The sequence below is a fragment of the Pinus tabuliformis genome, chromosome 2_1 (assembly GCF_031772625.1).
Source record: "Pinus tabuliformis cultivar Carrire ecotype Pingquan chromosome 2_1, CPIR1, whole genome shotgun sequence".
NCBI lineage: Eukaryota > Viridiplantae > Streptophyta > Pinopsida > Pinales > Pinaceae > Pinus > Pinus tabuliformis.
This window is the reverse complement of record NC_142299.1, coordinates 280,920,269-280,992,357: the sequence shown is the minus strand read 5'-3', so window position 1 is coordinate 280,992,357 and position 72,089 is coordinate 280,920,269.

Genomic DNA, 72,089 nt, shown 5'->3' with positions numbered 1-72,089 from the left:
CTCAGCTATCTCGGCCAAACTGAAAGGAGACAGGTGTCAAAGAGCAAAGAAGAATCATCCTACGAGGAAGACAGAATTAGAGATATAGTTTAATTAGGACTCTTTGTAATTCCAGTTCAGCATTTAATGTATTTAATGAGTCAGTTAAATAGCAGATAGGGGTAATTAGTAGCAGTCATCGAGCTCCCCTCATGCTGGAGGAGGAAGCTCAAGGTAGTTAAGGATATGTTTCTATATATAGAGAAAACTTTGATGTAATGGGGGTTGGATATTTGAGAAAACAGAGTTTATTTTGGCTTGTGTAAAAACTCATTTTCAGTAATACAATTTGCTGCTTTTCTTCTCAGGATTCATACAGTGTTTCAATGCTCAAGATATGTGGTTTTTCTTTATCCCTAATGTTTTTACAGTTGTATAAATACACAATCACTCAGAATTCACTTATGTTGCTCTGATTTCCTGTGTGTATTTGTAAGCTGAGGTTTTTCTATGAGATGTGTTTTGAGTATTTAAACATCACATGCCCTGACTTCTATGTATGAGTAGTGTTATAGTTTACTGAAGTGTGATTAACTCCATAAGCCCAATGGAAGTCTTTGTAATGTCTGTCCAACTAGCATGTTTGTTAAATTCACCTTACAAGAGTTAGCCATCTTATCAATAGTCAAAATCAATAACCTTTTGAGAGAGCCCTCTCAGGCTAGGGAGGCTAATCCTTAGTCAAAAGATTGGTCTGAAATAGTTACACAGAGTCTACCTGATCAGCAGCCCTTCAGTGCTTGATTTTGTGATAAAATTTTGGTGCGTCTGCCGGGAGCCTGCTGCCGGGAGCCTGAAGATTACTCATTCCCGAAATTGTAAGACTGAACTTCTGAAGGTAGCAGGAGCTCAGGAAGATTTTCGAGGCTGCATTCTACCTTGGTGACTCCATTAAATCTTAAAGTTCAAAAGGTGGCTTCGAGAGGAAGATATACAAGGAGTAATCCTGACCCAAACCCACCTAGTCCTGTGGATAATCCTAACATCATCTCAAGGAGTAGACAAAGATTTTCTGATATACCAAGTACTTCAAACATTTCAAAGTCTTTGTTTCCTGAGTTTTCTAGAAGTCCTGAAGATAAAATTGTTGATGATAAAATTCAAGAAGTGTTGTTGAGGTCTGAAAATGAAGAAGAACTTATTGGTATCATTCTAGATTTACAAAAGAAAGGCATTGATACTTCATCTTTAGTGTCACAAAAAGATAAAGAAGACTTTTGGGAAATTGTTACTTCTGAATTGTTATTAGAGGAGGAGGACTTGAAAAATCTCAAGGAGCTTGACCCTTTTGAAGTTTTGCTTAACTCTAAAATTGGTCTACCTCTTCCAAATTGGAGCTCTTTTGTCAGTGGTTTACAAAGTCCAAATAGCCCTTTCCGTACTCATACTTTATCTTCTGCCTCTGCTAGTCCAAGTAGTCCTCATACCACATCTTATACTAGTTCTGGTTCCACTAATCATACAATACCTGTTATCCCTGCTCCCCCTTTCATTATGGTTGTACCTGCTAGGTATGCTCCTCTAGCTCTCCCTGCTGTTTTGCATGATCTTCCTAGTAAATATGCTGCTAGGATTCCAACATGGGGAGGTGATGAAGATATTACAGCAGAAGAACATGTGGATAGGTTCAATGATTTTGTTGATAGGGAAGAAGTGGATGATGAAGATGTAAAACTAAGATTTTTTGCTTAGACTTTCATTGGGGAAGTCAGAAAATGGTATAAAGCCCTTGGAGCTGGAAGCATTCATAGTTGGGTAGAATTTGAAGACAGTTTTCTAAGAAAATGGGGAAGCAGAACTAACCCTGTCCAAGCCCTTACTGAGTATAACAGTCTTAGGAGAGCTCCAGAGGAAATTGTTCAAAGTTTCTCTAAGAGGTTTAACAAAGTTTATAATTATATTCCAGCTCATTTGAAGCCTCCTGGAGCCCTGGCACAGTTGAGATATGCTGAACCATTTGATTCAGATTTTTCCCTTTTACTCAGAGAAAGGGAATCAGCCTCTCTTGCTGACATGCAAACTGATGCAATTAAAGTAGAGGTGAATATGCTTGCTGCTAAGAAATCAAAAATGGCAAAATCTAAATTAAAAGAGGAAGAGAAGCCTTCTACATCTGCTCAAGAAGACAAGTTTGAAACAATGATGAAAACCATGGAGAAATTGATGGACAGATTAGCCCTTGGGAATGCTTCTACTCCTCAAACTCAGCAAGAACCTCGGTTTAGAAACCCACAGTTTAGGAGACCTCAAAATCAGCAAAGGCCAAGAGATAACCGAGATCAGCAGGCAGATCCTCCAGTGAGACCTCCTTTCCAGCAAAATTTGGTAGATGAGGAGGACGAACCTGAAGTTCCTGAGGAATCAATTCATTGTTTTGATGAAGAAGGGTCAGGAATCTTTTTGACCAAAGAGGAACATGATGAATCCAGCATGATAAAGTCAGAAGAAGAACCTTCAGATTTTTTAAAGGGTTATCAGCATGCTATTTTTGAGATGCAAAAGCAGTATAATCTCAGGAATAGAGAGGTTCCTATTACAGCAAACAAAGCACAATTCAAGAAGAATGTCTCAAAGACAGCTGATGATAAAAAGGGAAAAGCAAAGGTAGGAGAAAGTAAAGATGACCCTCCTCTTGACAAAAAAGATATTCAGATTTCTTCTCCTCCCAAAGAACAAAAAGAAAGTGATAAGTCTGCCTCTGTTTTTAGTATTGAGAATGAGATTGCAAAAATTAAAATATCAGTCCCTTTTAATGAGATTCTCAAGGTGGATAGGTACAGAAGTAAAATTGTTGAAATTCTAAATTCACAGCCAGGAGTGGCTGATATCCTAAATGTGCAAGAAGATAATCCTATTATATGCTTGGGTCCAAGGCTTGAGGATGAACAAAATGAAGAATTTCCTCCTTTCTACATAAGCATTACTATCCATGACATGACTCTACATAATGCTATGTTAGATTCAGGGGCATCACATAATCTTATGCCTAAGGTAATTATGGAAAGATTGGGGTTGGAGATTACTAGGCCTTATAAGGATTTATTCTCTTTTGATTCCAAGAGAGTTCATTGCATTGGTTTGATAAAAGATGTTGTTTTGGGTCTTACACAAATTCCAGCAAAAACGACTGTCATGGACATTGTTGTTGTAGACATTCCACCTAAGTTTGGAATACTTCTTTCAAGGTCATGGGCAGCCAAAATCAAGGGCACAATGCAGATGGATCTTACATACGCTACTATTCCAGTGTTTGGCGAGCAAAGGAGGTTGTACCGTGAGACAAGGATGGCATACATGGTGAGTAGCAAAGAAAAGCCTCAGAATTTTCCTATTTACTCATGTGATACTGGTCTTGGTTCAGCTATTCTCTTCAATGAATCAATTGGAAGAGAATTAGAAGATAAACCTGCAGAAAATCAGAGTTATGAAGAGCTGCAAGGTGAAGGAGAAGATATCATGAGCTGTTGGTCATTGTACTTTGATGGATCAGCAGGAAAATAAGGAGCTGGAGCTGGTGTTTGGATCACTAGTCCAACTGAAGAAAGCAGGTTTTTGTCATATAAACTAAACTTTGATTGTACCAATAACATGGCTGAGTACGAGTCTCTGGTGTTAGGCTTAGAAACCTTGATAGAGTTGAAGGCAAAGAACATTGTTGTTTGTGGAGATTCTGAATTGATTATTAAGCAAGTACAAGGCGCATATCAAACAAAGGATGCTAGGATGAGAGCTTACAAAAATTTAGTACTGGAGTTGTTGGAAAAATTTCAATCTTATTCCTTCACTATAAAAACCAGAGATCAGAATTCTATTGCAGATTCTCTGGCTGTTGTAGCCAATCTTTTTATTATTCCCAAACATTCTTCTGATAGCTATGAAGTGAAAGTTCGCCATAGGCCAGTCATCCCAGATAATATCATAAACTGGCAAGTATTTGAAGATGATCAGCAGGTAAGAAATTTTCTTGAGTTGAAAGAGGAGTTTGAGCATAATCAAATAGATCAGCAGAATATGTTAGCAGAGACAAGGGAAAAGTCTGAAGTGTTGCAGCTGCAAAACAACCTAATCCCTAAAGGCCTCATTCCACTGGAAAAGTTATTTGATCAAAATGATGTGTTTAAAGCACCAAGATTGCAAGCTAATGAAGAGGAAATAGAAAGCTGTAATTTAGGTGACTCAGTTGTGCCCAAATTAGTCAAGATTTCAAAGTTCTTATCAGCTGATATGAAGGTCAAATATGTTGAAATGATGAAGAAATTTATTGATGTTTTTGCATGGAGTTATGCTGATTTGAAGCAGTATGATTCTTCAATCATACAACACACCATCCCAATTAAGAAAAATGAGAAGCCTTTTAAGCAGAAGTTAAGGAGGATTAATCCTCTTTTGATGCCACTAATTGAAAAAGAGGTGAAAAAGCTTTTTGATGCAAAAATTATTGTTCCAATCAGATTCTCAAATTGGCTTGCTAACTTGGTACCAGTCAGGAAAAAGAATGGGGAGATTAGAATTTGCATAGATTTCAGGAATTTAAACAAGGCTTCACTGAAAGATAATTACCCTCTTCCTAAAATGGATCTCATTTTGCAAAATATTGTTGGATCCCAAAGAATGTCTATGCTAGATGGCTTCTTGGGGTATAATCAGATCCTTGTTCATCCAGATGATTAGGAGAAGACAACTTTCACTACACCATGGGGCACATTTATGTATGCAAAGATGCCCTTTGGTCTCATGAATGCAGGAGCGACCTTCCAGAGGGCTATGGACATTGATTTTGCTAAAGAAAAAGATAAATCAGTGGTGGTATATCTTGATGATATCACAGTCTTTTCAAAAAGGGAAGAAGACCACTTAAAGCACCTTGAAAGGATCTTACTAAAGTGTAGGAGGTTTGGTATTTCTTTAAACCCAACCAAAAGTATCTTTGCTTTAACTTCTGGCAAATTGCTTGGACATATTATTTCTGAAGAGGGAATTAGGATTGATCCTAATAGGGTCAGTGCTATTCAAAGGCTAGATTTGCCAAGGAGTAAGAAAGAGGTTCAATCCTTTCTTGGAAAGGTTAATTTTGTTAGAAGATTTATCCCTAACTTTGCTGAAGTGGTCAAGAATATAACCAAAATGTTAAGGAAAGGAGCAGATTTTAAATGGACAGCTGAAGCCAAGAAATCATTTGAAGAGATCAAAGGGGCACTTTCTCAAGCACCAGTCCTTATCAGCCCAGATTTTACCAAGGAGTTTCTGGTCTTCACATTTGCTTCTGAGGATACAATTGCTGGGGTTTTATTGCAAAAAGGAAGCCAAGGTATTGAACAACCCATTTCTTTCTTTAGCAAGACATTGGCTAATGCTGAATTAAAATATAATATCTTAGAAAAGCAAGCATATGCATTGGTAAAAGCAATTAAGGATTTCAGAATTTATGTGTTGCACTCTCATATTGTTGCATACGTGCCAAGTGCTGTTATAAAAGATATTCTTACACAAGCAGACCCGGATGGAAAAAGAGGAAAATGGATAGCCAAGCTGTTGGAATATGACATTGAGATCAAGCCCACCAAGTTGGTGAAGGGTCAAGGCTTAGCAAAGTTGTTGACTCAGTCAAATCTTGATTGCATTGGTATCAATTTTAGCACAGAAATCTCAGAAATTTCTGAGAATGAAGAAGAATTGGTCCAAATCAGTGAAAATTTTTTGATCTCAGAATGGTATAAGGATGTAGCATTTGTTTTGCAGCACAATAGAGCCCCTGATAACCTTTCAAAATCTAAAGCTTGGTTTACTAAGCTGAAATCTCTCAGGTATTTTGTATATGACCAAAATTTATTTTGGAAGGATGCACGAGGGATATTATTGAATTGTCTCATTGAAGAAGAAGCTGATAAGGTGGTAGATGAATTTCATAAGGGAGATTGTGGAGGCCATCACTATTGGAAAGCCACTGCAAACAAGGTTTTGAGAGCTGGATATTTTTGGCCAACTATGTTCAGAGACATTTATAAAAAGATAGCATCATGCCATGCATGTCAAGTATTTGAAGGAAAAAGAAAGCTCGTGCCAATGCCATTGGTTCCTATTTATGTTGAAGCCCCTTTCCAGCAGTGGGGATTAGATTTTATAGGGGAAATCCATCCTCCTTCATCAGGGCAGCATCGCTGGATTCTCACAGCCACTGATTATTTTACAAAGTGGATAGAGGCAATACCTACCAGGCAAGCAAATGATTCAGTGATAATTTCCTTTTTAGAAAATAACATCTTATCAAGGTTTGGTTGTCCACTCAAGATTATCACAGACAATGCCCAGGCTTTTAAGTCCAAAAGAATGATAAATTTTTGTCATCAGTACCACATTTCCCTTGGTCATTCCACTGCTTACTATCCACAGGGAAATGGCTTAGCTGAAAGTTCAAACAAGAGTCTTGTGAGGATTATTAAGAAGCTGCTGCAGGAAAATAAAAAGGCTTGGCATTTGAAGCTGAAGTATGCCTTGTGGGCTGATCGCATTTGCACAAAGAGGTCCATTGGAACATCACCATATGAACTTGTGTATGGAGCAGAGGCTATATTCCCAACTTCTCTCGGGGTACCAGTTATGAAGCTGATTCAAGGATTAGAAGAGGAACCAAATGCCATACAGCGAAGGATAAATCAGCTAATAGCTTTGCAGGAGAAAAGAAGTGAGGTGTTTGAAGATCATCGACAAAACCAGAATCGGGTCAAGAGAGCATTTGACAAGAAGATCAAAGAGGTTACATTTCAGATTCATGATAAAGTGCTGAAATGGGAAGCCAGAATTGAAGAGAAAGGTAAACATGGTAAATTTGAAAATCTGTGGAAAGGGCCATATCATATTTCTTCTTTCCATGGAAATAACACCTACATTCTGCAGGAGGTTGATGGAACACCATATGCTGGAGGGCCTGTTAATGGCAGGTTCCTAAAGCATTATAATCAATGAAAGTCTGCCAAGTATCTCATAAGCATTGTATATAACCGTTTTATGAATGTTTCCTGTTGAAAATAAGTGACAAGCTGAACAGAAAAGCTTTAGCCCGAGGAGAAGGCCCATAAAGCTAGAAAGGAATGCTTGTCAATTCTGTGTGTGTGTTTTTAAGGAATGGATAAAAGCGCTGAGTCTGCAGGTTCTTAGTGTACTACAGGAGCACACTATCCCAAGTGGAGCCACTGTTATCACTTAGAACTATAAACATTTGTATATATAGTCTTTTGTCCAAATTAAAGTTCAAAAGTTGGTGTCAAATTGTTTTTATTCTATGTTTCTTACTTAGGTTTGGAGTTTTAAAGGGGTTTGATGTAAAACGTGCTCTAATCTTATTGGTCATCCTCCGCCATCATGGTTTCATAAGTCATGTCTTGTCTCATTCATATCACCAATCCTTTCCATAATTTCGCGGCGCAACCTCCTATTGGTCAGTTTTGCAGCGTATTTCCGTAATTTTGCAGCGCAGTTTCTTATTGGTCAATTTTGCTGCATAATCATGGTTTAGCCATTCCGCAGCATGTCACCATCAAGCCGTTTCGCAGCACATTTTGACAATTCTAAACTAGCCGCGCTGCGAAATCGTGGATTCCTGCGTTTTGCAGCACATATTTTTCAAAGGGTCAAGTCAGTTGTTGAGTCATCGTTCCCGTCCGTTCATGTCAGTTGGCGTACCTCCCAAATACTCATAAACCATCACTCCACCAATAGGTTTGTAGGCATGCACATTAATATTATTCAAATTGGTTTTGTCGTGCATAGGTTTTTCATGATGATCTTAAATGCTGCGTAAACGGCCAGCCTGGGTAATGAGATATTTGAATTGCAAGCGAGCCCGAGTTTTTCAAGTGAGCCTGAATTGCAAGTGAGCCTGAGTGAAAAAGAATTGAAACATCAGTTTAGTTGAAGCTGTTGGTAATTGACTGTGCGGAAATTTCAAAGGCAAGATGGAGAGGAAGGGGCATAGGTCTGGGAAATGTCAGAGAACAAAGCCATGAAGAGGAGGATTGAAGACTTGGAATCACAGCTAGGTCAGTGGAAGAAGGTGGAAGACTTAAAGGCTCAGCTAGATCAATTAGCTGATAAATAAGGTTGCTGCTCAAAGAGAGGTATTGTTCTAAGTTTTGTAAAATTTTGGCTTAGTTTCATTATTTTGAAGGCATCCAGACCCCTGCCATATATAAAGGAGTTTTAACAATTGGAGGTATAAGCAGTAAAAAACTCAGAACAAATACAAGTTGTTTAAACAAAAACAGCAGTTTCGTAGCGCGCTACGAAACTGCTGTAGGTGCTGTTTTTGAACAAAGACAAACAGTTTGATGGGAGGATCAAATATTTGCCAAAGGAAATACCTAAGGAACATTAAGAAGACCGCATGAAGTTAACATAAGCCATTCAAATGATGACAGGTGTGCCTCTTTTGTAAAGTGAAGTGTTTTTGTCTCAAGTTAAAGTTTTCATCATAAAGGAACTTTATGTTCGGTTATTAGTGTTTGGAAGGAGGTGCATATGAGGAGTATTGTTTTGGCTTGTACACATGTTCATCAACGAAGCCTCCAACACATCTGAAATATGGTGATGCTCATCATTTTTGGGGTATTAAAGAGCTGGAGACATGCTGCTACATTTTCGAAGAGTGGTGGAAGACAAGGACCGGAAAAACAGGGGTTTTCTTTCCTAATATTATTGAACCGTTAATGCATCCAGTATCCAAAGCTCGCTTGGAGCATTGCATCCTCTTCTCAGCTATCTCGGCCAAACTGAAAGGAGACAGGTGTCAAAGAGCAAAGAAGAATCATCCTACGAGGAAGACAGAATTAGAGATATAGTTTAATTAGGACTCTTTGTAATTCCAGTTCAGCATTTAATGTATTTAATGAGTCAGTTAAATAGCAGATAGGGGTAATTAGTAGCAGTCATTGAGCTCCCCTCATGCTGGAGGAGGAAGCTCAAGGTAGTTAAGGATATGTTTCTATATATAGAGAAAACTTTGATGTAATGGGGGTTGGATATTTGAGAAAACAGAGTATTATTTTGGCTTGTGTAAAAACTCAGTTTCAGTAATACAATTTGCTGCTTTTCTTCTCAGGATTCATATAGTGTTTCAATGCTCAAGATATGTGGTTTTGCTTTATCCCTAATGTTTTTACAGTTGTATAAATACACAATCACTCAGAATTCACTTATGTTGCTCTGATTTCCTGTGTGTATTTGTAAGCTGAGGTTTTTCTATGAGATGTGTTTTGAGTATTTAAACATCACATGCCCTAACTTCTATGTATGAGTAGTGTTATAGTTTACTGAAGTGTGATTAACTCCAAAGCCCAATGGAAGTCTTTGTAATGTCTGTCCAGCCAGCATGTTTGTTAAATTCACCTTACAAGAGTTAGCCATCTTATCAATAGTCAAAATCAATAACCTTTTGAGAGAGCCCTCTCAGGCTAGGGAGGCTAATCCTTAGTCAAAAGATTGGTCTGAAACAGTTACACAGAGTCTACCTGATCAGCAGCCCTTCAGTGCTTGATTTTGTGATAACAATATGTATCATTTTAATCTTGATTGGCCTATGCAAATGGTTATGGTTATGATATTTAAGTATGAGTCGATTTATTTGTGATATTGTGTCGTACTAATCTGGACTGGTTTGTGCAAATGAGATAGCCTCCCCTGAGATACATTGAGGTATGAGTTTGATTATATCATCTACTTGGATTTTTCTAACATTGTATGTTTACAGGTTGTTTGAATGTTTGATTATTGCATGATATGAGTATGTGTCTATAAGATTGCATGAAGGAATGATCTTGTTTTAAGATGGTTGTGTTAACACAATATGCGTCGAGAGAGCTAATACACACTTGAGTGGAAGTGGGTGCTAGTTGTAGTATTATGATTAATGATAGTGAATTAATTATAGATTATGACATGGTTGTTAGTATTGCTAAATGATGATTTCAAATTAATAGACACGACGTCTTGATCTTTCGAACACGTGACTGACATGTGTGAATAGTTGTAAGGAAACATGCTTGGCATTAACATGGAAAGGTAACAATTGATTTGTTTATATAACTAATAGCTGGGTGATGTGATAATATCTAATAAGAATCAATTGCAAAAAGGTAAAAAGGTAAAAGAAAGGATTTCAATGAGAATTCCTTTGGCTACGTTTGGAAACTGAAATTCCAAATGAATGAGTGATTTGCATAAATACATGAAGTCTTCTTAACCTTGACTATATCGCCGCAAATATAGTGAAACAAGATCTGAAATTTGGGCACGAGCTTCCCTATGATTTCGGATCAAATGGGTTTTAATTTCAAAGTCTGAAACTTTATAGAAAAACAATTATAGCGAAAATTCCACGATGACTTGTTTGAGATGGAATTTTGGAGCTTACAAAAATCCTAACTTCCTCAGATCATATCTCCTAACATATAGCGAGACAAGATCTGAAATTCAGATTCGAGGTTTACTGAGATGTCCTCTCAAATGGGTTTTTTTTTTAGCTTATGAAACGTCGCAGAAAAAACGTTATAGGGAAATTCCATGATGACCTGTTTGGAGCAGTGAAACCCTAGAATCCTAAGCTTTGATACCAAATGTTATGAAACCAGTTCTCAAAAAGAGAGAAAAGAAAGATTAACGCCTTAGAATTCAGCCTCTTTGAGGGGTAAACCTCCTTTACATTACAAAAATGAACAATTCTTGGATGATACAAATGAAAAGACCTCCTTTCTATATATAGGAGTCTAAGGGGTCATAATATAATCATAGCCGACATAACAATAATAATGTAAGGGTACAATAATAACAATAGTGGGATTTTATGGGGCACAATAATAACAATATGGAGACTACATGGGCACAATAATATAATAAGGGGTTTGTAATAATAACAATAAGGGGCTACACTAGTAGTATAGGGACCTAACATGTTAGGTCCCTATACTACTAGTGGATATATGCTATATTCCTGAACATTATGTGGATATACGCTATATTCTTGAACATGTATTTGATAGGTATAATAGTTTGTTTTTAGTTAGGGCTAGATTCTTCAAGAAATCAACCCTTGAAAGATGATATATGTACATGTTCAGTCACAAGGCAACATGCTTGGAACAATAAGGTAAGTTAACAGATATATTGTTATATTTATTTATACACTAACAATTTAGTGTTTATGGCAGTATGATGTAGGAAGTTGCATGGAAAAATAGGCTTCCATGAAATCTTGAAGAAGCCTTGGGTTACGATTTTCCTTGAAAGCATTAGGAACCCATGGGGATTGAGTGACGGTGTATGTTGAATTTTTCGTGCTTTCGGTGCTTTGTGATTTGTTTGTGTTTGATTTGCAGTTTTGATCAGGTATGGTGCATGGTCATGCCAATTTGTTTGTGATGTCGTACTATTATTGGGTTTTCATGGTTTTATTTTTGTTTGTTTCTTGTTCTTGATTTTTTTTGAGGTATTTAGGAATTGATTGGGGAAAGAGTAAGTTAATGGAGCTCGGGTGGGGGTGGGGAGCTAAATGAAACCCTATAGGTAATGTAAGACCTAGATGAAGCTTGGTGCATGACTAAAGGGTGGTGGAAGGCAAGAATATGACAATTAGTTGGATTGGTTGGGTCCATTGATGTTCATTAATGATGGAGATGATCCCTGCTCATTGCTTCATGTGATGCTGTGCTTCTTTAGAAGAGGTTGGCTAAGTAGTTGATCATTGTTTTGCCACCACGGATGTAGCATTCTCTTGTTTGTGTAAGAAATTATGCCTGAATTTAGGTTCTTACATTGTTTCATTGGTGATTTGCATGTCTTCTTGCTAAAGTTCTTTTGGTTATGATCAAGTTGTGTGAAGTTTTAACAACATTGACCCTCTTTGTTTCTTTGTGATTAGGTGCATGTTCCCTAAAGTGATTGGATTTTTCTACCTCAAATACAAACCTTATGAAATCATTGAATGCTCTTGTTTCGATCATCAATGTCTTTCTTGCACTTGATTGCTTATAACTAGTTGTAAAATTTCAAACAAGAAACTTCCCAATTGACGACAAATTTTTGAGTTTTTCAGTGAATATTTCAGCTAGAAATTTTTTCAAACACATCATATAGATGCTTTTGTAGGTGTTATCTTATGATAGTGAAAAAATAACATACCATTGAAGCCCAAAAATAGTTCAATCTGATATATTCATTACTCAGAAATTTACATACAGCTGATACATATAATTTTGACCTCCACCTCAACACAATATCACAAGGAAATAGATCCTGTAAGCACAGTTTCTTGTATTTGATAGCAACAAGATTTACAAGTTTCTAATCATACTAAGATTACATGCACAACAGGTAGTGAAACTCGTCTAGGGCTCCTAACTGATACTCACAATTTCTTCACACTTGTTCATTATGTTAACTAGTCTCAAAGGGTCCATATATCCTCCACACAATAGGGTAAATCACAGGTACATCCGGCTGTGGTAATACAACTTACCAAAGTCTCAAATAAGGCCCACGAACCTTCAGAACCAGATTAATTGACATCCACACACTAGGTACAGGACCCACGTCCAACAAATGAGTGTGGAGTTTGGTTACAAAGAGAATAGGCCCCACAAATGATATGTTTAACGCAACCCACCTATACATAGCCCAAGAAAATATGGTTCGTCTAGCTATAAAGAAACTTGAGGTTTTGACTAGGAGCTTGAGCTACCCCTCCAAGGATAAAATCTGACTTAACAAAGACCACTTCTCCAGCATAAGAACACAATGAAACTCGAGTTGCGCCTTCCTTACAGATTTGAACTTCAAAACAATGAGAATCTTGGCTTGTGAATGATGAAACTCATTCTCCTTGAGAGTTGGTGTCTGCAAATTTCAATGGTCTCTATTCTCATTCACAGAACTTCTAGGATCTTCCATGGCCATCACTTGTAAGAGAATATTTATGAAAAAAAATCAGTGAATAAAATTAACTGATAACACCTCAAAATATCATGGGACCGAGGAAAAACCTAGAGCTAGGGAATGGTGGGATAATGAATCATGTGTGATAGTGCAAACCATATGGGACAACTTTCCCAGGACTCACCCAACTCTTGATATTCCTCTGGAAAAGAAACATTCAATGTAGACTTCTTTCAAACTTTCAGTTAAAATCTTCAATCACCCCTCTGTACATAAGCATGTTTGTAATTTAGTCCTTGGTGTTAAAGAAAGTCGATTCCATTGTTGTTGTAAGTAGACTAGTTAGGTTGGTTATGTACAACATATTTTGACATATTAAATGGGAAAGTGTCAATAGTTGTGTACGATTCTAAGTACTTTGAGGTATCTTAATAATTAATCATATTGTAACTCCCTTTAAACTCTAATACAAGAAACCATCCATTCCCTTGATCTACATGTTACTAATGCTTTTGTGATACCCTATTGTCCTCTGTACGATTGTATTTTAAAAGAGATAATTGGTGGCAGATTTGTATTAGTTGCAATACGTTTGGGAGCTACCTTTGTACAACTCTAGATTCTGAGTTCTTTTCCTTGGAGTCATTAGTTGCATAGAATCCAACCATTGACATTATAAATGCTCCATAATGATAGTTTTGCCACTTTGAACCATTAGAATACAATTCTGATTTGCACCCTGCCTAAAACAGATTGACTCAAGCTTCCCATTAGACATGTCTTTTACTAGAGAAAGTGAAATGCTTTCGGCCTCATAGCTACTTGTAATGTTATCCCTATATTATTCTCTAGATTTTTAAGAGGCTGATGATTTTGTATGATTCAGTAAGACTATAGGAGGTTATAAAATCCATCTTTGAGAGCATGTTGCATGTATTGAGTGGGCATGAAATTCAGGATGTAATTGGAACTAGTTTGATATCCATTCAAAAGTGAACTTGATAGTTGAAATTATAATAAAATATGTGAAAATTGTGAGATTATTCTCACTTGTACACCAATAGGAAATGCCAAACTATCTAGTATGTGAATATGGTTTGGCGTTCGTAAAATGATGTTGAATTTTAATAAAATGGGGGAAAAAATAGATTCATTCTTCTTAAAGTATGGAATCTATATGGAAAATTGCAACAATATTGAAATTATCTACTTCTTTATGTGTATTCGATGTGATAGTTGTAAATGGCCATGGAAGATGCCTCCAGATGTGAAATCTCTAGTACAAGCAGAATGCCAGGAACAATCCTTGTGCTACGTCGCAAGAAAAGAGAGCTCTCAACAAATTTCATGGAAGCAACAATCTTAGTACTATAATGCCAAGAAAAAAAAATCATTATGATACATTGCTAGCAAGGAAGGATCCTTGCACTACATTGTAAGGTAGGAAGGTTAATCAGAATACATTGCAAACTAGGGAGGATAATTGCACTAAATTACAAACTAAGGAAGCTAATTGTGCTCAATTTCAAGCTAAAGAATCTAACTGCACTCAATTGCAAACTAGGAAAACTTATCACGTTAGTTCATCACAAGACAATTAAATTTGGTTGTTCATCTTCCTTGTAATGATTAGAGGATATATTAAAGCCTGGGAAACCTGGTAGTTAAGTAAATGTTTGATTGACAAAATGATGAAGAAGTATTTATATTTTCAGGAATACATGTATGTATCTTAATTTTTTCCATTATGTGGTGAATTTAAATGAATAAAGAAACCTGGTAGTTAAGCAAAGGTTTGATTGACAAAATGATGAAGTATTTATATTTTCAGGCTCACATTTTGTATGTATCTTAATCTTTTCCATTATGTGGTGAATTTTGAACTTCAATCTTGAAATTCTTCGAATCCGGTGACTTATTCATGCATAATTTCCATTTACAATACTTGATAGGAAAGTTTGAGAAAATAAAAGAGCATGTTAGTATTGAATTTTATAAAGGCCAATATTGTGCATGCCTTCACTATCATCTATTTGAAACTATAAATCAACACCACTATAGTGTGTGGAAGTTAATATGTAAAACATAATATTAATATTTTTTAATAAGTTAATGCAATAAGTTATAGTTCATTTAAGGTCATTGTATTTTAGACTCTTGACATGAAAGTATTAAAGAGGAAAATAAAGCTAATACTAATTGCAATTATATTCTTGTTATATTAAAATATCATTTTCATCTAAGGTTATAAATTTTAACATCTTAACAAAGTGACTTAAAGTTGGGATGGGTATATCATTTTAAAAAGAAGGGAGAACAAGGACCATGTGCAAGCCTATGAAAGACTACTACACTTTTTAAGAATGTTTATGATTTTTTACTTAAAAGTTTAACTAAATTAATTTAATAGTCTATTTGTGGAAGACCTCATTTTTATGGAAATTTAAAACAAAGTGAACCTTCCATGTCACAAAAGCTAAAAAAAATGTTGCCTCTAAAGCTCAAGAGAAGGTGAGCATTGAAACACAAAAGTGCATTCTCACCACCCCTGTGTTCACCTTTTTGGGTGGTGAGGGTGTTTTTGGACAACTAGATGCTAAATAAAAGAATGGGAACTTATTAAAAAATTGTATTCTTTAAGGACCAAGTGTCAGGATAGGTTAGATATGCAAGCTCATTTTCTTAAAAAATATAAAATGGAATGGTAGTAATCTCATTACTTCTATTAAGTGAAGTATTTTCTTAATGGTATTGAAGTGGGAAATAATATTGTTCTAGATAAATCACAATGAAATTTAAAGCTTAGACAAAAAGGCCAAGAGAGGAAATATTAAAATGGGTTAAACATTAGAGTGAATTAGGGCATCAATGATGTATGTGGATGTGTACCTCTTTTTTAATTTGGAATTGGATTTTTTGTTTGTTTGAGGAAATTCACATGAACATATTCAAGTGACACCACCATATTTGTGGATGTACGACTAATAAAATTGTAACATTGATTAATGTGTTTCATCTAGGAAGATTTGATTTTCGTACCTATTGGCATAGAACTAGCCAAATGTCCAACAATATTGGAAACAACTAGTTGAGTTAACCTCTTGGACTTGTATATATTTGAAATATATTTTTATATGCTTGCACATTAGTCATACATACCACATTTGAATTACTATGAAACAATGGAAATACCTTTTTAAGTGATCACACATTAGTCCTGTTGTGAATTTGATGACCACCTTGGGCAATTAGAAAGAAAGAAGCACAAAAGAAAGGTGAAGTTGCAATGGTGATTATTAAGTTAGTTGATAAAAAGTTGCATACTTAATGAGATAGACACCTATTGATATATAAAGATGGGGAATCTATCATCCTTCATTATTAAGTGCTCCCCACTTCCTTAGTGGGAGTTGCAATATGATTTTTTGTTTAAAACTAAGATCAATCGATCCTAATTTTATCATCAATGTCATAAAGCTCTAACATAAGGATTGGCAGTTGATAGGAATTATGCAAAGATTGCTTAACTAGACAATACATGCACCTAGCATAAATAAAACAAGTAATAGTTAATCCCTTGTGCACTTTACAAAATGGTTTTTTTCTCGCTTAGTTATTGAATTATAATCTAGTGCATTAATATTTCATTGGAAAGAAATGCATAAATCAGTGGTCGGCGAACTATACATCCAGTGGTCAGTGAACTCTCATACATCCACTATACATCATTGATCGGATATATACCATCAGTGGTCGGAAAGCTCTCATGAGTTTGAAAGGGATTGTCCGAAGATTCCGGGCCAAAATCAGCAAGTGACCTAGTATCGGAAGTAGGCAAAGGACGTGATGACAAAGGTTGAATGCTTAGAACGATTCCAAGTTCAACACCTTGGTCCTCGAGTGACTCTGGTAATTCAGGAAACAACTCCATAGGAAATCTTTCAGATGGAGGAGAGGAATAGGAACTAGGTGAACCAGATGGTTCAACCACGTTGACCTTGTCTTAGTTAACAGGAAAAGAGAGAGATTAACTTCAAGACTTTAAAATGTTCTTTATGGGAAACTTACAGTTTGGTCTAGAAAAGACTAACAGGATGTTATAATATTGTGGGCAATCAATTTATTAAGATGCATAAATAGACTAGTGCTCTTTCATGTTTTAAGAGTCGAGAAAGAAAAAAATATGACTCTATCTCTTTTGATTGGAAATGAGCTCGAAAAGACAAGTGCTCGAATGATCTTTTAAGTTTAATGAGTCAAAAAGATCAAATTGCTGCTCTGGATGATCTAGGTAAAAAGGATTACCAGGAAACTGTGAACTGCAGAATACCTCTTGGCAAACCGAGAAGTACAGGTAGGCAATCTCCCCAAATGTTGTGTTCAGTGTATCAAGTTTGCAAGGCGGCCGACTTGGCTTCCTATGGATAAAGGATTGCATCCTAGAGGGGTCTCCTGTTATATACTCGATGGTATAAGGAGCACAAATCCGTACTAGTGTTGTCTAATGCTGAAGCTAATAACAGTTGCTAGGTTTAAAGATGCCAGAACACGTCTCTAGCCTAGACCTTCTAGATGTGATTGTTAGATTTCAAATGTGCCTTAGGTTAATTGAGTTCATTTAAAAGTTTATCTTGTTGTTATGTCTCAGTTCTCAGGCCTTAGCAATGTGAATCGAAAAACCCTAAATGCAACTAAATGAGACAAGATCCTTTCAATTCGATGAATTGTCTACACTAGAGAGGGTAGAAAACACACAATCAAATGAAAACAACCAAGAAAATGAAAGCAAAATGATTTTTCACTACACTTTTTGAGGGAATAAACTAATGAAAAATACATTCCAATTCCTAATTTCCTAACAAGTACATTTCTAACAGTCCTTCCAAAAGAAAAGAGAGTTCTTTTTCTTTTCAAATGTCAATGAAATCCTAGTCTTCAATTATGTAAACTACCGTAGAATGCTAATGCAACAAACTAGAATTTCATACTTTTCATGAAATGCCGAACTGAAATTTTCGCATACAACACTTCAATGAAAAAGTTTTCGAGACAATTAGCTCTTTAAGCAAATGAAAACAAGAAAAGAGAAACTCATTCAGACTTTGAAACACCGACTTTACTAAAAACAAGATAATCAATGTGATCCATGTCAGAGAAGAAATTTTTAGACAAGCAAATGAAAACTTTTCAAACTTGTGTAATGGGGGTCAAAGCCATAGTAGGACCGTGAACAAAATTCAAGGAGTAAATGCACCAACAACTCGACTCATTGAGTTCACAATCAACCGAATGGATGACAATCTAGATGGCCTAGTTCCACTAACCATCCAATGACCCAAAAAATCAAGCGAAAAGGTGACAAATCAACAAGAAAACAAACCAAATGAAAATAAACTTTCTAGTCAAGGAGAAAATGGTCTAAAAGGCTTACGGGGTCGAAATCATGAGAGAAAAACACACTGGCCAAGATTTGGGACAAATCCTAATCTTCACTTACAGGTATCAATGCGACTGCCTAACTGAAAACAAGCACCGAAGGGGTTCGAATCGATTGTTTCTCAGCACATCACTGATCGACGCGACTGTTAGTGAATTAAGCGCGCTGAGTTAGAAAGCCAAGAAAAAAAATAAGATTCTTTAAAGCTGGGACCAGATTTGCTACTATGAATTTGAAACTTAGACCAGTAGGCAAAGGAAAACACAAAGAACCAAAGGGAAAAAGTGGAACTAGAAAAGTTCACACAAAACCATGAAATCTCAAACAAACAAGTAGAAGGATTGGATTCCCCAAGGGAGTCGCCAATTTGTGGTGAAGTAAAATTATGAGTGCAGACACAAACAATTCCTCTAGCTTGATAATGGGTCTAGCCACAACTGATACATTCTATCAAAGGTTTCCTTAGGTTAGAACTAATTATGAGGGCCTACCTCTTAGTATTCTTATCCCGTTTGGTGATGACCTTTCCTGCTTGCTCCAGCTATCTCTTGTTTCCTTCTTTGAACACCTAAAACAAGTAAACAATAGAAAACAACAACCGTGATAATAGACAAATTGTAATTCAACCTACTTAACAATTCAAGAAACATTAAGCATAAACATGTAAGATGACACATCATGTAGGAAATCAATCAATAGTTTCATATATATTGAATCAAGAAGAGATTACAACCATTGTCTTGACATTTCCGTTCTCCTCTGATAAAACCAGGTTTCCACACACTTCTGTTAACATTCTGTTAACACCCAGGTTGTTCCCTATGACTCCCAAGGGAATACAGCCGGGGTAACCACTAACCAATCTTTGGATTGCAGTTTCTAGCCAAACTGTAATCAGAGAGGGCTCTCTCTTTATGATGTGTCTCTGTTATGATAGTATTTTAAGCTAGCTATTATGCTCAGTTTTTGTTTATGTTTCGGTTGAAGGATGTTTTTCAATACCTAAGATGTAATGTTTAGACAGTTGTATTTCATTGGGCAACGGAGTCTAGAGCTGTGAAATGTTTGAAATGTTTCAGTGGGAATGTTCAGACTGCAGAGCCTATTGGGTATCCCAACAAACAAAATTTAAAGCTTAAGTGATGATGTATGATGATGCATGTTTAACCAATGAAAAGCAATTAAGAATTCTCCATTAAACTAATGCTGTGAAAGTGAAATATATTGTTCAGGAGCAAACTTGAATTCCTGAAACAAAGGTCACTATGAAAGATATATTCTGAAAGTGTAGCAATTAAGAATTACACTTATCAAGACTATAACTGAGGAAAACATTCATTAACAACATAGATTGAGCCCAGGGTATACCATGAATAAATCCTGAAGGCTATTCTTTTTCTTTGCTGCTAAATACTTAGAACTTAGAAACATTTATGGGTTGCGAAAGATTGAAACACGAAACGAAGAGAGTTACAGAAAACTTATTGTATATGAGATGCACAGGGATCCTGCCAACTTCAACAAACACCGTGAACGCATTCAAACAATTCAGAACTTCAGAAATTCCATTACTTCTGTTATTAAACTTTGTGAAGATTACAACATAGGAACTTCTTCAAAATAAATCAACAACAACCCCTGCAAGCTTATGCGAGGGGCAAATATATACAAACGGTAATACAAAATATCTCAGGCGTTGAGTCATCTAAAAAATAAATGTTTCACCAACTTTGTACAGAACAGCAGATAAGAAGTTATTGCTGCTTTTAATACAACATCAATGCTCATTTCTATCAGTCAGAAGATATTTTGGCCTTTAGAGGCCACCGAGTCGGTTGGAATGATCTGCTTTAAATGCTGGAAAATGCGCTGATGTGGATGCTCTGCTGTAACTTTTCGGCCCTGTCACCTGTAGCTGTCCATCTTGACTTGCTGGCCGAAAGTCCTGCTGAGTTGGCTCAACTTTTATCTTTTCATGCATGCTGATTTTACTAAGTTTTCCTGTGCATGCCAATTTGTATTTTTGATGAAAAACTTGAAGAAATGGCTTCCTGGTCTATAGGATCATCTGTATTGCCTTTGTCCACCATTCCTGTGTGGGCAGTTGATGCCTAAGAATTGCATCCATAGTCTCATCTGCCTTAGTGTATTTATAGAAGTTAGGAGGCACTTCAAACAGGTGTGTAATTTCATTCATTATAAAGAATAGATTCTCCACTCTGTTGTAGAGACTTTGCCCTGTAGCTGGCCCTGTTTCTTCTGAGGTGCTGGGCCTTTCAGTGATCTGACTTGTGGCGAATGTATTGACCCTCTTGGCATACTGCTCATGGGTAAGCAGTCTTCCTGCACTGTTCAGTAAGCCAGGGAGACCTCTGTTCTGTAATAACACAAATTTGTCCACAAATCTGTTCACCTCGGTCTGCATGTCTTGGGTCCTTCTCTCTAATGTCTGCACTAAGCTTCTCAGTGTAAGGACCCTCTTTATCAACAAAATAGTCTCAGTCCTGTTGGAAATTCCCATAGTTGCTAACTGAGCACTTGTTCTATTATTGAGCACATTGATCATCCTAGTGGCAATTTCAGGCATATTGCCTAGAGCTGCCCTTGATCTCTGAATTTTCTTTTGTGCTTTTGTAATGAGCTCCAACTGCTCATGGATTGTCTCAATATACTGCCATTGGTCAGTAATAGACTGGCCAATATTGGCCCATAACATTGTCTTGATCTCAGCCACTACTTTGTCCAGTTGGAGCTCCTTCTCTAGCTCCTTTATCCTGTCTTTGAGGGCTTTTATTTCCCTGCCCTTTTCTGCCACAGTCTGCTTGGATTTGTCATATCTTTCATTTACCTTGGCTAATTTCTCCCTGGCCTCATTTAGTTATGTCATTTGTGCTTCCAAGGCCTGAATCTCATTTCTCAGCTGTTTGCATGTCCAGGCTTTGGGCCTGCTCTGTTGTTGGTGGTGGTGCTGAGGTGGATGGTGTTTCCTGTTCTGTTTGTTGAGGAGGGGGACCAGTAGTTGGAGAAGCTTCCTCAAGGTTTATTATTTCAGGAGGAGGCTGGGAGGTCTGACCTTCTTCTTTTTGCTTCAAAGCTGCCTGTAATGCTGCCTATGCAGCCTCTGATTCTCCCAGCTTTTCTTGAGTCTGGATTAGCTGCTTATATAGAGACACCAGCAAAGCTGTGGCATCATGATCATGCCTCTGTTGGGCAACTTCATCTGTTTGAGGGTGAATTGTGGCTGGAATTTTGATCTTTCTCCTCAAAGCTGCCATGTCTGCATCCCTCAACTTCAATATTTCTTGTATGCCCTTGATATCCTTGGGATCATGCCCAATCTCTATGATTATATCTTTTAAGGACCTAATTTTGTTGTCCTTTGCTTGATAGGATGCTCTCTCCAACTCAAGTTGGGCAGCTGTATTATTAAGGCTATTTTCTAGCCTATAATTGTCCAATGTCTTGTCTGCCAAGGAGGCATACACTATCTCACCCGTTTGCTTATGTAATTCAATTTTGTCCATTGGGTGGATGTCCTTGGCAAGGACCTCAAGATTGGTCCTTATATAATCTGCAGGGGACTGGGGCTATGCTACAGTTGGCATAAAATGACTCATGATCATTTTTCCCTCCTGTACATCATAGACAGACATCAGTCTTTGCTGGTTGGTAGGAGCCATTTTCAGCAGATGATTGTATAGTTGTATCTTTATTGGCTCATTTATCCTCTTAATATCAATAAACTGCTGTTTGATTCCTCCTTCAGCTTCTCTTTGGTGGCTTGAGGAGCTGACTTCTCCTCCTATTGTTCTGTCTTGTCCCTGCTGGAAGGAGCTAGCAGATGCTTCTCTACTAGGTGGGCCCATGCCCAGAGACTGCCCTATTGGCATTTCCTCCTCAGAGAAAGGATTCAGTCTCTGTCTTTTCTCACCATGACTTGTTGATGTGGTTAAGGGAGTCTCTCTGTCCCTTTTCCTGCTTATATCCTCCTTTTGTGGAGTTTGGAGGACTGAGGCTTCGGTAGTAACTTCTTGCCTAGGAGGCACCATGTTTTGTGCCTGCTGCTCAGTGAAAATTGGGGCCTCAACTGACCCTTCTTGCTGTGGGGGCTGCTCTTTGTCATGCTGCCCTTCTTCTTGCTGTAATTCCTATTGTTGTTGTTGTTCTACCTGCTGCTGTTGTTGCTACTCCTTCTCATGAGGTGGTTGTTCGGTCTCCATTTCCTTTTCCTGGCCTTTGCCAGATATATTCTCAGTGGCTTTGGCTACTTGCTGATTTGCAGTCGAGGAGGATGCAACTGCTTCCACTTGTGTGCTTGGAAGGGAAAACACCTGTGAACAAAGTTCAAGGTCAGCCATCTTCTTTAGATTCCTCACCGCTCTTTGATTCAGCTCTTCTTGTGTAACAGGCTCTTCTAAGGTTCCTCTCCTCCATTTTACTTGGTTTGCATATTTTTCAATGTGAGGAATCTTTACATGATCATAGCCAGATAGCTTATATTTGAGCCTTCTCAAAGTTATGAAGTGACTGGGGTCATATGGTTTCCACAAGAAACTGGTTTGCAGGCCAAGGGATTCTAACATGTTGTCCGCCTCCTTCCAACCTTCTTCTATTTTGTTGTAGATGAAGTGGCCAAGTTGGTTCCTGACCTTTAGTTGTGCTTTCTTGCCTCTGCCTGAAAAGTGCAGCACATCGGCATTCCCAAATTACCTGAAATATTCCAGGGCAAATAATCTCATGGGCACATACTTGGGCAATCTGTAGGGAGGCAGTTCACACCCATAGATCCTGATGACTGTGTGGTTCTGGTAGAAGTACCAGTCCCCAATGCTGTATGATTTGGATAATTGAAGGATCCTTTGCATCTCATCAGTGAGCCTTGGAGGAGGTGAGCTCATCAACATAGACATGGCTGGTTGGATGAAGAGATCTATGAACTCACAGTAAGTGTATGGAGACTGAGATCTGTAGTGGAAGGCAGAGGACCAATAGACCACTGACCTGGGATTGCCTTGGGCATCCACCCTTTTCATAGCAAAATGAAATCTCTCATGTTGATAGTACAAAATCAAATGGTAGATGTAGGAGGTGTATCTGAACACCCTTTCTCTGGCCAGGTTCATCAATTGCTCGTGTATTTTGTCTGATATATAGGTGGCATAGTCATAGCAGATAGGAGACTTGCGAGGGGCAAACATAAGCATCATTACCAACACAATTTCATCAACAAACTCAATTGAATTGTAGCCCAAAGTGGGACTAATCATGTCTGCAAGATCTCTACCCAATTGGTTGAGGTATACTTGGTTGATAGGAGGATACTTCACAGAGTCAGAGTCAATGTAAAGTTGATTTAATTTGATGACCTGAGCATCTGTCAATCTGGCTCGATTTATCAAGTCTATGAGTGATAGAGGGACCAGTTTCTTCTCAGTCCTGAAGCAAAGCATCTCTTTGATAGCTTCTGGAGTGATATAGAACACTGTTGAGCCTGAAGGGTCAAGAACTGCCCTCTGAGTAGGGTCATAGTTTTCGGCACATAAGTGGATCAAATCAGGGAACTGATTGACCTGAGGAAGCTTGAATATAGGGAGAAAAAAGTCCCATATGCCCAGCACATCTGTTCCAGTCTCATGTTTGGCCTTCAATTCATTTAGCAAGTGGATGTGGAACTTGGTCCTCATCAGCATTTCCTCTTAAATTTGATAGTCCAGGTCTGCCAGAGGTTGCCACTCCAATTCTCTCTGAGGGGCATTCAATGGAGCAATGTTCAACGCTACAGGAGCTACTGGTGGATCCATGGTTTCTGCTGGGATAATAGATGGGTGTTGCTATGCAGAGCAACACAAAGGAGTTTTCTTTAACAGAGAAATGTGAATTATTCAGGGATAAAGGATAAATGATCAGCTGCAGCAATTGAAATACTGCTTTAAGGTGCAGATAAGACTAATGTCTGGTCTTAATCTCTCTCTTATAGCAAGTAGGTATAATTTGAGTAACCGGTTCGCGATTGCGCGAACAGAGTGCAGTTTTTTGGTGAAATTTAGGCAAACAAGGCTCAGCTGATGATTTTCAACCTTACAGTTGCAAATGGGGACTAGGCACAGGGATTTTGCCGGAGAATTGCAAGTTTCTTTGTCTCTTAAGCTTTTTGAGGGAATTTACAAACAAATTAGGTGTATGAAGGATTTACGAGGATAAATACCTGGTATATAGCGAGCAATGGTCACGAATGCAGGTAGAAATGACACGCCGAAGGTCTCCAGGTCGAATTCAGCAAGGTGGTACAGGTTTGAACGTAAAAAACCATGCAGAGAAAGCAACAACGTTTTGGCAAAAAAGTATAAAAAACGCGAAATTTGGCCAAAATATGGATTTTTTGGGACATTGGCGCCTTTTTGGATGACGTCAGCATGACGTCATCGGGTGGGGTCAAGGCCGGATGACGTCAGCATGACGTCATCGGGTGGGGTCAAGGCCGGATGACGTCAGCATGACATCATCGGGTGATGTGGCAAGCTGTGATTGGTCCACGGGGATAATGAGGTGGCAGGTATATTAGCGTAGGGGCGAACAAGGGTGCTGACGCGAAGACGGGGTGGCACTGACGTGGGTCTGACGTGGTGATGACGTTGGTCGGGCGGATCAACCGAAACTGGAAGTGGTTAGCGGTTTCTCATCACACTGCTTTTGATACGGAAGTAGAATTGTCAGGCGTACCTCCGATACGCTGTGGGGGTGACGCGTGGCAGAGGCCTGACGTCACCCTCTGACAGATATCGGAAGGTATCTGTCGGACGTCGGGGCTGGTCCGATATGGATGAGGGCCGTCGGATCAAAGGGGTCCGATCCGACGGTTGACGGATCAGTGAGCTGATCGGACAATACGGAAGGGGGGCGGGATTAAATTAATATTTCTTTCGGGATTTGTGCTCGGCGGAAACCTTCGGGATGTGGCGGATTGTAATGGTTTTTCAATGCATTTTCAAATAAAAATAATATGGCGCTGATACTTTGGATAAGTCAAAAAAGTGGGTTTTTATGTGCTTTTTTTCAGATGAAGTGGGTTATGGGTAAAAGGGGTTGTTCATAAGGTTTTCTTAGCCAATAAAGGGTTTAATGGGTCAAATGGATTCAGAAGGGAGAAGGGGGTTAAGGCTTAGGTTTCTCAAGCTGACCAGATGTCAATTTGATCCCTGACAGAGAACATATGGCTATAATGCCAAGGGGAGGGATATTTATAGAATGCTTGGGGATTTATACACCATGGTGTTATAATAGTAGGGAAAGGGTGACATAGGGGAATTATATAATAGAAGTTAAGGATAAATGTGGATGAAAGGGTGGATGAGGGGTGATATCACTAAGTTGTTTTGAAAATCACTTAGCTTAGGGAGTAGATCAAAATGAAAAGAATTTTAGAGAAGAAATGTGGCTTTTTGAAGGACTAAGAACCACCATAAAACCACCAATTCTTCCATGAATCTCAACTGATGAGGGGATGTTAGTAATGAATGGAAAAGGGGAAAATTGGGAAGTTAGACATGCTTCTTTGCTTTGCTGCAACCTGGTAGAGAAGAAGACCTTCTCAATCCATTGATTTTGCTTTGTGAAATAGGTTAGCACACCTTCAATTGTAAGGAATAACACTTCTGCAACCCCTATCTGCCTACCCATCTATTTTCCTAGCATTTTTTGTTTCTTCTTGGGGGGTGCACTTAGACTTGCAGACCCTTATTTGCCTTTTCTTTTCTCTGGCTTTTTCCTTTTGATTTTCTATCTAATGCTACCCTTATTGCTTCCAAGGTCCCAGATTAAGCAGTTGGGAGCCTTACTTCTCTACCTAAGCTACTTGTCTGCCAAGATTAAACAGTTTGGATAGACTTCTTTCTCTATTCTAGAACTGAAAATTTAAAACATGGCATGATCCAGATTAGGCTGTTGGACCATCCATCAAAATTGAGTGCACATCAAGCTATATACACACCTTGTCTCCTCATGGAAATATGGGATCTTTGCATCATCAAAGCAGAGCATATTTGGAGCTTTCTTTGCCAATCATGAAATATGAAACCTATTGGTATAGGTAGCTAACAGTGGCTCCACATGGGGATGGTTTTTCATTAGAAAGATCAAGAACAACAGGTCAGAATGCCTTGGCCCTTGCCTGCTTTCACCAACATTTAAAGTATACTGCTTTAAAATGCCAAATTTGTGTTTTTCCCATCTTGGTAGATGTCTGATTCTATTTGCCTTTTGCTGATAGTTAACAAAACTTAAGAAACTGCATTTTTACCTTTTGACAGAAAGTAATATATACATTTGAATATGTACAATGGAAACTCAGGCTGCACTTATGGGTAGTAGTCAAAATAGTGCTTCAGCATCCTGCCATTCACAGGACCTTCATCCAAATCAGTTTCATTAAGACTTTTAAGGAAATAAGTATTGTTTCCTTGTACTGCTTGAACAACAAATGGTCCTCTCCAAAGGGAATCAAATTTTCCATGTTTTCCTTTATCTTCCCTTCTTGAATCCCACTTGAGGACTTTGTCCCCAATGTTGAAATATTCTGCCTTGGTCCTTCTGTCAAAGGCCTTCTTTAATTTTTCTTGTAAAACTTGAACTCTGCTGTAGACTTGATCTCTAGTTTGCTGCAAACATATTATTTGATTGATCCTTCTTTGCATATCATTTGGTTCAGCTTGACTTTCTTGAAGAAGTTTCATAACAGGAACTCCTAGTGATGAAGGGAATTTGGCTTCTAATCCATAAACCAACTCATATGGGCTGACCCCAATTGATCTCTTGGTTGTTAGTCTATCTGCCCATAAGGCATTCACAAGCTTTTTGTGCCAGTTCTTTTTATTTTCTTCCAGCACCTTTTTTATGATGTTCACCAGGCTTTTATTTGATGATTCAGCAAGGCCATTTCCTTGGGGATAGTATGCAGTAGAATGGCCCAAGGTAATGTGAAATTTGTGGCAGAAATTCACCATCTTCTTAGATCTGAAAGCAGCAGCATTGTATGTTATTATTTTGTCAGGGCAGCCAAATCTAGCCAATATGTTATTCTCCAAAAACTGAATGATTGTTGAATCATTTGCCTGTCTGCATGGAGTAGCTTCAATCCACTTAGTGAAATAGTCTGTAGCTGTTAGAATCCATCTGTGCTGGCCTGAGGATGAGGGATGAATCTCCCCAATGAAATCCAAGCCCCATTGTTGAAAAGGTCTCTCTGTTGCAATAGGCCTTAAGGGAAGTGGTAATAACTTTCTCTTTCCCTCAAACACTTGACATTTATGACATGATGTAGTAAACTTTTTAACATTAGAGAACAGGGTAGGCCAATAGTAACCAGCCCTCAGTATTTTATCCACAGTGGACTTCCAATACAAGTGTCCACCACAATCACTTGCATGAAATTCTTTCATGATATTGTTAGTCTCATCCTCAATTAAGCAGTTTAGCAATATCCCTTCATGGTTTTTCCAAAGTAAATTTCCTTCCATGACACAAAATCTTGAAGCTTTCATTTTTAGGAACCTACACTTAGTTCTGGACAATCCTGGTGGAGCACACAGGTTTTGCAATACATAACATATATCAGAGTACCAAGGGGATTGTTCAAAGGCTACATTGATCTTTGGAGTCGCCAGCTCCGGTTCACTGTCCAGCTGGTTGATGTCTAAGGCTTGGAAGTTTGCTTCTGTCATTAGTTTGGCCAAACCTTGTCCTTTTATTAGTTTTGTAGGTTTTATCTCAATATCAAATTCCAAAATGTTGGCAATCAACTTTCCTCTTCTGCCCTCTAAATTTTCTTGGGTGAGAATGTCTTTAACAATGGGACTTGGTACATAAGCTATAACATGTGAATAGAGGATGTAAATCCTAAAGTCTTTGATAGCCTTGACCAAGGCATAAGCTTGTTTCTCCATGATTTGGTATTTTAGAGGAGCATCTCTAAGAGCTCTACTAAAGAAAGCAATGGGCTTTTCATTTCCCTGGTCATCTTTCTGTAATAAAACAGCAGCAATAGTATGTTGGGAAGCAAAAGAAAATATGATAAATTCCCTGTCAAATTGAGGATTTGTTAGGACTGGGGTTTGGGTAAGGGCCAATTTTATTCCTTCAAAGGCTTGATTTGCTTCAACTGTCCATTTCACTTTTGAATCTTTCTTTAGCATATTATTCAGTAATCTGATCAGTTCGGCTAGGTTTGGGATAAACCTTCTCAAGAAATTGATTTTTCCCAAGAATCCTTGCAATTCTTTAATATTTCTTGGATGGGGCATTTGTAAGATAGCTTGTATCCTGTCTGGGTCAATTCTAATGCCATCCTTTGAAATGATATGTCCCAACAGCTTACCTTCTTCCAAACCAAATAAGGATTTCTTGGGATTCAAGGAGATTCCATATTTCCTACATGTTAGGAAGATCTGTCTCAAATGTTTCAAATGTTCTTGGTCAGATTTTGAGAAGGGTGTGAGGTCATCCAAATAAATGACAAGGAAGTCATGAATTTCTTTGGAAAAAGCAATATCCATTGCTCTTTGAAACGTTGCCCCTGCATTTTTCAATCCAAAAGGCATTTTTACATATTTGAAAGTTCCCCATGGGGTTGTAAATGCAGTTTTGTCCTGATCATCAGGGTGTACTAGGATCTGATTAAAGCCTGAGAATCCATCAAGTAATGAAATCCTTGAGGCCCCTACCACTCTTTGAAGAATGTGATCCATCTTGGGTAAGGGATAATTGTCCTTGAGGGATACTTGATTCAAGTTCCTAAGATCCACACAAAGCCTTATTTCACCAGTTTTCTTTCTTGTAGGGACCAAATTTGAAATCCAATTAGAAAACCTGATTGGTGCTATGATGCTTGCTTTAAACATTTTTTGCAATTCCTTTTCAATTGAAGGGAGGAGCATGGGGTTAATCCTTCTCAATTTCTGTTTGAATGGATTTTGATTAGGCTTGAGAGGGATAGTATGCTGGATAACAGAGGTGTCATAGGATTTTAAATCCTCATAACCCCATGCAAAGACATCCTGAAACTCTTTGAAAAGGTCAATGTATTTGGGTTTTTGGTCAGGAGGCAGAGATGCAGATAGCTTTATTATCTTGGGCTTATCAACAGTACCAATGTTGCATTCTTCAATGGCTGTATTTAGGGGCTGCATTTTTGGTTTTCTAGGGATGTCATTTGAGTCAAAGATGTCTTCTAATGGAGTTAGTCCTGTTGGGAGAAAATTGTCTTTTAGCTCTATGATTTCAGCCTCTACCACAGCTATTTCCTCATCATTGGTTTGTTGAATTTGTTGTATGTTCTCCTTGTTGAAAATGGTTGGATTTAGCATTTGTTTTGCTGTTTTGGGTGATATTGGGTGGTGAGTCTGTTCAAACTATATTTGTGATTGACTTGCTCTTTCAAGTATTTGTGATTGACTTGCTCTTTCAGTGTCAATAGTTAGACCTGCAAATTCTTGTTACAAGGTCAAGAAATTGTTTATTTGTGCATCATCTTCAAATACTTGCCAGTCCTTGACATTGTTTGGGACAGAAGGTCTATGCTTTACCTCAGCTGTAAAACAATGGTGGGGCTCAAAAGGTAGCTTGCAGGTACTTGCAAATGTGGCTAAACTGTGGGCATGCAAGTTATGGGTTCTGGGAATCTTGGTAATTTGAAATTCAGTGAAGGACTGTAGTAGTTCAGCAGCAGCAGATCTATAAGATCTCAGTCTTTTGTCATTGGTGACAAAATTTCCCTTTACTTGTTGGATGACTAAATCTGAATCCCCCATAATTGAGACTTTTGTGGCTTGTAAGAACTTTACTAGCTTGAGGCCTAGTAAAAGAGCTTCATATTCTGCCATATTATTAGTACACTTGAAGTTCAGTCTATAGGCTCGGCCTTCTGCATGACTGTCTTGTTTATTATGTATCCAAACTCCAGCTCCTGCCCCTAATTTGTTGACTGACCCATCAAATTCAAGGAACCATAGGATCTCTTGTTCCGGGGAGAATTTAATGACCTCCTTGTGTGCTGGAATTGTAAGTTGAAGCTCTGGTTTGCCATCTGGTTTGCTTTCTAGGGCAGTCTCCTCACTTGAAGGAACCTGTTCGCTTTCTTGAGCAGCAACTGTGTTTGATGTTTGCTTAATCATTGTTTCTTGGGTGGCAGTTTGCTCATTAGTGTCTTCCTCTTGTATGAGTCTCTTGGGTTCACCCTCACTATCTGAGAGAGTTGTATTATCATTGAAGAGAATGTATGAGTCTATGTCTGAATGGACAGCATATATGGGAAAGTTTTGAGGCTTTTCTTCACTGCTGACCATGTATTTCATTAATGTTTCTCTGTACAATCTCTTTGGTTGCCCAAAAACAGTGATGGTAGCATATGACATATCTAACTGTAGGGAACCTTGAAGTTTAGCTCCCCATGATCTTGATAACAGCATCCCATACTTGGGTGGGATGTCAGCAACTACCACATCCATTAGAATTGTTTTGTTTGGGTACTGAACAAGAGACACACATAGATCTTTTATTAGGCCTAAGCACTTGACTTGGCTGGAATCAAAGGAGAATAGGTCCTTGTATGGTCTGGTAATATCCAGGTTTAGTCTTTCCATGACCGATTTGGGCATCAGGTTGTGAGAGGCACCCGAGTCAAACATTGCATTGTGTAATATTTTGTCATGAACATGCAGGCTGACATAGAAAGGTAAAATGCCTACACCTGTTGTCTTTCCATCCACCTCTGGGCCAAAAAGTAGCTCTGGGGTATCATCCAACACATTAACATCATCTTTGTTGCTAGTAAGTTGGAGGGATTTCCTGATTTGTTGTTTGTAGATGCTGTGTTTGGCCAATTCTGAGAGAGGAATTGCTATCTTCAATTTACTAATTTTAGTTTCTAGGTCAAAGGATTTTTCGGATTGGGTCTTTTGGCTATGGATGACATTTCTTTCCTTGTTCACTAACTCTTCTTCTTGATTCTTTTCCTGATTTTGAGGCTTGCCCTTCTTGCTCATCTCTTGAGGAGTGACACTTGGGTTAGGGTGCAAGGATGATGCGGCCATGGGCTGCTGTTTTAAAGGATCTGGATCAGTGATTTCTTCAATGGTTACTTCTTTTGCAAGTGAATGTGTTGGGTCATTTGGCTCTGTAACTATGGCTCTTTTGGGCTGCTGATTATCTTTTATCTTTTCAGGCTGTTCTACATTTACAGTTCTGCTCCTTAGCTTGTATTGCTTATGGACTTCATAAACAGTTGTGTCATAGCCTTGTTTGAAGTCAAATGACTCACCTGATTTGATTGGGAACAACTTGATTACCTCATCCTCATGGTCTTCTTGTGTCAAAAAGACTTGACTTTCACCATCTAGACCCATTAAATTGATCTGAGAATCTTCATTGGGTTCACTTGATGTGGGAGTTTCAGCATAGTTTTCTTGGAAAGGGGGTCTTATGTCTTGGTCAGCACTGGCCTTGCCAACGTTTGGGTTTTGAGTTCTCCTAAAATTTGGATTCCTAGGAGGGTTGTTTTGTGGTGCTTCCCATGATGACTTTCTCTCAACAGATTCCACTCTATCACCCAATCTCTTCATACCAGTGAGTATTGCATCCAGTTTTTGATCAAAGGCTGAGGGTTCTTCTTTGAAGGTGGTTCTCTTTTCCAGCCTTGCTCTGTTTCTTTTGGCAATCAAGTTAGATTCTACTGTGACAACAACCTTTTGGGCATCTGCAAGGGTTTCAAGAGCTCTCTCCTTCAACTGATAGGCCATATCAGGGTCAAAACCATCAGGGAATTTGTACAAGGCCAAATCAGGAGGGGGTCTCAAATTTTGTGGGATTGCGTTATACACATTGTTAAATCTTGCACAATACTCCAAAACAGTCTCTTGGGGACCTCTTTTGATAGTGTCATATTCGCCAAGTATGTGCAGAGGATCTTTCTTTTTCTCCCATCTGTTAGTAAAGGCTTGATAAAGCTCATCAGGAGTTGTGATGGAATTTTCATTCAGGGATCTAAACCAAGTTCTTACATCCCCAGTTAGGCTTTGAACAAACATCCTCATTCTCACACTGTCATCATCTATTTCATAGGTCTCAAAATGGTCTTGCATCCTTTTGGCATGCTGAATAGCTGTCAAAGGGCCAGTGGAGTCAAAATATGAGATTTTAGTTTGGTAGTCTTGGGGTAGAGCTGCAGCATTAGCTGGTACCTGCAAGGGTGCATATATGTTAGCCATATTCACAAGGTTTGGGGGATTTACAGGAGCAACTGGGATAAAAGGAATGATGTGTACCACAGGGGTAACAGGTGTAGCAACACCTAGAGTGTTCTTCAAGGGGATATGTGCAGTGGGTGAAGATGTGAAAGGAGGGCTTTGAGATGTAGATGGTGAACTGGGGGAGACAGGGGTAGACCTAAATAGAACCTTGATTGGGGTTGGAACTGGCTCAGGGTGGGCTGTCTCAGGAGTCAAATCAGTAGGATTTTCCTGCCTTTGCTGCTTCCTAATGATTCTGGGGATTATATTAGGATTCTCAAACACAGCTGGTGGATTTGGGTCAGGGTTTGACCTAGTGTACCTGCTTTCCCTTTTAGGAGCCAGCTTCTGAATTTGTTTTTGGTATTTTCTAAGATATTTTAGGATTGTTTAAGGGACTGATTAAGCCTTTTTAGAGCCACTGTCTATGGATAGACAACGGTTTGAAAAGTATGCTTGGTCCCCAGTATGGTCGCCAATTATGTTAACACCCAGGTTGTTCCCTATGACTCCCAAGGGAATACGACCGGGGTAACCACTAACCAATCTTTGGATTGCAGTTTCTAGCCAAACTGTAATCAGAGAGGGCTCTCTCTTTATGATTTGTCTCTGTTATGATAGTATTTTAGGCTAGCTATTATGCTCAGTTTTTGTTTATGTTTCGGTTGAAGGATGTCTTTCAATACCTAAGATGTAATGTTTAGACAGTTGTATTTCATTGGGCAATGGAGTCTAGAGCTGTGAAATGTTTGAAATGCTTCAGTGGGAATGTTCAGACTGCAGGGCCTATTGGGTATCCCAACAAACAAAATTTAAAGCTTAAGTGATGATGTATGATGATGCATGTTTAGCCAATGAAAAGCAATTAAGAATTCTCCATTAAACTAATGCTGTGAAAGTGAAATATATTGTTCAGGAGCAAACTTGAATTCCTGAAACAAAGGTCACTGTGAAAGATATATTCTGAAAGTGTAGCAATTAAGAATTACACTTATCAAGACTATAACTGAGGAAAACATTCATTAACAACATAGATTGAGCCCAGGGTATTCCGTGAATAAATCCTGAAGGCTATTCTTTTTCTTTGCTGCTAAATACTTAGAACTTAGAAACATTTATGGGTTGTGAAAGATTGAAACACGAAACGAAGAGAGTTACAGAAAACTTATTGTATAGGAGATGCACAGGGATCCTGCCAACTTCAACAAACACCGTGAATGCATTCAAACAATTCAGAACTTCAGAAATTCCATTACTTCTGTTATTAAACTTTGTGAAGATTACAACATAGGAACTTCTTCAAAAGAAATCAACAACAACCCCTGCAAGCTTATGCGAGGGGAAAATATATACAAACGGTAATACAAAATATCTCAGGCGTTGAGTCATCTAAAAAATAAATGTTTCACCAACTTTGTACAGAACAACAGATAAGAAGTTATTGCTGCTTTTAATACAACATCAATGCTCATTTCTATCAGTCAGAAGATATTTTGGCCTTTGGAGGCCACCGAGTCAGTTGGAATGATCTGCTTTAAATGCTGGAAAATGCGCTGATGTGGCTGCTCTGCTGTAAATTTTCGGCCTTGTCACCTGTAGCTGTCCATCTTGACTTGCTGGCCGAAAGTCTTGCTGAGTTGGGTCAGCTTTTATCTTTTCATGCATGTTGATTTTACTAAGTTTTCCTGTGCATGCCAATTTGTATTTTTGATGAAAAACTTGAAGAATGGATTCCTAGTCTATAGGATCATCTGTATTGCCTTTGTCCACCATTCATGTGTGGGCAGTTGATGCCTAAGAATTGCATCCATAGTCTCATCTGCCTCAGTGTATTTATAGAAGTTAGGAGGCACTTCAAACATGTGTGTAATTTCATTCATTATAAAGAATAAATTCTCCACTCTGTTGTAGAGACTTTGCCCTGTAGCTGGCCCTGTTTCTTCTGAGGTGCTGGTCCTTTCAGTGATCTGACTTGTGGCGAATGTATTGACCCTCTTGGCATACTGCTCATGGGTAAGCAGTCTTCCTGCACTGTTCAGTAACCCAGGGAGACCTCTGTTCTGTAATACCACAAATTTGTCCATAAATCTATTCACCTCGGTCTGCATGTCTTGGGTCCTTCTCTCTAATGTCTGCACTAAGCTTCTCAGTGTAAGGACCCTCTTTATCAACAAAATAGTCTCAGTCCTGTTGGAAATTCCCATAGTGTCTAACTGAGCACTTGTTCTATTATTGAGCACATTGATCATCCTGGTGGCAATTTCAGGCATATTTCCTAGAGCTGCCCTTGATCTCTGAATTTCCTTTTGTGCTTTTGTAATGAGCTCCAACTGCTCATGGATTGTCTCAATATACTGCCATTGGTCAGTAATAGACTGGCCAATATTGGCCCATAACATTGTCTTGATCTCAGCCACTACTTTGTCCAGTTGGAGCTCCTTCTCTAGCTCCTTTATCCTGTCTTTGAGGGCTTTTATTTCCCTGCCCTTTTCTGCCACAGTCTGCTTGGATTTGTCATATCTTTCATTTACCTTGGCTAATTTCTCCCTGGCCTCATTTAGTTCTGCCATTTGTGCTTCCAAGGCCTGAATCTCATTTCTCAGCTTTTTGCATGTCCAGGCTTTGGGCCTGCTCTGTTGTTGGTGGTGGTGCTGAGGTGGATGGTGTTGCTTGTTCTGTTTGTTGAGGAGGGGGAACAGTAGTTGGAGCAGCTTCCTCAAGGTTTATTATTTCAGGAGGAGGCTGGGAGGTCTGACCTTCTTCTTTTTTCTTCAAAGCTGCCTGTAATGCTGCCTGTGCAGCCTCTGATTCTCCCAGCTTTTCTTGAGTCTGGATTAGCTGCTTATATAGAGACACCAGCAAAGCTGTGGCATCCTGATCATGCCTCTGCTGGGCAACTTCATCTGTTTGAGGGTGAATTGTGGCTGGAATTTTGATCTTTCTCCTCAAAGCTGCCATGTCTGCATCCCTCAACTTCAATATTTCTTGTATGCCCTTGATATCCTTGGGATCATGCCCAATCTCTATGATTATATCTTCTAAGGACCTAATTCTGTTGTCCTTTGCTTGAGAGGATGCTCTCTCCAACTCAAGTTGGGCAGCTGTATTATTAAGGCTATTTTCTAGCCTATAATTGTCCAATGTCTTGTCTGCCAAGGAGGCATACACCATCTCACCCGTTTGCTTATGTAATTCAATTTTGTCCATTGGGTGGATGTCCTTGGCAAGGACCTCAAGATTGGTCCTTATATAATCTGCAGGGGACTGGGGCTGTGCTACAGCTGGCATAAAATGACTCATGATCATTTTGCCCTCCTGTACATCATAGGCAGACATCAGTCTTTGCTGGTTGGTAGGAGCCATTTTCAGCAGATGATTGTATAGTTGTATCTTTATTGGCTCATTTCTCCTCTTAATATCAATAAACTGTTGTTTGATTCCTCCTTCAACTTCTCTTTGGTGGCTTGAGGAGCTGACTTCTCCTCCTATTGTTCTGTCTTGTCCCTGCTGGAAGGAGCTAGCAGATGCTTCTCTACTAGGTGGGCCCATGCCCAGAGACTGCCCTATTGGCATTTCCTCCTCAGAGAAAGGATTCAGTCTCTGTCTTTTCTCACCATGACTTGTTGATGTGGTTAAGGGAGTCTCTCTGTCCCTTTTCCTGCTTATATCCTCCTTTTGTGGAGTTTGGAGGACTGAGGCTTCGGTAGTAACTTCTTGCCTAGGAGGCACCGTGTTTTGTGCCTGCTGCTCAGTGAAAATTGGGGCCTCAACTGCCCCTTCTTGCTGTGGGGGCTGCTCTTTGTCATGCTGCCCTTCTTCTTGCTATAATTCCTGTTGTTGTTGTTGTTCTACCTGCTGCTGTTGTTGCTGCTCCTTCTCATGAGGTGGCTGTTCGGTCTCCATTTCCTTTTCCTGGCCTTTGCCAGATATATTCTCAGTGGCTTTAGCTGCTTGCTGATTTGCAGTCGAGGAGGATGCAACTGCTTCCACTTGTGTGCTTGGAAGGGAAAACACCTGTGAACAAAGTTCAAGGTCAGCCATCTTCTTTAGATTCCTCACCGCTCTTTGATTCAGCTCTTCTTGTGTAACATGCTCTTCTAAGGTTCCTCTCCTCCATTTTACTTGGTTTGCATATTTTTCAATGTGAGGAATCTTTACATGATCATAGCCAGACAGCTTATATTTGAGCCTTCTCAAAGTTATGAAGTGACTGGGGTCATATGGTTTCCACAAGAAACTGGTTTGCAGGCCAAGGGATTCTAACATGTTGTCCGCCTCCTTCCAACCTTCTTCTCTTTTGTTGTAGATGAAGTGGCCAAGTTGGTTCCTGACCTTTAGTTGTGCTTTCTTGCCTCTGCCTGAAAAGTGCAGCACATCGGCATTCCCAAATTGCCTGAAATATTCCAGGGCAAATAATCTCATGGGCACATACTTGGGCAATCTGTAGGGAGGCAGTTCACACCCATAGATCCTGATGACTGTGTGGTTCTGGTAGAAGTACCAGTCCCCAATGCTGTATGATTTGGATAATTGAAGGATCCTTTGCATCTCATCAGTGAGCCTTGGAGGAGGTGAGCTCATCAACATAGACATGGTTGGGTGGATGAAGAGATCTATGAACTCACAGTAAGTGTATGGAGAGTGAGATCTGTAGTGGAAGGCAGAGGACCAATAGACCACTGACCTGGGATTGCCTTGGGCATCCACCCTTTTCATAGCAAAATGAAATCTCTCATGTTGATAGTACAAAATCAAATGGTAGATGTAGGAGGTGTATCTGAACACCCTTTCTCTGGCCAGGTTCATCAATTGCTCGTGTATTTTGTCTGATATATAGGTGGCATAGTCATAGCAGATAGGAGACTTGCCAGGGGCAAACATAAGCATCATTACCAGCACAGTTTCATCAACAAACTCAATTGAATTGTAGCCCAAAGTGGGACTAATCATGTCTGCAAGATCTCTGCCCAATTGGTTGAGGTATACTTGGTTGATAGGAGGATACTTCATAGAGTCAGAGTCAATGTAAAGTTGATTTAATTTGATGACCTGAGCATCTGTCAATCTGGCTCCTTGATTTATCAAGTCTATGAGTGATAGAGGGACCAGTTTCTTCTCAGTCCTGAAGCAGAGCATCTCTTTGATAGCTTCTGGAGTGATATAGAACACTGCTGAGCCTGAAGGGTCAAGAACTGCCCTCTGAGTAGGGTCATAGTTTTCGGCACATAAGTGGATCAAATCAGGGAACTGATTGACCTGAGGAAGCTTGAATATAGGGAGAAAAGAGTCCCATATGCCCAGCACATCTGTTCCAGTCTCATGTTTGGCCTTCAATTCATTTAGCAGGTGGATGTGGAACTTGGTCCTCATCAGCATTTCCTCTGAAATTTGATAGTCCAGGTCTACCAGAGGTTGCCACTCCAATTCTCTCTGAGGGGCATTCAATGGAGCAATGTTCAACGCTACAGGAGCTACTGGTGGATCCATGGTTTCTGCTGGGATAATAGATGGGTGTTGCTATGCAGAGCAACACAAAGGAGTTTTCTTTAACAGAGAAATGTGAATTATTCAGGGATAAAGGATAAATGATCAGCTGTAGCAATTGAAATACTGCTGTAAGGTGCAGATAATACTAATGTCTGGTCTTAATCTCTCTCTTATAGCAAGTAGGTATAATTTGAGTAACCGGTTCGCGATTGCGCGAACAGAGTGCAATTTTTTGGTGAAATTTAGGCAAACAAGGCTCAGCTGATGATTTTCAACCTTACAGTTGCAGATGGGGACTAGGCACGGGGATTTTGCCGGCGAATTGCAAGTTTCTTTATCTCTTAAGCTTTTTGAGGGAATTTACAGACAAATCAGGTGTATGAAGGATTTACGAGGATAAATACCTGTTATATAGCGAGCAACGGTCACGAATGCAGGTAGAAATGACACGCCGAAGGTCTCCAGGTCGAATTCAGCAAGGTGGTACATGTTTGAACGTAAAAAACCATGCAGAGAAAGCAACATCGTTTTGGCAAAAAAGTATAAAAAACGCGAAATTTGGCCAAAATATGGATTTTTTGGGACATTGGCGCATTTTTGGATGACATCAGCATGACGTCATCGGGTGGGGTCAAGGCCGGATGACGTCAGCATGACGTCATCGGGTGATGTGGCAAGCTGTGATTGGTCCACGGGGATAATGAGGTGGCATGTATATTAGCGCAGGGGCGAACAAGGGTGCTGACGCGACGACAGGGTGGCACTGACGTGGGTCTGACGTTGGCCAGGCAGATCAACCGAAACCGGAAGTGGTTAGCGGTTTCTCATCGCACCGCTTTTGATACGGAAGTAGAATTGTCAGGCGTACCTCCAATATGCTGTGGGGGTGGCGCGTGGCAGAGGTCTGACGTCACCCTCTAACAGATATCGGAAGGTATTTGTCGGACGTCGGGGCCGGTCCGATATGGATGAGGGCCGTCGGATCAAAGGGGTCCGATCCGACGGTTGACGGATCAGTGAGCTGATCAGACAATACGGAAGGGGGGCGGGATTAAATTAATATTTCTTTCGGGATTTGTGCTCGGCGGAAACCTTCGGGATGTGGCAGATTGTAATGGTTTTTCAATGCATTTTCAAATAAAAATAATATGGCGCCGATACTTTGGATAAGTAAAAAAAGTGGGTTTTTATGTGCTTTTTTTTCAGATGAAGCGGGTTATGGGTAAAAGGGGTTGTTCATAAGGTTTTCTTAGCCAATAAAGGGTTTAATGGGTCAAACGGATTCATAAGGGAGAAGGGGGTTAAGGCTTAGGTTTCTCAAGCTGACCAGATGTCAATTTGATCCCTGACAGAGAACATATGGCTATAATGCCAAGGGGAGGGATATTTATAGAATGCTTGGGGATTTATACACCATGGTGTTATAATAGTAGGGAAAGGGTGACATAGGGGAATTATATAATAGAAGTTAAGGATAAATGTGGATGAAAGGGTGGATGAGGGGTGATATCACTAAGTTGTTTTGAAAATCACTTAGCTTAGGGAGTAGATCAAAATGAAAAGAATTTTAGAGAAGAAATGTGGCTTTTTAAAGGACTAAGAACCACCATAAAACCACCAATTCTTCCATGAATCTCAACTGATGAGGGGATGTTAGTAATGAATGGAAAAGGGGAAAATTGGGAAGTTAGACATGCTTCTTTGCTTTGCTGCAACCTGGTAGAGAAGAAGACCTTCTCAATCCATTGATTTTGCTTTGTGAAATAGGTTAGCACACCTTCAATTGTAAGGAATAACACTTCTGCAACCCCTATCTGCCTACCCATCTATTTGCCTAGCATTTTTTGTTTCTTCTTGGGGGGTGCACTTAGACTTGCAGACCCTTATTTGCCTTTTCTTTTCTCTGGCGTTTTCCTTTTGATTTTATATCTAATGCTACCCTTATTGCTTCCAAGGTCCCAGCTTAAGCAGTTGGGAGCCTTACTTCTCTACCTAAGCTACTTGTCTACCAAGATTAAACAGTTTGGACAGACTTCTTTCTCTATTCTACAACTGAAAAATTAAAACATGGCATGATCCAGATTAGGCTGTTGGACCATCCATCAAAATTGAGTGCACATCAAGCTATATACACACCTTGTCTCCTCATGGAAATATGGGATCTTTGCATCATCAAAGCAGAGCATATTTGGAGCTTTCTTTGCCAATCATGAAATATGAAACCTATTGGTATAGGTAGCTAACACATTCCATGATGGACTCAAATGTGATAGTTTTAAGGCTCTTCCCTTTAGGCTTCACACTAAACCAAATTCACACTTCTCCTTCACACACAACTAGAGAGCTACAATTATGAATAGATTTTTGTTTACTCCAAACTTAATTAGCACTAGCACACCAATATTAACGCTACAGAATAACTTGTGCTTTGGAAAAAGGGAGGTTCATATAGGATGAATGGATGGGATATGGATCCTCTTCTTATGGGAGAAGGTCTTATCTCTTGAGGTAGTTCCATCCTTATAGGGGAAAGGAGCCCAAATGAACATCCTTTACCCTATCCGACCAAACCATTTACATAACTTCCATTACGAAGCTTCTAGAGCTGGACGCTTCAGCTCCTTATTTAAAAAAATTTCCATAAGAGGATCGGTGCAATTGGAACAAAGCTCAATTGCTCTTGTCGGTGCTAGGGAAAATGTTAATCCCTTCATATCGATGTGAGGAGGACAAGGGTCATTAGCACTGGTCTTGTAAACTGGGAAAAATAGAAGATTTTGGGGAAATGGTGCAAAAAGGAATTGTTTTTCTCATGAAGAGGGACCCAATGGGAGTTTCTTCATGAGAGGAAAACATGTAGAGTTCACTGTAGAGGTCCTCCAGGATCAAGGAATGGGGAGTACAGGGATGGTGAAAAAATGTTGTGTAACAACATCTCATGATGCTGGTGGTGTTATTGGGTTAGTATCTTATCCTCAAAAATCCTCGTATCTTCCAGGATCCATGCGTTATGGCCAACCTTATGGGGTTGGGGTCAGCTCAGCCTACACTTATCCACCCCCCGATCCTTTGCGATTTAACTCCTACCAAGGCACGAGTACATCTTATGCATTTTTTCCATCAACATCAGTCGATCCTAGGGCCAATTTTTACTCAAATTGGTTATCAAAATGTTGTCATGAATCTATATTATTCATATGCATTTCCTAGTGCTCCAGCCTCATTGTCACCAACACCCTAACCTCCTATGCCTCAACCCCCTCTACTGCAACAACCACTGCCTCCACAAGGGCAGGTATATTCTTAGCAGAATTTTTCCCCTCCCCCTAATGCCAAGAGGAAGAATAAAGGGAAAGGTAACAAAAACCAACCATCTTAGAGAAACCAAGGCAAATAAGGTCATCAACCTAATCCTAATGAGGGTGACCAATTTAATTTTGCAACACAACGATAGGGCGGATAACCCAAGAAGAACAAGGCCCTTGGAACAAACCAACCTTATGTTTGTTGTCACACTTATGAATATTATACTAATGATTCTTCCCTTCTCCCTTAGATGCATAAAGCATGGGAAGATTGAGAAGTTTCCTTTAGAGGGAAGCAACCTAAGGCTCCATCTGCTCCTCCTTTTACGTCACTGCTAGTGCTTAGGAACCTCTTCCCTCAACAAGGATATGTGGCCACCCAAGATGGCCAAAATCCTCCCCTCCCCCCCTCTCATCAACCAGGGAATGGGTCTTACCAAATCCTTATAATGAAATCTAAATAATTCAACCTCCAAACTTAGTCACACCAATATGAAAAACCACCTAAGAAGTCATTCAATGATGTGTAACTGAAAGTATCCACAAAGCCTCTTTCATCACCAAATGGTACCTTATAGATCCCTCCACCTAAGGTTGAAGTTCCATCCAAGATTTCAAAAGGTATGTTACATCCAAATGCTACCAATTACCAAGTTTCCCACACTTATAGAATAGTAGATGACTTAGCACAATCTCCTATTGTTATGTTAATGATGGAAGTACTCTAGACGTGTCCGTCTCAAAAACAAATATCTACTATCTGCTTTAGGCATCATGGATCCTTTAAATGATCACATGATTGTACTTGACATCGACAACACATATAATATTCATTTTCCTCCCTCCATTCCCTTTCAAATACAATTCTCCATCAAGAACGTCATTATCCAATGGTGTATGGTCGTCGAGGGTACATCCACATGTGTGATGTTTGCTAATTTCGAGAAGCAAATTGGTTCCCCCGAACTTGCACCATAAATTATCACTCTTCATGTATATGATGGTTGCCCCTCACAACATGTTGGTCTTTACTAGAATCGTCTTGTTGTCATTTCCGGTAAGCATGTCATGATTGATGTTGAAGTCACCGATGCACCTCTTGATCATAATCTCTCTCTTGGTTGTAATTTCATGTACACTATGAAAGTGGTCACATATTTTGTCTTTCATACTGTGAGATTCCTGACAATGGGAAGATAGTCACCATCGATCAATTGACTTACTACGATCTTCAGTATAAGACTTCAGAATGTCATTTCTTCGATGGGGGGTAACAATTTCATTCCTTCCTTACCGAAATTAGCCTAGGAGTCTATCAAGATTCCTCGTTACTAGGGGCATGTTACAACCCACCACTTGTTCCCACTGAGCCTCACGCTTTTAGTGTTTGCATGCTCCAAGCATCACAGGTTGCCAAAAATTAGTCTAGTACATCTTCCTAGCATCCAACTCAATAGAAACCTATTTCTCAAGACCTAGCTGCTACCTCAGGAGGAGTTCCTCCTAGACACCATCCATTTGGCTAGATTCCTCTCTTATTCCTTCCACTAGCAATAGTCTTCGCCCCTGTGATGGTGTTGACTTCCTGAAATGTCAGCATCAACATTGGGGGAAACCACCTAGTCAGGACCTTAAAATAGATCCTTTTCCATTTGGGATGATGGCTCTGACTAGAATTATGGGACCAATTTCCCTTTATATGAAATTATAAGAAAAAGATTGAATAAAAGTATAAATCTTTGATATAACTAAAACTGAAAATAAAGATTAATAAACTTAATATTTATCTCGAGAATGTTTTTTGTATATGTGATTATAAATATTTCATAATTAACATGACAATGTAGATTATCGTGTAACTATGAAGTTAAAACAAAGAAAGATAACAAATTTAATTAAATAGCTAATTAAATTAGCTTATAAATTAGTCATATATATGAGATCTTGTTTTTCATACATATAATTTATGATTCCAATCGAGTATATCAATAGTGATAATGCACAATTTCTACAACACATATATAATGAACAAAATAAATTTCCATTCAACTCTAAACAAAATAATAACACAAGGATAGTAGTACCCAATATCTCATTGCTCTGCTCATGAGAAAAATGGTGATGATTCAGCTATATATTAGGAAAAAAAACTTGAATTACAATAGTGAAAACGTAAGACTTCTTTCAAAAATTCAGAATCCTTTCTCATGACAAAATGAGGGGATTTATAGCTTCATGATAAAATACAAATATAGAAAATAGAGTAACAACTTCCGGCGGTTTCAACTAATGTAGCCAAAATAAACAAGAAGGGACAAATTTAGAATTTGTTGCAACACATTTTCTAAGCCTGGCAAGAACACTGATTCGTTGTTGTAGCTAGTATATATCTACCATTTTATTTAACTCAGGTGGATACCTTGGTTGTATTTGCATTTGGTTGATGAATATTTGTCCCTCAACGCTGACATCCTTTGTGTGGTGGCATTGGATAAACATTGGAGCATCAACCACTGACTGTGTGGTTTGACCAAAAATTGTCAATGAATCTCCAAGTTGATCTTGATTAGTTGATTGATAACTTCGACCCTATTTTTGGAGGTTTCTTTCCACATTTTAGTAAGTGGTTTGATATCTGGAAATGCTCTTTCATGGCAACTTGATATGAAATTTGCTTGAAACAAGTTATCACTAACTTGTTCAATGAGATTATTTGTAATATCCCATGCATGAAATATTGATGCTTCTATTTGCTTGAGACAAAATTCCCATTCTCTAAAAAAATTTCTTTGTGTGACTCTTTAATTCTAGGAAGATTGACCAATATTCCATTTTCATTGCCTTGCCATGTCAAGAAACCAACAATTTTCTCCTTTATTTCCTCAAAGTAAATCTTGACATATGATATCTGATCTACCAGGGAACTCGCTGTGTTGCATAGATCATGAATAGTTGTCAATTTCTGGCAAAATCTAATCTGTTGCTGAGTAAGAAGAGTGTTCAACTCTTTTTCCTCCTTCTTAAACTTAGTTAATTTAGGATTAACACTCAGTTGTTCGATACTTCTATGTAGCTACTGGATCTGATATTCTCAAGGTTGTAAATCAATATCGTATTAAAATTTGAGGGAGTTAAAACTGTTCTGGAGTTCTGTGACCTGTCCTTGCCATTGTTCAACGGTATTTTGTTTGTCAACTTCAATAATTTGTTCCAAAAGCACAATCCTTTCTTCTTTCTCCTTTAACAACTATTGCACTTATGTAGCTTTGTCCATTGTAGCTAAAGCATAGGCACCTATGAATTGGGTAAGCCTACCCAGCTCCTTTGAAGGAGTTGCCAAAGAGCCTTTCCACAATACCTCAAAATATGCATTTCCAGGGACCAAAGCTTAGGACTGATCAATTTTCCTTTTCTTCTTCTCTCTTTTGACCACAACCTTAAGCTGAGGGCTATAAAAGATTTTAAGCAGAGGAATTTATTCAACTCTTAACGCATCCTCAGATGAAGAGAAGGCTGGTATAATTTCAATATATTCGTCCTCCAAAGGATTTTCAGGGGCCTTGGTTGTTATAGGAGTTTTTTCAAGGCTTTTGGAAGTGTCTTGGACCTTCTCTTGTAGAGGAGTTTTAACAAAACTACAAGAAAAAAAGACATTGGTGAGGGGCGAAAAATGTCACCATAAGCTCATTGGTGATGGTCAAAAGAGCAATCGTCACCAAAAACTGAACGTCACCAAAGGTGGCGTCGCCAAAAGTATAGGTGTTGTAGTGACATACAAAGTCCGTCACCAATAATGATTTATAATGACGAATAGCGACCGTCACCATTTCATATGAGCAATGGTGATGGACCATAGCCTCTGTCACTAAAAGCTGAATGTCACCAAAAGTGGCATCGCCAAAAGTATAGGTGTTGTAGTGACATACAAACTCCGTCATCAATAATGATTTATAATGATAGATAGTGACCATCACCATTTCATATGAGCAATGGTGACGGACCATAGCCTCCGTCACCAAAAACTAAATGCTACCAAAGGTGGCGTCGCCAAAAGTATAGATGTTGTAGTGACATTCAAAGTTTGTCACCAATAATGATTTATAATGATGGATAGTGACTGTCACCATTGCATATGAGAAATGGTGACGGACCATAGCCTCCGTCACCAAAAACTGAACATCACCAAAGGTGTTATGGTGACATTGAAGGTCCATCATGAATATTGTTTATAATGACAGATAGTAACCATCACCATTTCATATAAAAAAATGATTTATTGTGATGGATATTTAATGGTCGTCACTATTGGTGCATATATATGGTGATGTTCATTGACCATCACCAAAAACCGTATTGCTAGAAGTATATGTGTTGTGGTGACATTCAAGCTCCATCACGAATAATGATTATAATGACGTACAACAACTGTCACCATTTCATATCAACAACAACGATTTATGGTTATAGACCTTTGAGGGTCGTCACTATTGATGCGTATATATGGTGGTGTTCATTGACCGTCACCATTTAATATTTTTGGTGAGGGTCGAAAAATGTCACCAAAGCTCATTGGTGATGGTCAAAAGTGCCTCCGTCACCAAAAATTGATTGTTTCCATTCCATATGGATGTCAGGGTATGATGGAATTGAACCACCAACCTCCTGCTTGTAAAATAGGTGCTCTTCCATTGAGCTAGCACCATTTAAAGAATTATACTTTTAAAAATTAGACTTGAAACTTCATAAATTGTAAATTCTACAACTTTCAATAAATTAAAGTCTCGGAAATATTTTACTAAACAAGCAAAGCAGCATCGAAGTTGTAGGTCCCTACCTAATGGTTATTGAAGTTATGAAAAGTGGGTGGAGGGAAAAATAGTTATGTATAAGAGAATCAATATGTTTATTTGAATAATCAATTAGAAGTGAAACTATGAAGACATTTATAACCTATAAATGACCTATAACTAGCAAATGCACCAAATATTGCAAAGGAAATGTCATAAGTGGATAGCATATGGAAGAAGAGGAGGCAGGGACTTGGAACCCTTGAACATCTTGGCATGCCTTTTCTCTTGGAATATCTTAGCTTGTTTGACATGTCTTCATACTATCTGGCACATGTTAACATGCCCTAGCATTCCCTAACACACCTTGGCAGTCATGACCTCACAAATAGCATTACATTTTTTCATGACTTGGGAACCTTACATTCACTAGAACACCTTGACACTCCCTAGTTGTTATGCCCTCTGTTATCCTCCATAATGTACCAAGCTGATGAGGAGATCACTGGAGGTAAGCATAGACCAAGATTTTAGTTTGGTAGCTAGTCGTACTAAACCAGAGAGGGCTCTCTCTATGAAATCACAACCAAGAGATGACTAGAATGTAAAGGATTTTAGGCTAGATAGCTAGGCTCAGGTGGGTTTTTGGAAAATTTAGGGACTTGGAACTTTGTCCACCAGTGTCTTGTCTGGCAAGGACTTTGTCAAGGAGGCAGGGACTTGGAACTCTGTCTAGGATAAAGCACCTAACATGCATGACAAAAGCTCCCTAGAATAGAGTACCTCTTACCTAGAAGATTGTCCCCTGCTCAAAATGTAGAACCCTTCTCTATTGTGCACTTTTCTTAAAGATAAATCTGTGCATAAAATAGTACTAAGAAAAACACCTAAATTAAGAAAAGTAAGCATCTAAGTCAAACTATAAAAGTATACTAAATATGGCTCTATATAAGTCTGGAAAACACTAGTCAAGCATGCTTGCATACAATAACCATAAGATGCCTAAAATCGATGTGCTTCTTTCATCATTTCTATACCCTTACAGAAAAACGGGAATCTGTAGCATGTACCCCAAGGCTGTATGTATTTTTTGAAGGTGTAGATTGAAAGGATCTACTGAGATGAAGTACTATTGAAGGAGAACCACCTTCAAAACAATAGATAAAGTCTACTATGAATTCAACCCATTTGCACACAGAACAAGGTTGCTATTGGGTACACTTCTCCGCTGAATGGAAACTGCAACGTATTGTAGTGTTGCTGAAGAAAAAACACCTTTAGTGCAACACAGATAAAACTGTAACAGATATTGTCACTGTGGCCTCGGTTGTAGATGATCTCATCAATATAGGTAACAACTTCGATAACTGAAAACCCAAAAGGTGAGCTACATAGCTCATTTGAAATGAAATATTTGGGCATACTTTATTATTATTTAGGAGTGTTAGTATAGAAAATGCAAGGTATCATGTTGCATCTTTATGTCAAATTCCAAGGATGTGAAGAAATACATAAAATATAAAATAGCATGGTATAAGTCGATTGCAGGTTTTTTTGAAACGAGAATGGAATTCGCCTTGTGCAAGTTCTAATCTAGTGGGTATAACCTTAAATAAGAAATTGATAGTCATGGGGTTGGAATTGTCTCACAATTGATGAAAAGTCCCAAATTTGTTCACTAGAAAGAAGCAGAGCAAGTCATCAGGTTTATGGAAGGGAACACCCTATTCAAAGGAAGATAACTTGAAATTAGGTAGGCATGTTATTTCTTGTCTTCTTATACATGCGTGCTTTGAAAAGATAACCACATCCAAAGACTCAATAACAGCTCTGGTAAATTTTATAGATGTGAAGCACTTCAATGCACTTTAATACATTGTTCAATGAATGAATTTCTTTTGAGGTTGTTGAATTCTACAATAAGACATGGAAGTGTTTAGAGAATATGTCTAATGACAAGTTAATATTTTGATAGTATATACTGACAAGTGAGCATGAACCACACCAATAAGAATAAAAATACCAGTGACCCAACATGATCTCTTCCTTTTTTTGCTATTTCTTCTGATGCTTGAGATATGCCTTCAACAAAGGCACAAGTGGAAATTTTTCTACAAGTCCAATGCAAAGACAAACAGTAAAGCATTCAGTTTCCTTTGACTGCACAAATTTTCCACAACATCTGCAAGAAACAAGACCAAACATGTCATGTAGGGCCACAGTCAACCAATTAGAAGCCCATAAACAACTTTTATAAACCACAACTTTGTAAGAAATTTAAAAATAATTTAGAGCACAAGAGTTAGCAAGTTCAAGAAACCTTTTTGCTGAAGGCATATTAAGCATAATAATCATCTATGTCTAAATAATTAAATCATCAGGCAACTAGTAAACAAACCTTTCTGCATAGTTTGTTTTGCAACCAACAGTCGCAGAAGAAGGCTAAACAAATTGCATGTACCCAAGAAATTTGTATTTTTGGGTTCTTTTAAGCGAGTAAATTTTAGGGCTTTGGTATAATAATAATATAGAAAACTCTCATTTCAATCTTAAAAATATATAAAAACATAAAAGTTACAGAAACTTCGCACATATCAAATTTTTATGTGTTCAATTTGACAAGACTAATGGTGCAAAACAAAAACAATAGTCTTTGTTGTAGGTAGGGAATAAAAATAGATCTACTAAATGGGTCTAAAACATTTTATAGATAAGACACAAAATAATTTCTCTTCATAACCAAATATCAATATTGGAGTTCTCGAAACAAAATAGAAAAATCGATAGCTTTTATTTCTTAATATTCAACCATATTCCTTCATAATCTGAACTGACATAATCCACATTCACGTCAAGGTTGACATCCACATCATCGATATGTTCTTCACTTACACATTTTGTTTCTTGAAAGTCTACAACCTGTGACAAATCTACATACTCGGGTTCATATGATGTATTATTTCTCAATCCTTTTGGAGGACATGTTAACACTACATACCAGTCAGTCTCAACTGGATCTTGTACATAGATGACTTGTTTAGCTTGCAATGCTAGAATAAATGGATCATCTTGCCAATGATTTTGACTTAAGCATTTCTTTATATTCACCATTGTAAAACCCAAATCATCAGTTTTGATCCCTCTCTTATTGTATACATAAATCCAATTACATCTGAATAATGTGTACTCCATACAAAAATAGTCCAATGTAATTATTTCTTCTACCACTGCATAAAATGTTTTATTTTGAAGTACAAGGTTTGCATATTTGGCACTTGACCTCATCATTGTTTGAGCTTCCATACATACGCCACTATTTTGGGTGGTTCTCTCATTCTCTATGCTTTTTGTATGGAATCTATAGCCATTGATTAGGAATCCCTTGTACTTATTCACGAATTTCCTGGGGCCACGTGCTAGCCATTTAAGTGTTTCAGACACCTTTCCATCTCCTTCCACATGTATAGTTTTAAATTTTTAAATGTAGTTAGAATTCATACATTCAACCTCTGAAAAAATATTTAATTTCCTACATGACAATATTCCCATATACTAGTTTTTAAGTACACTTATAATATAAATAATATTGTTACCTGTTGTTTCAACCAACTAGTAAAATTATGGGTGTGGAGTTTCTGCAATAGAGCTTCATCTTTTTTTGTTTGGGTAATTGAGTTGGCAATATCCATTTTTTGCATCCTAATTCAACAATTATGGACAATAGATATGGTGGTTAATGTGTTTTAATAAAATATGAATAATTTTTTTTAAAGGTTAAATATGTTAATCTATCCATGGATCTATATTTTGTTAAACCATAAACAAATAAACAAAAAATTACATGCCAAATATGTTACTTACTCTATCCATGGATCAACTTCGTTTGTGTGAAATAGAAACCACCTATGGGATTGTTCCCAACTAATGTCATCCAGTTTTGAAGGAATTGGAATAGATAATGGCCTTCCATCAAGGATAAGTTCTTCAACTTCCTCATCCCACACTTCATTCGACCATGTGTGGATCCAATAGCTTCCATACCTTTCATGTACCTTCAACAAAAATTTATTGATTCCTCCACAGTATAGCTTTCAACAATGCATCCTTTAGGCCTATTTTTGTTCTTAACATAACTCTTATATACTTTCATGTTCCTACAAAATGAACAAAAGAGAATTAAGTAATGTCAAAAGATTTAAAAAAAATTCATCTTGTTGTTGTGCTTGATAAAAATTAAAGTTTCACATACCTCTCAAAGGGGTACGTCCATCTATATGCAACTGGGCCACAATATCGAAGCTCATGTACCAAATGTACATTCAAATTCAACATTGTATCGAAGAATGGAGTAAATTACTTTTCAAGAAAGCACACTGTCTCCACAATATCATTTTCCAACTTGTCAAGACACTCTACTGAAACTGGTTTTGCACAGATTTGACTATAAAAGTAACAAATCTTACAAAGTGTCTTTCGGACAACAATTGGCAACACATGATGCAAAGCCACTGGGAGGATTTTTTGCATTAGAACATGGAAATCATGTGCTTTCATACCATGGAACTTAAGATCTTCCATAGATATACGATTTTTTGGATTAGAGCTGTAACCATCTGGCACCTTTAACATGAAAATAACATGACATAGGGTATGTTTCTCTTTCTTTGAAAGAGTATGTGGTGCAGGTGGAAGGAATATTTTTTGTCCTTTAACTTCTAGCCATAGTGATTTCCTCAAACCCATTTTTTGCAAGTCATCATGTGATTTTTTCCCATCTCTGGACTTCCCTTTTATATCCAAAAGAGTTCCAAAAATTCTTTCACACACATTCTTCTCCATATGCATTACATCTAAATTGTGGTGTATTAGGAGTTTCTGCATTCCAACACATCAAGAATATCATAACAATATTTAATATGGACAAATAGATAAACAATAAATTCAACCAAGAAATCTAATCACAATGAGGTCAACTAAGCAAGTTGCGTCCAATAATTAGGCATGGTTGATGGGTCTACATACCTCCCAATATGGTAGATTGAATAGAATTGATTGTTTCTTCCACACCACAACATTAGTCTTTTCACCTGTTTTATTGTTTCTTTTCCTTTTATTTGATTCAATCTTCCCCCAAATTTCTTCCTTTCCTTTTGTTTCCTTCAAAATATCTGATACTTTTACAATTGGAGGGGCATAACGATGCTCCTCCTTCCCATTAAACGGTGCCTTTTGTGAGCGAAACTTATGATGTTGAGGAAGAAACCTCCTATGTCCCATGTACACACATTTCCTGCTACAACTAAGGTACTCTGGTTCTGTGTTCCTCCCACATACGGGACATGCATTGTAGCCTTTTGTTGTGCAACCATCCATATTCCCATAAGCAAGAAAATCATGGATCAACCACATAAGAATTTCGTTCATGTTAAAGCATGTCTTACTATAAGCATCATATGTCCATACCCCTTGGTCACATAATTCCTTTATTTCATCTACAAAGGGTTCCAAATACACATCAATGTCATTGCCTAGCTGCTTGGGACCAAGTATTAACAATGTTAGCATACAAAAATTCCTTTTTGTGCACAACCATGGGGGAAGGTTTTATGTAACTAACACTACATGCCAAACACTGTATGTGCTGCTCAAGTCTCCAAAAGGATTAAATCCATCTACTGCCATTGCAAGTCATACATTGCGAGGTTCCCTAGAAAAACTAGGCCATTTGTCATCAATAGTTTTCCATGCTGGGCTATCAACATGGTGGCGCATTTGACCATCATTGCTTGCATTCTCAAGATGCCACCTCATTTTTTGTGACATGTCTTCAAAGCTATAATGAAAAAGAATTTTATCATTTATATAATATATTATCATATAATAACACTACGACAAATGATAAAGCTAATACAAAAAGGGGAAAACTTGAATAAAATTATAGTGTTCAAGATCATACCTATACATTCTTTTTAGCCTTGGTGCTATGGGAAAATATCTTAACACCTTGGTTGGAACACCTTTCCACACCTTTTAAGATTGAGCATCCACCTTCCATCAAGATTTTCCACATGTTGGGAATTGATATTTACTTTCATAACTTCCTCGATATAAAATGAAATCATTTGGACATGCGTGTATCATATCATAGTTTAATCCCAATGATTTTTTCAACTTTTTTGTAGCATATGCAGAATCTAGAAGTGTGTTATCTTTAGGAAGCACATTTTTTTGAAATTCTAACATTTGGTCAAAACTTGTATCAGACCACCCACTCTTCACTTTCAAATTGTATAATTCTACAGTGGCTGATAGTTTTGTGAAGTCAGCACAACCTAGGTACAATGGCCTCTTGGCATATTCAATAAGCTTCTTATATTCATTAAGTTCATTGATTACATTTGTTGATGCCAAACCCTCATTATCAAAACTCTCATTGATGTTTTGATTAAGTCATTGATTGACATCATTCACCATTTCAAGCATTTGACCACCAACAATGGTTGCATCATCATCATTATTTAGAGGTTCACTATCCTTCTTAAACAATGTTTCATGCTCATCAACTTGATTATCATAATCATGCTCCACAACATGTTCATAGCCCTATTAATAAGAAAATTAAAATTTATGTTAATAATTTTATGGTTTTTATGAAAATTAAAATCAATAGCATTTGGTCAACCTAGTCAAATAGGGCCCTTGAACTAATATGAAATGGCTTGCCAGTTGATATGAAATATGCTCGAGAACTTCATGTGGCTCATTTTCAGAATGTGGCCTGTCCTTATCAATAATAGATGGAATCTAAAGGAGACAAAGAAAAAAAAAATGGAGTTTGCACATATAAAAATAAGTGATATCTTTACTATAAAACATATAAGGTTGAAACTAGATCAATTCAAATTTTTTTCAAGATACCTGACTGGGAATGCTCTCTCCATGCAAATACCAAACGTTATATTGTTCTACTATACCATCACAAATCAAGTTCTCTCGTACTTTATCAAATGATTTTAATTTCACTATGCCACATTTATTACATGGACATTTTGTGGACATATTATTCCTTGACTGCTCCTTGGAAAACTTCAAGAATTCCTCAACCCCATATCTATATTCTTTTAGTGCCCTACACATAACCAGTTTCAATTCATAAATTTTATTGAGAACAAGTTACCACTGATACATTTTTTGCATATCACAATGAATAATCAAATACACAAACTATACCTATTTTTCAATTTCATCCACTTTATTTTGTCCATTTGATAATATGTTCCAAGCTCCTTTGAAATTGCGTCTACAAAGAACTATATAAGTTAGTTGATACTAAAGATAGATCACAAGTAAAATAAAGATAGATGTTGCTGAAAATAAGCCTAGATTTGTAACAAAAAATTAGCAGTCCTATATAATGACACATCAGATGTAATAGAACCTTCTAATGGTGTATTTATGTTGGTGCAATCCACTGTTTTGCTGGTCTATGACTGCAAGGGCCACACTTGTTCTAGACCTACTCAAGGTTATAGTGTATTTTTTATCAGTCCTTTGATACGATGTTGACCACTTATTAGATGAACCTAAAAATTTAGAGACAATCTAGCAAAGCCTAAAGTTAAATTACTTTTGTTTCCGCACAAGTGAATGGATAGCTCCCCGAATGTGTGGTTTTGAGGGCAAAGTATATAATAATTTGATTGAAGATGAACATTAAAGAGGCATTGTTTAATTGCGGTAATGGACTTGAAAGAGGAATTGGCATTCACACTTAACCTTGGAAATTATGGGTTCACTTCAAGGAGCATTTTATTTCCTCAAAAGCAAGCTACAGGCATCGCTATATTTGGCATCACTATATTAGCAATGCCTCATTATACCTCTGTCCACGATATCTTCAGCACTCTAGAATCTGTTAATGGCAATTCTTGGTCATCCTATATTAGCCATGAAAAAATGAATAAGGTATTAGCGATGTATATGTCATACTGTATGATATGAAAGGTGAGAACTGAGGTAAGAACTAAGGGAACATCTCAGCCAAAGTGAAAAGTGCCCTTTCAATCATGTAAAATTCTTCCTTAACTTCTAAAAATGTTAGTTAAAGTAAATGTGAATCTAATTTATTTATCACAAACTTGACTTCATCTAATCTAGGAACCAAGTTGGCCAATTACTCAAAAGATAGGTTTGACTTCTTGGTCAACTAAGGTAATCTCCTGTTAAAATTCAGAATGAAGGTCTAGAATCTTACTAATATACCCAACAATTTGAGGTCATCATAGAATGGCAAATAATGCTACATAATAGTGTACAAGAAGATTCACCAAATAAATCCTAATGCCCATATACGCTGTGCAAGCAATTTCTAACTTTGTTTCATGATACTTAGCACACTAAATATCCACTTGGCACTGATTTGATTATCATAGAGACACTGATTTCAAGAAGCTAGTCTGCGCTAACCTGGCCTAATAAAATTATTATTAATCATATATATTCCTGAGGAAATGATTGTCACACCTTAGTTATTCTTCACTTTCAACTACTGTTAAGTTTCCTCTGCATACTATAGTCTAGTAAAGAACTGAAAAATTGGCATTATTGAGGCATGGTGCCCTCTCATTGAAAACCAGCAACACTGCAAGATGCTATATATGAGTTGCAATTACCTGATCATATTTTTTAGCATGATGATATTTTTTTGAGAATAACCACTTGTATCCATTCTTGTTATTTGGAGTTCAGTAGTTGGAGCTCCAAAGTTTGATCCAAGATTGTAACTGCAATTGTTTTAATCCTCTCAGTACATGTCCCAATATACCAATCTCATGTAGGGCATAGGTCTACTTTGCGTGCTAACGAATGAGACTGAAAAGGGCAGAAGTAATCAAAAGTTGTCTTCTTTCTTTCTTGACAATCACTTAATATGTCATCTAAATGATCATTTCAATATATCTAAGTAATTAGGGTTCATGTGTGCAGGAACAGGGATTGTCATTTTTGAAAGAAGAATGAGAGAGCTCCAAAACTGAATTGACAAAAGGTTCACACTGAAAAGAAGAAGCTATTCTCAGAAGCCTTTTTATTAATGAGGCCTTTATTTTCTTCATTTTCCATTATTTTCCTTCATTTCCCTCCTCACATGCAACATGTGACCTTTCACCTCCTTTTCTCCCAATTTCCATTATTTTTCTTCATTTTTACCCACTGGAGAATTGAAAGCTATTCTTAGCCAGATATATGTGCAACAACCAACGTGTTTCTTGATTATGTCTTAATTTGAAGTCTTGGTTAATGGATTAGAGTAACACTCCAGTGATTAACTATTACCTCAATGAAAATATAAAATTCCATAGATGTTATCCCTGATTGCTCATAGCTCATTCGGATATGATGTTTTACATAATGGAATATATATAAATGTTCTTTTGGTTTGAATATGTTATTACATAACGAACTATATACAAATGTGCTTATGGAAAGATATAAATATAAGAAATATAGCGACTAGTTTATCTTCTTTTTTCACAGCATTTTCAACAACCGTCTTCTTTGAACATAATTGTTACTATTTTTTAAGTTGGTTTGATCTCCTGGATTTTGGATTGAATATGTTATTACATAACGAACTATATACAAATGTGCTTCTGGAAAGATATAAATATAAGAAATATAGCGACTCGTTTATCTTCGTTTTCACAGCATTTTCAACAACCGTCTTCTTTGAACATAATTGTTACTATTTTTTTAAGTTGGTTTGATCCCCTGGATTTTGAACTTTGAATCATGGTAATCACCAATTAAATATTTTCAACCGTCTTCTTTGAACATAATTGTTACTATTTTTTTAAGTTGGTCTGATCCACTCGATTTTGAACTTTGAATCATGGTAATCACCAATTAAATCGCAATTGATTCTCTGGATTTTTCTTATTTTAGACAATGCCAAAATCATTTTTCAAATCAACTCAGCGGAGAAATTGAATGCTTCCTCGGAGATATATGTTTATTCATTTTACTGATGCACCTTTTACGTTGGATTTCGAGGAATTCTTATTTAGAAAATACTTGTATCTTTAGAACAAATTGCTCTTAAATTAGGGAAGATTTAAAAATTAATAACTATTTTATTTTAGTAAGTATACTAATTTGATAATTGAAAACAAATAAAAAAATATAACTAGAGTATTTAAGTCTAATTAAATTAAAAAAATTTCACACATGTAAAATTAAATTAAATTTTGAAATAAATTAGAATAATTCGATATTTATTTGAATGATTATATCAATTTGATAATTGAAAAAAATAAATAAAATTATAACTACATAATTTAAATGTAATTGAATTAAGGAATATTTTGATATTTAAATTTGACAAGTAGACAATTTGATTATGTATTAAAGTTTAAAGAAATTCCAATAATATTACTTTTTTGATACCTTTCTTCTCTCAAATAATTTCAACATCTACCAACTATTTACACAATATAATTATGTATTAAAGTTTAAAAGTAAAAGAGAATTAAATATTTATATAAATGTTATATGAATATAATATTAGAATGGGTGAATTCCACAATTCTCTCAAATAATTTCAACATTTACGGACCACTTACATAATATGATTATGCAAATAATTTCAACATCTACCAACTATTTACACAATATAATTATGTATTAAAATTTAAAAATTAAAAGAAAATTAAATATTTATGTGAATGTTATATGAATATAATGTTAGAATAGGTGAATTACACCAGGTTTTATGTTCAAATCTCATTGGGAGGAGTTAAATGGCAAGGCTAGGCAATCCACTATCGATCAGGCAATTTTTTGTGCTATCACAACCAAGAAACCACATGCATGCCAAAATAGTGATGTGATATTTAAATTTGACACATGTAAAATTAAATTAAATTTTGAAATAAATTAGAATAATTCAATATTTATTTGAATGATTATATCAATTTGATAATTGAAAAAAATAAATAAAATTATAACTACATAATTTAAATATAATTGAATTAAGGAAGATTTTGATATTTAAATTTGACAAGTAGACAATTTGACTATGTATTAAAGTTTAAAGAAATTCCAATAATATTCCTCTTTTCATACCTTTCTTCTCTCAAATAATTTCAACATTTACGAACCACTTACATAATATGATTATGAAAATAATTTCAACATCTACCAACTATTTACACAATATAATTATGTATTAAAGTTTAAAAAGTAAAAGTGAATTAAATATTTATGTGAATGTTATATGAATATAATGTTAGAATAGGTGAATTCCACCAGGTTTTATGTTCAAATCTCATTGGGAGGAGTTAAATGGCAAGGCTAGGCAATCCACAATCCACTATCGATCCAGGCAATCTCATACATGCAACTCGGTACTTGTAATAAAATCCGATGTAGTGAAGTTATTCTCAGAAGCCTTTTTATTAATGAGGCCTCTATTTTCTTCATTTTCCATTTTTTTCCTTCATTTCCCTCCTCACATGCAACATGTGACCTTTCACCTCCTTTTTCTCCCAATTTCCATTATTTTTCTTCATTTTCCTCTTCACATGCAACCTTTGACCTTTCACCTCCTTTTTCTCCTAATGTCCATTATTTTCATAAATAAATGTGCCATAAAAAACCAAATGAACACCCACTAGGATGTCCTTTGCCTCTTTAATGCCTTAGCCATTGCCTTTGCCAATTTTCTTAAGCATAAAAAACCAAATGAACACCCACTAGGATGTCCTGCCCACCATTGAGTTTGGAATATATGTCCCATCATCCATGGTATTTATATATTTTTACATGAAATTTTCACCAGGGACATGTCCCATCATCCGTGGTATTTATATATTTTTACATGAAATTTTCACCAGGGACATGTCCGATCATCCGTGGTATTTATATATTTTTACATGAAATTTTCACCAGTGTTGTTATATATTTTTACATGAAATTTTCACCACAATTTTGAAAAAAGGTAGAGGTTGAGAAAGTATTAAAGTCCATCTTTAAAAATCTCATGAAAATTTTCAAAGAAGTGTTTCTCTTTAAATTCATTCAACAATTTTGAAGGAAACTTTATTTTTACATGGAGTGCTTTGAAAGGAAAATTAGAACCAAGGAGCATGAGCTAAGAGCTAAATAATTAGTATCATTTTTGAAGGATGTTCTATGTTAAAACATTATTAGTTAAAAGTGAACTCATGAATATTTTTATTTGGAAATGCATTTGAATTTCCAAAGAAACTTTAATCACTTGTTCATGGGTTGTTGATATCATCAATTGGAAAGGATTTTTTATCATAGACTAGGCTCATAGACCTTTCTAAGATTCAATAACTAAATGGTTCCATATTCATTATTCAAATTTACTATACCTATGGTAGATTATGGAAATCTGATATTTTCAATAGCCTTGAGTTCAAAAGATTCATATTTTGGCTTCAACTTGATCTTCTTATAATTTATCAATTGGAAAGGATTTGGTATCATAGGCACTTGCTCACAGACCTTTCTAAGATTCAATAACTAAATGGTTCCATATTCATTATTCAAATTTACTATACTTATGGTAGATTATGGAAACTTGATATTTTCAACATCGTTGAGTTCAAAAGATTCATATTTTGGCTTCAACTTGATCTTCTTATAATTTATCCAAAATCATTTGAGGCAGGTCACTATGATCTGATCCACAACATACTGATCAAAAACATAATGATACAAATGTTTTCTAGAGTTTGAATTGGGGGAACAAGGTAAATGGATATGAATGAAACCCAACAAAGCTATATCAATTGAAAGAAATATTGAATCCAAATAAAGTTGCATATACAAATAGGGTGTGGATAAATTCCAACCATTCAAGTATGAAAATACTTCAAACACAAGAGTTTCAAGTGCAAATACATATGGATGTCTAAACAAAAGACCAAATTAGGGTCTTTTGGTCAATAACTGCTAAGGATAGAGATATTAGCTATCTCTACAATGCATTCTTTGGAAACTACACTAAATAACCAAAAAGAGAGAACCTTATATTGTGGATACTATTGTCATGTCAACTATGCAATTCCTGAGACTCCCCTCTTTAACTAAGATCCAAAATTCTACTTACACCCTTTCGCAACATATGGTGACATTTTCACTGTCATCGTGGAAGAGTAACAATTTAATGCTACTCTTTCCTAGCTAAGCTACTGCCTTATGGCGTTTCCATTGCAACATCTGGTGCAATTGCTAGTATATATGTTTTTCTTAAACACCCAAATTATATCAAATAAATCCTTTTTAGAACAATGCAACTTCTAAGTCACATGTTTCATCGAAATTAGCACCTGTCTCGTACTCAAAGTCTCTTTTAACTATTGGTTATTTTGATGAGTTTTTATATATTTAACTAAAGTTTAAATAATGAGTATTCATATTTTTATAAATTTATAATTTAGAAAATATTATTTTATTTTTTATTGGCTGAGCGAGATTTGATGGAACATAATTTTTTTGGTAAAAGTTTTTTTATTTTCACTATGAGTTCCTAATAAATAATTTTAAAAAATATAAAAGAGACTAATTTTTTAAGTAGTCATTGTGTCAATAAGTTCTCTGACACTGTTATTGCTTTATTCAAAGATGTGCAGGTCACTTACATAATTGGGGCGGGTGGGTCGAGGGTAGCAACTATTATTTTCTTTTTTGGAGAAAGGGTTTGCAGAAAGTGAATGAGAAAGGGTGTGTAAGAAGTGCAAGAGAAGAGACTATATCAAGCCAAGCTTTCCTCTTGCACATTCTACATAAGGCTATTTAACACTCAAGAGAGATTTACTTACCAAGAGGAAGTTCTCAGAGAATATTACACTTTAAATTAAGATCATATTATGAATTATAGAAATGTGCTTACATTATTGGGTGGAGGTGTGGAACAAGTAACATTGATACATTGTGCAGAGTGTTTAAAGAGTCCAAAGAGGCCAGAATTGATGAGGTTGCAGGTACATTATCTAAGCAAGGAAGGGTAGGGGGGCTAGTTGCATTATTTCATTGTACAGAGAAAGGGTGTATAGAACATGTGAGAGAAAGGGTGTGTGGGAAGTGCGGGAGCAGGGACTATATCTAGTCCAAATTTCTTCCTCCACATTCTGCCTAAGGCTAATTTAACATTGTAGGAGAAATTTACTTAGCAAGAGGAAGCACTAAAAGAATATCATGTTTTAAATTAGATCATATTATGAAATATATTAATCTTCTTATATTTTTTTGTAAAGGTGCAAAACGAGTAACATTATTATATTGTACAAAGTGCCTAAATATTATATGGATGCTTAATATAGTTGTATGTTTTCTTTGATCTATATAAATCAACTGGATAGAAAAAATTCGAAGGATATGGGGCATGTTCTTGAGTGGCCAAACTTTTTCAAGTTTTCTAGAAACATAATTAATTAATTAATATGCATATGGATAATTAATTAATACTAATAGGAGATTCTAAACAGACGGGACAAGTTGTGGAGTGGAAAGACTTTCAAAGGAGGAAGTACTTGTGGAGAAATATTTGGGATACATTGAAGGAAGACTATTGAAAAAATTATATTTGTTATTGCTTGTCAGGAGTGGAACAATGGTTCTTTTATATGTAATTTTAAGAAAAATTAAGTGAATGTATTTTTTTTTGTTGAAGAATGGTTGTGCGATGGAACATAAACATTGTGTTGTAATGTTTCGTAGATTTGCATATATTTTCGTATGAGTTTATTTATACAACTTACATATCACAAAGTATATAAAATGTATAACAAAAAAAACATAGAGTTGTATAATGTAATAATAATCAAATTCTCTTAGCAAAGTTATCATTATCTTTAACTGTATTTATTTTAATTGTTTTCATTTTCCCATATTTCATATTAAATTAATATTTCAAAGCTACTTCTGCATATTTTTTCCCAATTTCTCCAACCTTTCTCTTTCCTTTGCATATCATAAAACTGACATAATTAAAGAAAATAACAATGTAACATTGGTATCTCTCATTTCTGCATGTAGATTTTGGACAATTTGAGCTAAATTAAAAAGTATGACAATCATTGTCAAATATTATTACACACATTTTTTGCTTTCTAGAGATGTTAAACAAGTATCAAGACTACATATAATCTTTATTCACTCTGCACAATGTATCAACATTATTTTCTCTGCACCTCCACACAATAATATAAGCACATTAATATAAGTTGCTCGGCACAAGGAAAGCTTTGGACAATGAACTATTGACTATGGCCAAATCAAATTTATTTAGTAATACATTTTATTGATCTAAATTAGTCTTTGCAATTAGTTTAGTTGTACAGGTGTACATTTTTTTCTTAAAGAAAACAATAATTTAAAGAACTTCTTCTAGACTCTATCTATATCTATTCCCTCAGCACATATATAAAATGTTTTCAAAGATTCAAATATTTATTTAGTAATTAAATATTTAACTTATCAAAGGGTAAGTTGTGAATAAACATTGTTTTTATGATCATAAGCATACGATGAAAACTGAGAACCTCTATTGCAGGAGCCTATTTCATTATGCAAATATTTCCTTATGCGGAGCTTACAATAAAATATTTCATTGTGGAGGAAGTTTCTTTTGCATAGTGAAAGCTCCGCACAAGGAAATCTTTGTGCAATGAAACAATGACTATGACCAAAATAAATTTAATTTTAGCTTTATGAAAAAATAAAATTCATTTAATGGTAATTTTTTATCATTATCACTTTCTTCATGGTGGAAGTGTGTTAATTATCCATCATTTTGTTGTGTTTTTTTATTAGTCCCTGCCTCAATATGAACTATAGAACTCGCCTTGTGGTCAAAGTCTGTTGATTAACAATTATTTTTCACTACATTTTTTGTATGTGCAGGTCGATGTCCCTTGACTATCGATCATTTATATTGATGTATAAATCATAGTTTCAGTAAAACGTTGGATATTCATATTTTCTTGTAATTTTCTTTACATTAATAAATCATCTCAATTGGCGAAGTTAGCTAGGGCTATGGATTGTTTCCCTCTTAAAGGGTTTTATCCACATAAAAATATTGTTTTGATGATCTCTCATATGGATGTGTGAGCGGTAATTGAAAGTGTTCGTCTTGTGTATTATTTCATGATTGCATTGTGATACTCCTCTTGAAATTCTCTTTGCATATTTTATGGTATTATGTCTACTTGTAAGTATTTTAGTGGCAGACATTGGTTGTTGGACCAAGACTAAAATTAAGCTTATGAAAGAAAGATGCAAATAGTTATGTGCAGTTATAAATAAAACATTGTTGTTAATTGGAAATATTATGGAAACTACATGTGACTAATTAACTACGTTGTTTTCAAATAACTATTAAGTCATTGGAGTCCTAGTTAGTGAACACATTAACGTTACAATTGTTACAGTTATAAGTTCCATTATCTCCTAAGATTCCAAGAGGAATAGCCACCACTAGAGAGGAAACATAGTTGGAGTTTAGTTCTCTTTTAGGTGGGTCGATACTTCTAACACTACTGTAGAGAAAAATTGGTTCAGGGGAGAAAAAGAAAAGAAGCTTATGTTAAAAAAATAAAAAAATTCTTAGGTACAAAAAGAAGAAGAGGGAAGCCATTAAAAAGAGGGAAGGATGTTGCTAGATTCTACATGGGGAAAGAGGAAATTAACTTGAATGTTGAAAATTTATCTTGAACAAAGGGTCTGATACTTCAGGGGGGTGGGGGGTTGTTGTGTACATTTCACTGGTTGGGAGGAACATGTTTATTCCTACTTTATTTCTAGTACTAATATAAGTGAAAAGTTCTATTGTATTTGTTAATTATTATAAATGTTTTATGGAGTGTACGAACTAATGGACAATAATATATGGTTGTAAAAGGAACAAATAATAGTGTATTCAATAAATATATAATAGAAACAAATAGCTAGTACACAATAGAAATTTATAGTAGCTTTTATGAGGTTGCATGCCAAAATGAACAAGTAAAAAGTATAAATATGTTCTTGTCTTTTACTAGATGATGCAAAGTTAATCTTCTCATGACATGATGAACATGGTGAGATTATTTACTAAGTAAAGGCTAACATCCTCTAGTTGAATGCTTAATGACAATAATTTCTATTTCTATTTTAAGCATTGTCGATTTGAATAGAGTAACTATTTAAATTCTAAAATACTCCTAGAAATAAATTATAGAACTTGTAATGTATAATGTAATCTATGATTATCCATATGATCAAAGAATTCATAGAGGAAAATATGAGCAAGATTTAAATGAGAAATTTAGTAGAAAGGAATCACTTAGGAAGAAATTTGAGACATTAACTGTAAGGAAGCCTTTAGGCGCTAAAGTGGAGAGGTAAGAATGCAATCGAAACATTCTTTTTACATACTCCAGGTTGAAAGGTCATACAAAAATAGATTATAAAGTAAAAAAATTACAAGGAGTAAGATACATATGGAAATAACATATTCGGATTAGTTAAGTGAAGAAAGGTACATCAACTTTGTAAATATATTTACTAATGGTTTAAAAAACCTAGATAATCAAAAAGAGTTACAAATCATTCTATAAAAGAATAACTCTAAAATGGGTCCGCCTGACTAAGACTTTGGAGTTAGTTAATACAAATTGTTTGACAAACTATTTAATAAATTCTAAAAGAAATTATTAATATAAAAGGATTAATTAAGGTTGAATATGCTAAAATAGTTTTAATAGAATAGTGATGGCCATCTATGCTCGGTCTCTAACTCCATATGAGAAAACCCTACATAAAAATGGAGGAGTTAAAGAGACTTCATACCTAGAAAGGTAAATAATTTCTCTAAGGACAGAATAATGTTGACATATCCATGAGATGGGTTGAAGAACTAACCCATAATATAGCAGGGAGGGAGAGAAATTGGTAGCATTAAGATATTTGTACCAAGAAGGTCATAGATTCAAATCTTACACTTGAACAATGAAACCCCGATACTATTATTGACAAATATGGGTTACAAGAGGGTATGTTTTAGAATAACTTTACAATAACCCAATCTCTCTCAAAATAATAAATATCCTTCAAAACATCCTTCTATAATACCTTGAAGGTTCTACATCACTGGGGAAATCATTAGTTACTAAAATAATTACAAAAACCAAGTAATAATTAGAAGTGAATCCTTAACTCAAGACCTAATGACCAATTTATAGTTAACACCCAAGAAACCCTTGGCAACATAATAAATACACTAATCTTCAAGGAAAAATATATTACCTGATGTATGTTGTTCACAAAGCTACCAGAGAATTGGGTTGGAAGCCAAAAGATACTAAGAAGCAGAATGCCTTTTTTGGAGGATAACTCCGGACGAGTGCTACAAAGTTTTTGGACCATAGAGAAAGGGTGAATGCGAGATGAGAGGTTTAGGAGGGTAGTCATCTCTAGCTATGAATTTGTCAAACCCCATCATTGTTCAATCATTTTAGATCATTTCGTTCATCCATGTGTTACCTCATCACATGGAGCAGTCAGAGCCTTGGTTACAAATGCAACATTTAGGGAGAAGGGGACCTACATCTCATATATTCCATGAGTGTTGTGAAGTACTAGTTTAAATAATAAAGACTTAAACAAGAATATAGAAAGTAATCAATCTAGAGTAGAATAACATGTATCGTTCAAATGACTACACGGTTGGGATCTAACATAAGCCTATTTAGGTGATGGTTGACCCGAGTTCATGTCCAACTCATTAATATCAATAAGGAAAATTTTATCAACATGCAGAAGCACAGGACTGACCAAATGAATAAGATTTTTCTGTTCAGTTATCATTGCATAGAAAAGTACTTCACTCCATTAGAACGTATGCCAAACTACAAGTCTTGAGAGTAAAGATACTACATCCTGTACACTATGGACAGTGATTTTAAAAACATTTTTCTCTGGTTGCAAGGGAAGTACCTACTCTTTGTTAATTTTTTCTGCTTGGTTTGAAGAATGGAGATTTAAACTTGAATTTCGCACTTTATATAATACTTTATATCACGAACATTGCTAATTGAAATACACCAAGTGGGCTATTCAGTATTGAATTCTATTACCAAAAATTGTATATTAACATCTAAACAACACTAATTGTGTAATTTATGGTCATGCTATGTCCACTTCCTTCGAAAGAAGGCAATATCTATTGAAACGTCGACTTGGATTTCGAGGAATGGAACTTGGGTCAAATCTTTACACAAAACCTATTATGCATTAGTAAAAGCGCATATATATATATATATATATATATATATATATATATATATATATATATATATATATATATATATATATATATATATATATATATATATATATATATATGTATGTATATATACTTCTTTTCTAAGGAAGGAAAACATGTTTTTCTTTCTTTTTCTAGACGTTAATTTGGATTTAGGAAAATAGAGTTTGAACCAAATCATTGATTACAGAAAATTTATTAGCATAAATACAATGATCATTCCAACAAATATAATTATAATGGTCATAAAACGGGTGCAACTGACCGAGGTGGCAACTGGGTATGCTGAAAATCTAAGAAGAAATTAGATACATTCAGAATAACCGTAAACCTTTTACAGATTGATAAAGCTATAGATGAGAAGACAGTAGATACATATAATAAATTTGACAAACCAAAATAAAGACAAGTTATGAAACATCATTCACATCATAAATTCATTATATCCAGAAAAATGTCAGGACTGTAACTCATCGATAATAACCTGAACAGAGCAGTTCCGTGCATAGCTTAATTCATCATCTCCTCCTTTCATTCGCAGAATTGATTCCAACGGCTTCCTGGCTACCATTGCAGGAGAAGAATATCACAGCTACCAACTCAGAACTGATTCAATGAATGACTCTCGAAGAGGGATGTGCCTGCCTCCAATTTATAAGTGTCCTGGAGTGCTATAATTCCTGCTTATTCCTATTTCAGCAGAGCAGCATCATCATTGTTACATTTCACATGAGCATTACTCACTTTATTTCTACAATTTTTTTGAAGAACTACTCAAGAAATTGCAGACCCAAAACAACTTTGACTAAAAGTGGAATTCATGTTTCGAATTTTTGATCGACAATCTTACCTTTTATTTTTTATCAGCACTCACACTGAGTATCATTTCTCTGACCATTTTCAAAGACCCGACATGTAAAGCTGCATTAATAATTTCAGTTTGACAATGTTAAAAATAGGCCAGGGCCCATGATAGTCACGAGAGACGCTACAGTCCCTCAATAATTTTCCCAAAGTTGTCCTTGAGAGTTGACTTATGATATATAGAAATTAAAAGATGATGAAATGGCTGTTGTCCCTAGGGAAAAATAGCAAACAGAAACTGGGGAAAGAGAACTGGTCGAAGACTTATGGGAAAGAGAATGTTTAATTCTCGAATCCCGGGGAGAATGGAAAAAAGTCATGTCTTAGTCACCTTTATGTTTTATTTTTATACTTTTGAGAAGGGGAACAACTGTTCTTTCCTTGCAGTGAGGGTTGAGGTCATGGGAAGTCCGTCAGTGACTTGCTGCATGAGCCCGGATATACAAATTCGTGGTATTGACACACGATAGAGCAGCAGAGCACGATCCATTCAATTTACGCTAACAAGACACCCTATTCATTCATAGGCCCACAGAATATAGCAACAGAGCACAATCCCTTCAATTTATGCTAACAAGGCACCCTATTCATTCACAGGCCCCTACATTCACTCGCCACAGCACGAAATGTTCAACAAGAATTAATGGTTTGTTCTAAAGAATCTGGAAGAAGGGTCCGCTGGTCCACCGGCCCAAAAAAATCAATAACGCCTGCTGTACCCACACAGATTCATGAAAGAAGAGGTTTGGGCATCACAAATGTTGGGGATTATAGCGTTTCAACTTTCTATTAATACAACTTCGACTGTTGTTGAGTGTCATTTCTATTAATACAACTTCAACTGTTGTTGAGTGCCATTCCTTACCGTTACAGCGACTGGGGAGTTAGTAACCGCCTGGATTTGGCGCTTGATGGAGGCACCTGGCGGTCTTGCAGTTTTTCTGGCTGATTGAGGTACTCGGCGGTTTTGCAAATTCTTTAAGAGGTATCAATCTGATGGTAGAATATATTTCTATCATCTAACATAGAAAATGGACCGCAGACAACCTTACACGATAACTTATTTCAGTTTTATTTCAGTTTTGGATCAACGATCAAAATTTGTTCAATCGTCTAACACCACAAATCCACGGTGAACAATAGGACACGGCGGCGGCTGGGGAAATTCATTTCAAAGGGAAACGCCTTACGACGTAATAAATATTAATTAAAATAAATAAGAAATAGAAAAAAGGTTACCATTGAGAATAAATGATATTTCTTCTTAAATTAATGATTTAAAATATTTTTGGATGTAGTCTAATAAGAAATCTAGGGAATTAACTATGTTGTTTATGAGTTATTTAGAATAATAGGTTATCAAATGTATTTATTTCAATATTCAATTTTCTATACTTATTAATGAAATGAGGATTTATGGTGCACCATTCAATGAAGAGTTCATCAAGAATGCGCTTTCAACTAGTATGCAAGATTAGGAATTATTTACATCACATAATATTGCTATATAAGGCTACATGTTATCAATAAAAAAAAGTAAGACATGTGATAGTAATATTGTCTTCCTCTTCATGCTTAGTATCTTCAACTATGTCTTTGACCTTTGTTTCTTCAACATCTCTATTCAATATTTGTCTTCAATATTTATTATTTCACCCATCAATTGTTAAAGTGGAAAATTCTAACAAAATAATTCTATATCCTTTTGGGGTAGAAAAATTCAATAAGAGTGCATAGATTCAAAACTTCAAAATTATAAAGATACAGTATCCACACAAATCATTCAAATAAACTCTCTTAAAGGTAAACTTTAAATCTAATTTATTCTTATACTTAAATGTGACAAGCCCTATTGTAATCAATTTCCTATGAACAATATGTTCCCATACCATATAAATGAGATACCAAAAAGATTATTTACTTAATCCATCGGACCACTAATGAAATTATCAGACCAAAGCCATTAAATAAGTCACCATTGAGGAAATTTGTTGGATGTGATTTGGGCTTTTATCACATATGCATGTAATCTTCAAAAACACATCTTCCAAAATATCACCAAACATATTGATGTAATCCATGGGACCATTCATGAAATTATGAGGCCAAATCCATTAAAAGATTTACCACTGAGAAAGATTATTAGATGAAATTAAGGCTTGGAATTTTATCACTTAAGCATGTATTCATGTTGTTTGCACTTCCAAAACATTTCATCAAAACTATCACCAAACATAAGATATCATATGCCATGAAAGAGATTAAAATTTACACTTTTGTTGTAAGTTGTGCATTTATTATTTGACATGAAATTCTTCATAAATTTCACTTTTGATTCATCCCTTCTAATTCACACAAATGTCGACCATTATTTACCTTTCCTCATCATTTGGCCTCTCAAATCCATGTCACTACCATGATATTTTTCCACTACCTTGACACAATTCAAACTTGAAACAAATTTCAATCTATGAAATTGAAAACTTGCTTGGGCCTCTCGAACTTGCCATTGAAAACCTCCACAATGATAATTCTTAGCTTGAAAACCTCCACAATGATAACGCTCACCTTGGTGCAAAAAATGGTGATGCACTTCTTCTACTTTCAAAATTGAACCTTTGTGGGCATCATTTTCTATGGGCACACAATGTCAACATCCAACACAATCACCATGTTGCACAACACACTCACAATGTGGTTTGGAGATTGCATATAGCCATGTGCTCCATGACATACTCCAGCAACCTAACCCCTTTGTTCACTACTCTCTCTTGATAAATAAACTTGCACATGGATCTTAATGGACATGCACATTGTCTTGAACTAATGCAACTGTCAATTGTCTTCTTCAGTCGACACACAAACTTAACCTATCAAACAGAATGATAACTCTCCTATGAACTATGACACAACCTTCTTTTATTTTTTTATACGATAATAGTTATATATAAAATCCACATTCTTGTGTCCTTCATCCTTTCAATCTCTATGAGGCTATAACCATGAATAATAGAGAAATTTAGCACTTCATGTTTCAATAGCATAGTAATGGATGGAGGAGAACCAGTGGTCAATATCTCTACCTGACTCAATATCCACATGGCCGCTGGGGAAAATATGTATTCTAGTAAACTCTCTCACTAGATAAACAACTCTTCTTTCTATGCATAGCACAATTTACAATGTCAAAAGGAACTCCAACAAGTCCACATTTTAGCCAATGATTGTGGTGCAAACAAAATGCCTTCTTATCTAATCTAAAAATTGAATCTAATCCTCAAACCCTTGGTTCTAGATTAATGCAATGGTAAATTTCTCTTCTACATGCATGGTGACACTACACATGAGTTACATACTTCAACAATATCCATGTTTTTCATGGTTGTTGATCTTTAGACTTTTCTTTTCTCATCCATAATAATGGGATTCAATGGAGCCCCTTTGGAATTTAGGACTTGGTCATTTTCCTCTAGTGTATTGTTTTACTTTTTTTGTATCATTGTGCACTGTAATCTTGGTGTTGAAATATTCTCAAAAGACGTCAATTTTTTTTCTCCATCACACTCAATTTATGCAAAACAAATTGACACTGCCTACCTTTCTCCACCACTGATCCAGGTGGCTCTAGAGACACACAAGACAAAGATGGATCACAAATCAAAGTGTTTGGATTATGCTTGAACTAGGACCAAATTGAAGACCTCATCATCCTGATCTTGGTGGTGCAAACGGTTCGTCAAACCGAGCTCATATGCGAAAGATATAGCTCTTCAAAGTTTGACATAACAGGAGAAAGTGGGGCCCACAGTGTGGCACATGGCATCCCAGTAAGCAGGTGGGACCCACATGGCAGCCCATCAACAATTGACACTTGGCATTTCTCATTTGTCTCCTAAAACTGGCATAAGAGACAAAAATCGTGGGAAATGGTTAAATAAATAACCATATAACGAAATGTTTCAATAGTTATTAAAATAAATATATCAAACCATCCAAACACATGGTTTTGGGATCAGTGGCAACAAACCCCATTGAACCCTCCACAACTATCGCACCCACGACCATAACCTCCACTGAACTCTCCACAACTATCGCACCCATATATATATATATATATATATATATATATATATATATATATATATATATATATATATATATATATATATATATATATATATTATAACGGATCTGTATTAAGGGGTGGGCATGGGCCATCGGCGATGGACCCGACCCACACCCCGAAGCCATATATCATATTGCCAAAATCCCTGGAATCACGCCGATAAACGCGATCAGCGCCAAGTTAATCGCCAACACACCCTGATCGCCAATATGCATCACCTCGACAACTGTAAACTTGCCGATATTTTCGGTGCCGATCGTCGACATATATATTGGTGATACTCTGAGGATCGCGCCAATATATATGCCGATGACCTCGCCAATCATCGATACCAACTGTCGACCGCCGATATTTGGGAAATGCACCGATAAGGTGTTAAATGCGGGGTTTAAGGGGCAAGCTGCCCTATTTCAAATATATTACGGTTATAAGTTTTATATATGGAAGAGGTGGGATTTGATCCCCCGACCTCTCCTTAACCATATGCCTCCTTTTGCCATTGTGCCAACTACTTTCGTTGGGAAATCTATCGATGAGCTTCTTTATAAACTCAGAATTTTTACCTCTACACATAGTTTGAGGAGGAGAGAGACTGTCGGCACGGATTTCGAGGCAGAATGCAGGCACGGATTTCGATCCAGTGGATTAATTAATATTTTAATGCAGGAACCATGAATTTTGCAGGAGGGCAAAATTTTCACTTTGTTAGAAATTGACAAGTTTTATATGGTTTTTACACCTCTCATCACCACGAACACAATGGTGCTGTTTGTTTCTTCATCAGAGGTCTACATTTTCCAATCATTTCCAAAATGCACGTGGAACCATGATTTAAGCAAAAACGGAGAGCAAAACCATGAGCCATGAAATTTTCCCAAGGAGGTAAAATTTTGACATTTCATAATATAGTCAAGTTTATACTTGTTTTTCATGGTTTTCCACAGGGATTGCAATGGTGAGATTAGATTTTCCATCTGAGTTGCATATTTACAGTCCATCCATGGAGTAGAATCTTTAAGGAATCCTGGGGGAATCTAGAAGATTCCTTGAGCCCAGAATTCTCAACTTCTCAGAATTTGGATTTTGGACAGTTGATTCAGCACTACTCAACGCCACAAAGCTGATGGTGGCTTCAGACTTCTTATTCTCTCATTTCTTCTTCTAGTCACTTTTCTAAGTTCCAGTGCAGATGTCCACATTCATGTGCTAGCAGCCATTTTCATGCGATCGATGCCTTGAGAGCAATGATCCGAGCAACTTCAGCAGTGTGACATCCACTTCTTCAGATGGCCTTTGGTTGTGAGGTATATGATGTGTTCATGTACTTCTTATTTTGGCATTATGTTGTACAGATACATGAATGATGTGGATGCAGGATCTTGGTTATTTCATGTTGTCATGATTCCTTGCTTCATGTTATGCAGAATCTTTCATATGATGTACTTGTTGTCATAACTCTTTATGTTATGCTTTGAGATCCCTTGTTGTATGTTGCTGGGATACTCTTGTTGTCA